The sequence below is a fragment of the Rattus rattus genome, chromosome 7 (assembly GCF_011064425.1).
Source record: "Rattus rattus isolate New Zealand chromosome 7, Rrattus_CSIRO_v1, whole genome shotgun sequence".
Classification (NCBI taxonomy): Eukaryota; Metazoa; Chordata; class Mammalia; order Rodentia; family Muridae; genus Rattus; species Rattus rattus.
Window position 1 is genome coordinate 29,009,047 of NC_046160.1, and position 70,842 is coordinate 29,079,888.

A 70,842-nucleotide genomic window follows, 5' to 3' on the forward strand; every position below is an offset into this window, starting at 1 on the left:
GGTTCCTAGTATCTCTTTCTCCCCCAGACCGTCTTTAATATACATACATACATACATACATACATACATACATACATACATACATCTATATCTATCTATCTATCTATCTATCTATCTATCTATCTATCTATCTATCTTTTGTCTGTTCATTTGTTTGGTTTTGATTTTGGTTTTTCAAGACAGGGTCTCACTATGTAGCTCTGACCATCTGGGAACTTACTATGTAGACCAGGCTAGCCTGTGACTTAAAGAGCTCTACCCACCTATACCTCCTAAGTGCTGGGACTAAAGGCATGTGACACTTTGCCTGGCTATTATAAACATTTTAAAAGAACATTCTGAACATTAATAAATATATATGTAGTATATATGTTAGACATTTTTCACCTGAGATACATATTTCACCTCAAAATAAGCTTTTTTGTTTTGTTTTTTTTAAAATTTATTTATTTATTTATTTATTTATTTATTTATTTGGAGCTGGGGACCGAACCCAGGGCCTTGCGCTTCCTAGACATGCGCTCTACCACTGAGCTAAATCCCCAACCCCTAATTTATTTATTTTTTATCTTACGGGCATTGTTGTTTTGCCCGCATGTATGTGTAAGGGTGTCAGGTATACAGTTGTAAACTCCAATGTAGGTGCTAGGAATTGAACCCCAGGCCCTCTGGAATGATAGTCAGTGTTCTTAACCACCAAGCCATCTCTCTAGCCCCCGTTTTTTTGTTTTTTGTTTTGTTGTTGTTGTTTTGTTTTGTTTTTGAAGACAGGGTTTTTCTGTGTATTTCTGGCTGTCCGGGAACTAGCTCTGTAGACCAGGCTGGCCTCAAACTTAGAGATCTGTCTGTCTCTGCCTCCCAAGGGCTGGGATTAAAGGTGTGCACCCCCCCACATATACACACACCTGCTCAAAGTAGGTTTTGAAAAAGTTTTCCATGTTAGGAGTTAACTCTCTTCATTTCAGAAATACTACATGGAATTCAAACGCGGGACCACTCATGGCTACTTGGGTTTTTCTTCAGTGACAGGCACTAGGCGTGCCTTCTGGGTGCAGGAGAGAGACTTGGGAAGACAAATGGCCTGGAGAAGTCTTCCTGGGCGAGAGAACTGATGCATCTTCAGCTTGACCAACCTCGGCAGAGACAGTTCACTCTGGTTCAGATGTCTGTCAAATGCCGCCCTGCAATCAGGTGCCTACCTACTCTCCACCAGCTGCCATCTCAGGCAAGAGTGGGCAGTTCTCCCCAGAGAACTTGTAGGAAGAATAAGAAGATGACCCACAAGGGATTGGCTTTGCCCTTGTGGGTACTTAGTTTTTGTTTGTTTGTTTGATTGATTGATTTAAAGCAGACTTAGCACTCACTAAAGCTGAAAAAGAAAATATTTAATAACCCATGGTTAGAACACAAACCAAGGTGTCCTAGCCTAATGCCCCTTACCAGGGAGGCTAGAGGCTTTCTTTTGAGCCAGGTATTAATTTCCTAGTGACTAGGGCTCCCAGTCTCTAGGCCTCTCTGTACAGGTAAGGGTAATCCATCACAGAGTGTATATTGGCTGAAGGCAGTACCAGGAGGCATCGGCCCTTAGATGTAAGGGGTGCTGGAACAAGGCTTTCTCTCTCTCTCTCTCTCTCTCTCTCTCTCTCTCTCTCTCTCTCTCTCTTTAAAATTAGGATTCTATTTTTATTTTTGTAAAATAAATATTTGCTTTGCCTGCATGTATATCTGTGTGAGGATACTGTATCCCCTGGAACTGGAGTTAGAGACAGTTGTAAGCTGCCACACGAGTGCTGGGAATTGAGCCCTGATCCTCTGGAACCCCTGAGCCAACTCTCCAACCTTTTGCATATTGAAGGCAGGGAGGAATCACAAGCCAGGTAGGGTGCCTGGCTGTAAGATCAACAGGACTATCACCTCCTTTCTTCGTTTATGTGCCTTTCTTGGGGTCTCCCTATAGGGGTCCTCTTCCTTGTCTGCCCCTTAAATGCCTCATTGATCTGGGAGAAATTTATGCAGTTGGAAAGAAACATCAAACTGGACATGTTTAAAACATGAAACTCCCCCACTAGTCCCTTCCTGTTCCCATTCTTTTTTCTCCTATTTTGAGAGGACAGGAAGGTAAAATACCAAAGTGTCCTACTTTTTCTTCATATATCAGGCTCAAAGGAATGAAGAGCTGACTTCAGACCCTGGAGCCACTCTGTAGAAGGCACCTGTTTTTTAGGTCCTAAGCCTCCCTGAGCCTTGCTATTGGGTGCTCCTTACCAAGACCCTCAAGGATCCAGGCAAGAACTGGGCAGGCAGGATCTGTATGTAGCCCACAGATAGATCTAGGGTAGCCGAGACACCGAAAGGGAGAGTTTCCTGATGACAAAAGTGTTCAAACACAACGGGGGGTTGGGTGTTTGGTTTTGGGCCAATGCTGGAGGTGTGGGGTCAGGGTGGGGGCCGTGTAAAGGAAAGGAGGTTGTTGAATTCCCAGAAGGCTGCCTCCGTAGTGTTGAGTCTACACTGGAGCCTTCCTGAGAGGCTGAGCCTCAGATCTACCTTCTCAGTCCAGGCTGACTGTTGCGGGACTGAGGAACAAGGACGGATGCTGTCTTTGGCCTCTGCCTTGCAGGTGCAAGGTCCTTCGGCAGCATCCACAGATTGAGGGTAAAGCAGGGCTAGCTCTTCCCTTTGCTCTCAGTGCTGTTTGCTACCCCTGCAGGCTCTCCGGGCTCCTCTTTGGACTGACACATCTGAAGGGTGTTGGAAACCGTGAGGTCCAGGCTCTATAGAGGATCATTAAAGGACAGGAACTCAACTAGAGCTCCTCAGATGGTTATGCCTGAGGTCACCTGGAAACAAAGAGGCCATTTATTTTTTCCTTTGGTCTTGGATAAGGAAGAGAGAGGGCTTTGTCTCTTATAGAAAGACAGCAAAAATTTAAGAAAACAAAACACAACAATAACAAAGCCAGCTCTTCCAGACAGTGCGCATGTCTTTAAAGGCCTGGAGTTCACAGCAATTTGTGGATAAGGACCAGTGTTCCAAGATTCTACCCTCCACCTCCCATCCTCAGCTTGTGGGGAGGTGGGAACCATACATTTGTCCCTCGGTTTATATATAGCCTCAGCGCTGTGGGGCTCTGAGGTGGCCCCCAAAATCTCACTCACCTGTTGGACCCCAGGGTGTCCTCGCCCAGAGGGCGCTGCAGCCGCACGCGCATACAGAACTAACAATCGCCCTTTTCTAGGGCAGTGCCTCGGAACTCCGGACTAGGTCCTAGTAGCGAGCGCACCTGGGTCTCCACGCATCAGCCACGCATCAAGGAAGGTGCGACGCGGGAATCACAGATTGCTCAGGGGAGGAAGATGGGGCTCAGACCCGTAGGAGCTAAAGAGTAGGGTGGGCTTCGATCCTAGGAGGCGTAGAAGGGGGTGTGGCTGGATTCCCGGGGGTGGGGCGCTCCGAGGGGCGGGGCAGGCCAGAGGGCGGAGCCCTAGGGGAGGAGATTGGGACTACCCAGGCCCGCGGAGTTGGGGGTGGGCGGTTAGTTTTGCAACGGCAAAGAGCCTGTGGGTTTATTATAAGGCGGAGCTCGGCGGGAGAGGTGCGGGCTAGAGGAGACAGAGCCTGGCGCTGAGGAAGGAATCTGGCAGTCGAGAGCTGACTCCAGCCGACGGAACCTGCAGCCCTCGCTCGGGACAGCAGCACGCCGGGCAGGAGTCCGGGATAGCGAAGCGCAGAGCAATCAGCAGAGCCTGCCCGGAGCTCCGTGCAACCGGCAACTCCGACCCACATAGCCCGCCGAGCTCCCGCCGCCGGTCCGGGCAGCATGAGACGTGCGGCGCTCTGGCTTTGGCTCTGCGCGCTGGCGCTGCGCCTGCAGCCTGCCCTCCCGGTGAGTGTGGCCCGGGGCAGGACTAGAAGGCGGCGGGAAGCCGGGACTCGCCACTCGCCGATGCCATGCAGGCGGCAGCACGTGGAGGGGGAGGGGAGCGGGGACTTCTTCCCGCGCTGCCTGGCGGATCCAGGGATGGTGAGCCCTTAAATGAGGACTCCTGTTCCAGTTCCTCCACGGTCCGTGGGTGCCACGAGGGTCCCACAGCTCGAGGTCCCGGCGTCCCGCAGAGTGGAACCTCCCTTGGTTCTCCGCTCTCAATTAAGTAAAACGACTCCACATGGGTCTGAGTCCGCCGGCCTTAGGCGGCGCCTGGAGTTGCTCTCTCCCGTTGCTGTCTCGCTGGCCATTTCAGCGGCCTGGTCTCCGCCAGTGTCCCGGAGGGATGCAGTGGCCATGGCCACAATGCCTTTTCCATAGACCCTAATTCAAACCAGACTGCAGTCTGCACACCCAGCGCCGCAGAGCCCGGGCGCTCGGTCCTTTGCACCGGGGCAAGTTTGGGCTCAGCGGAGCCGACGCGGGAACGGGAGGGGGGCTGACGTGCGGTGTTGCCGGAGGGACGGGATTAAGGCTGTTCTTGGGACACAAGAGGGTGGCGCGGGGACCTTGGGCTTTTCTCTGGCTGTCCCAGGTGAGCCCGGCCGAGCTGGCAGCGGGAGGTTCCGGGAAGTTGGCTTCACCACGCTAAGGACCCTAAGAACCCAACTTTGGGGGTCGCTGAAGTTGTGTTGTCCCCCGGAGGGCCTCCTCTGCATGGCCCGCGCGGGGGACCCTCCCCGCGAGTGGACCCCGGTACGGCTCTTCCCCTCCCCCGACTCGGCTTTGTGCTGAAGCCGCGCGTAGGGAAGGCGGGTCCCTTGGCCCGCCCAGTAGGGCCGCGGGGAAAGAGGGACGAACGTGGAGCTGGCGACTGGTGGGGGGAGGCTTCTGGGTAGGATGCAGCCATCCACCTTTGGCGGGGGTCGGTCTATCTAATCAGCGACTTGGCCGACAAAGAGCTTGTCGAGGGTACCCCAGAAGGTGCTCTCCCGCCCCAGCCGCCGTCCGCTAGCCCGCCTTCCCCAACGGGGGCGCTTTGTTCTCGGCCCCTGTAACCCTTCCCTGGGAACCGCCCCGCAGCGCCGGTCCTTGACGTGGGCCGGGTCCTGGGTCGCCGCCAGGTGTCAGCGCTGTCCTCCGGGTGTCCACGCCCCTATCCCCCCGCGCCCGCCGTGGAGTCCCGGGGGTCCTTTCCACTGGCGGCTTTGCCCAAGCCCTGGGAGGCAGAGGCGAGGTGCGGAGCCTCAGGCTTTATCCCTTCCGGAAGTGGCAGTCTCCCACCGCCACATCTGGTCTGCTTAACTTCGATAGTCCTGGCAAAGGCAGACACGTGCACAGGGAAGGAGAGTTGAGCGCCGGTAGATACCAAGGTCGTGTACAAATAAAGTGGCACCTGGACACGTCCCCAGTCACTGCTAATGGGCATTGCCTTCGCTCCTTGCCAGGTGGTTTGTGCTCTCTCCATCACTCTGGAGCCCATGGGGCGCCAAATCAGGGAGGGAAATGAATTCCGAACTGAGTCTCTGGTGCACTCCTGGCTTTAAGGTTCAAGAAATTGTTCTTGAGGGTTGTGGTTTCTGTGGGACTCAGATTATGCCTGGAATCATAGTTACCACTGTGGAGAAGAAAGTGGAGCCACTTGGCATGCCTCCCTGGCCCGCCTGGCATTACCTCCCGCTCTATTCTCCAGGCCCAACACGAGGCCTCACTGGGGCAGTACAGATGCAGCACTGAATTTCTTTCCAGCCAGGATCTGGAAAGGTGTGGTGATCTCTTTCCTGGTGTCTCTAAAGGCAGATATTCCTGTGACCCAGGCCCCTCAAGCACTCATTAATAAAACTGGAGGTGGCGATTCTTTATGGACTGTGTTTCCGGGAATTTCCTGTGTGCTGGCCTGGGAGGTTGACCCCTCTAGGGAGACACAAGGTGTAGGAAGTAGAATTCTCTCAATGGAAGGCTTCCTGAAGGAAGAAGTTGAGCTGAGCCCCCAGGTCACTTCCTGACTGTTGGGACCAGACTCCCACTTGGAGGCAAAAATGTTAGTTTTGTTATATTTTTTTTTATTAAGTTTGGTTTGTTTTATCTCTTCCACTTAAAAAAAAAAATCCATGTTTGGTGAAAAGTGGGTGGGTAAGAGTGAGGACTTATTCAGAACTTCCCCTTTTCCTGAAAAATGGAGGCGGCTGGGATTTACTTAAAATGGGAGCACCACATACCCACAGGTTGCCAGAGAGCTGGTCCCCTTCTCAGGGCTCTCTAAGCTCCTGTGGGAAGCAGGTCAGAACAGCCCTGGGGACCAGTGAGAGAGGGGGTGCACTTGGGTGCCTGCCTTTGAATGGGCAACGGGAGGCTGCTGGGACCAGAGGCTGCCAGCAACTTCTCCCCAGAGACTGAAACAGGTCTGTCTAAAGTGTCCCTCAGTGTGTGTGTGTCCTGTCTTTTGTTTCTCCTATATAGACTAGGAGAAATGGTTATTTGCTCTGGAATAGTGACTTGCTATTTGTTCCCTTTCTTTCCTCTCCCTTACCGTAATCATTTGAACTAGTATAGACACTTCCCCTGAGGTCTGGCAGAATGGGGGCGGGGGAGGGGGAGGGAGGGAGAGGCACTGGGCTCGCATGATGTCACTGCTGGCTTTGGCTCTCCGGGGAGGGTGGAGCTGGTTGTAACCTACCTGTGGCTCTTGATGGGCCCCAATAAAACCTCATTAACACACATTGGTGGGGAGAAGGGACTGGAAAGAATGATGGGAAAGGTTTTTCTTTTTTCAGTGCTTTCTAGATTCCCCCTCCCCCCTCTTTGCTGCAGCAAAATTTTGGATTCCTGAAGTCCTTTGAGAATGTATCATGGTAGCCAGACTTTTTTTTTTTTTTCCAGTGAATTCAAAATCGACTCCTTATAAAGTATCCTTGTTTTGTTTTGAGACAGGGTTTCTCTGTGTAGCCCTGGTTGTCCTGGAACTCAATATGTAGACCAGGCTGGCCTCAAATTCAGAGATGCACCTACCTCTGACTTTCCGTGCTGGGCCTAAAGGAGTGTGCCAGCGTGCCCCACTTTTACAAAGTAGTCAGCAGGATTCTGAAACCCTTATTTCCTTTCGTTATCCTCAACAAGAAGATGCCAGGTGTATTTATTCCCTCCTGATGCTGGGCCCTCCTCCTTGTATGGCACCAGGGCAGGCAGTCTCCGAGTTCTTGGTGACTCGAAGAGCACTGTGTCCCAGTGCCTGGCGGTTTGAATTCTAAGCTTCTCTTTTTCTTCTCAGTCTGTGGCAGCCAGGGTTGACACTGGTGTGGCCGAGCGTGGCAGCTTTTCTGTTCAATTCTAACTTATTTCCTTTATCAGACTGGAAAAGCAAATCAGATTGGTTACAATTCTTACAAACACAAAGGTCTCACCTTTGAGTAGCTCTCAGACTGTGTGAATTTGATGTCCCTTAGGAATCTCTGTTGAGACCACTGCTGTGTGTGTTTGTGTGTGTGTGTGTGTGTGTGTGTGTGTGTGTGTGTGTGTGTCAGGGCGCTACCAACCCCACTGTCCTGGTCCTAGAGAGATGAAGAGGAATTGGCCAGGTGAAGAGCCTAGAGAACGCCCTCAGTGTCAGATGCACACAATTCCAAGAAACACACACGAGCTTGAGTTCCAGTTCGGCAGTCTCTTCTCTTCGGTGACGTACCGGCTCCAGCTACCCTGGACTGACAAGACTAGCTCACTGTCTATACTGATAATTGCAGGCTGTTGGTTTTTGTTTTGAGACCGATCTTCACTCTGTAGTCTAACCTGTCCTTGAACTCTTAGCAATTTTCCCGTTTCAGCTTCCAAAGTACTGAAATTACAGACGCAAGCCACCGTATGTAGCTGAACTCTTAATCCTTGACTGGGACTCTTGGGTTCGGTCCTTTCTCCATCTCTTCAGTGTGAGTTTTAGTTCGCGTTCTACATAGTCTAACACCCTTATGTAGAAACAGCAGAAGCAGCACTGGGTCGAGCAGAGCCTCCTACGGAAGCTCAGCCCTGCCACCGATTTACTATGCTTTCTCAAGTGACTCACTTCCAACTCTTGTCCCCATCTGTAGAACAGACATCACCACACCGGTTCTTTCTGCCCTCATTCTTTCATTTGCATATTCATTTCATGAGAGATGGTGCGAAAGTACTCTGCAATGGAAGCTGGCTGTTGGTAATAGTTAGGGTTAACGTTTATGGGTTGCCTGTTGGGGGTGGGGGAAGGGGCCCTGTTACTTTTGCTACAGACCTACTTAGCTTTTCCTCCTAAGCCTTTATGGTCTATATCATTGCCTCATCTCTTGAGTGCATGCGTGCACACAACTGCACATGTTTGTGCATGCTTGTGTGTGCTCATGCTCACCTGTGTGCTCCAATGCTCATGTATGTTTACGTCTATGTATGTGTGTGAATATACTGTAGAGTTGTCAAATATCTACCACAGCCAAGAAGCTTGTGCATGGGGGCTGGTTGAATCCTGGGAAGGCCTGCCTGGAGTTTGCAGATCTTCCTTGGACACTCCTGGTTGTGAGCATTTTGCACGGAGTAGCAGTTTAGCTGGCCTGTGGCCTACACTGTGCCTTTGGGTATTGGGCAACACCCTGGGCTGTGGCTGTGTGTACCTGGTGGTTGCTTGGGTACAGGTAAGAGCTACTTGTTGAAAGCTGAACTCAGTCGACAGCAGTGGGGTCCTGACAGTGGGTAGTGGGCACCTGGGGCTACGTAAAGTTCACACACTATTAACTGACTACTGAGGAACCTGTCTTGGGCGGTGCCTGCCTGCTGCACTCCCCCTTTATCCCCCCAATGTGGTACCCAGCTTATGCCGTCTTTAATCTTGAGCTCGGGGGATATACCTATAGATGTTGGTAGAGTTTTGTAAGCCCTGGGAGGTGGGCTTCAAGGCCACAAGTGGGTAGCTTGGGATACAAGACTCCTGGCTTCTAAGCTGTGCTCTCCCCTGGCTGTCTCCAGTGGAAGGGTGTGCTAGGCGGACATTGTGGACATTAAATTATTTCTAGTCCCAAAGCGCACACGTAGTATACTGTTTCCTAATTGCCTCCCCCCCCTTCAATCTGGTTTTGAAGTGTTAGGTTTTTAAAATTTCCCCCTGAGAGCCTGCCTTAGTGTGTGCAGAGGGAAGCTATTGGAACAGGAAGTCTGTAGAAAGTATTTTCACCTCCAGGACCTTGTGCCCTGGAGCAGAGTGTCAGCATGGCGTCATATCCCTCTTGGCTATTCCAGGAGAGGCTGGGTTTTAGGTGGGAATGAACCTTCTAGAACCTTCTGTTGTCCTGAGTATGACAGGAATGCCCTGACAACTGCCAAAGTGCACGGGCATTTGTTTGTCCTTTTAACATAAGCAGGTAGCTTCAGGTACAGACTGTAAGACTAGGCTCTCGGAGTGAGACCCTGAACTTGGTGCCAATTCAGCTCCAGATGGATGCTGGAAGTCCCTGCACGGTGAGCTCTGGGACTAGCTTTGCCTGTGTGGAATGCTGTTGTCTGCTCTACAAGAGCTTCCCAGGTTACTAACCTTTGTCGATGCTGGAGAAACCCTGACCCGGGGTGGGTATTGGAGGCGGGACATCCTGCCGTAAGCTGTGTGTTTGGGGAGTCAGGTCTGGTGGAGCCTACAAGCAGAGGCAAGTTTAGCAGGACTTGGAGAGAGCTCAGTAGGGAATCTCTGGACCAGTGACAGGCGGGTGTGGTGGTGTGGTGGCAGGGTGGCGGTCTAGCACTCCTTTTGGAGATTTGCTCAGGTCTCTTTCCTGCTGACTCTGGGACTCAGAGGCCTCTAGAGGTGGCTCCTCTGGGAGCCTCTCAAGGGTCTCCCATCTCCTACTGTTTATGACTTTGTGGGCTGCCTAATTATATAGAGAGGATATGTTCCTCTGGCCTCCAGCCCTGGGAAAAGTTCTGCTCAGTGACTCACCTGAGGCCTGCAACCGTGTGTGCACTCAGGTACACAGGCGTGCTCAGGGGCTGCAGTCCTGCTGGCTTCAGCATTCGTAGCCCTGGCGATCTCACCCTGCCTGACTTCCCTTTGACGTCTGCAGCAGTGGAAGCATCTGGGAAACCTGGGAAACAGCTACCTCCCTTTCCTTCTTGGTGACTTCCCCCTTCCTAACTACAGGTCTGGTGCTCTTTGTATCCCGGCCTTAGACTCCTGCACAAATTACTCTTTCTTTTGTCCTAGCTTGGTCCCTGACTTCTTGTGGCCCCGGGTAAGTAGTTGATCCTCTGGGCCTGTGAAATCTGCTCAGGGTCCTCCGTTTCTAGAAGTCCTGAGCTGGCCTGGGATGTTGAAGGTGACTTGCAGGGCTTCACAAGCTTCTTTTGGTTTCTCTTTATTCCTTCTGGAGACTAAGCAGGGAGAACCGACTGCTCCAAGGGTCTCAGAATTAGACCATTCTGGAGGTGGGGGTGAGGCAGGTTTTCAGATCAGTGCCCTTGGCATTCATTGTGGGAACCAGGCTGGATGAGGCCTCTGGGCAAGGTCAGGCTGGGGGTGGAGGCCAGGTGATGTTCTCTGCACCCACACCCAGGCATCCTGGCACCCTCCCCAAGGTCCGCTCATCAGCAGGAATGAAAGCAGTGCCGGGCAGGTTGGGGCAGTGGGCAGGTGGGCGTGTTTATCGCTGTGTTCATCAGCTGAGTCACGATGCCAGGCCCCATGAGTCCTCCCTGGAGGCTCGCCCAGCCCACCTTGACCCACTGGCACCCACTGGCATGAGGTAGGGCAGGGTGGTGAGACAAGACAGGCTGGGGGGGGTGCTGAGAGGCAAAGGGAGCTCATGACTTCAGGTGTTCGTCACGTCCTGGCTGTGTCATGGGGACTTGTGGGTGTCTCATGTGTCTCTGCTGTCCCAGGAGGAATCTGTCTTAGCTGCCAACCTGCCTAGAGTTCCTGCTGGGGGTGCAGGGAATGCACTGAGTGCCCATCCTTGGAGTAGGCCCATGAAGCCAGACCAGAGAAAGTGACGGTGAAGGGCATTAGTGATCCAGCCCCCAGCTGTCTCTTCCCAACCACCTGGAGGGTTTTACCTCAGATTCTGCAAAACCATAGAATCCAGTCGGGAGCCTAGACTGCGAAACAGGCGTGTTTGATGCTTTAGACTTGCAGGCTTCCTGGGTATTGGGGAGTGCGTGGACAAGTCCCACAGGTAGGGAGGGCATCAGGAAGTATAAGCAGAAACGCCCAGGCCTCAGAGGTGCCCTCTCTTAAGAGAGTTCCAGTGGATATGGGGAACTCATATGGGCCCCAGAGGTAGAGTGTCTGTGGAGTCTATGAGACCACTGTGGAGGTTGATGTCACTCCAGCTTCTCCCAGAGGACAGACACTGCGGGGGTGTGTAGGTATGGGCTGAGGGTGCAGTGTTGGGATCACATCTCTCCTAGAATGGCATGTTGGGGAGGGAATGGAGCCCTTGCTTCTGGCCCCTACGCTCGCTCTGTAGGCTGTGGTCTATAGGCTGTCGTCTGTAGGCTGCCGTAGTCTCTGGGTTCTGTCCCACCTCCCTGCCCTTGCGTGCTCCAAAGGCATAGCTGAAGGGGATCCAGGGCATTCCAAGTGGGCACGGTGTTCCTTCTGTCCTCCCACGCCCAGGAGAAGGCAGGCCTGGATTGTAGGGTCCCAGAAATGGTCGTGAGGACACCATCGATGAGCCTGAGACAGAGCAGGCTGGGCGTACTAGCCACCCATCTTCCCATGGACGTCTGAGTCAGCCTACCTTCGAGAGTCCAAGCTAACTCAAATCTTCAGGGCTTGAGTAAGGGGCTCCTAGCATGTTAGCTGGCTAGTTCATCTTGGCTGATGGAAACCCAGATTAGGCTAGAGAGAAGTATGGCGGAGAATCTGGCCCACCTGGACCACATGCCGGCTCTATCGGTTTTTATGTAATTTTTGCACCTAACCTTTTAGTCCTAGGCCTGTTTCCTCACCTGTGAAATGGGGTTCCTCATATCCTGCCTAGAAGGGCTTTTGAAAAGATTAATGAAGTAGTACGTGGAGTGGTTCAGGCTCTCTTTGACTGGAGCAAGTCTCTTAAGAGTATAAGCATGGCCTACTGTGTGCAGCCCCCCACCCCCCGCCCCGCAGTGGCTGGGCCTGAGTAGGAGGGTACCGAGTCTTCATGTGAATGGCCCTTCTGGTCTTGCCCCAGTACTTAGTGTTGATGTCATAGAGTCTACAAACATGCCTTTTGGCCTTCCACAGAAGTCTAAGCCTTTCCTGGCAGACCAGACATTCATCTCCACAAAGCCTCTGTATGAGACTGGATCCTGGCCTGGGCAGTGTGGGCTGGGCTGGCAAAAGGGAAAACTAGACACCCGGGCCACCTGGGTGGGGGCTCGGAGAGCAGAGTTTCAGTTGTAGGGCACCATAGCCTGTGCCTGGACCTTCTGACTGAGGGTTACCCTGAGAGGAAGCAGGTTTTTCTATAGACACCAACATAGCTGGATCAGAGTGCAAGGTGGGTGTGAGCCCCTGCCCTGCCCCACTCAGCGACAGTGATGGCTACTCTGGGTTGGGCTGTGATGGTGGCTGGGGTCTGATAGAGCACACCTGCCTGGTGTCTCTCCACTCTGATGGGCATGTGCCCTTAAACAAGGGACTGTCCCCTTTGCCTCTATTTCTACATCTGCAAGATGGCCCTACGGTCTGAACGTGGTTTTGAAGATAAGTTAGCCAATACAGAGAAAGTGCTCCGACCGGTACCTGGCACATTACTCAACAAGTAGTGGCTGGAATGGCTGATTTCCTAAGGTCTAGACCCACCACTCCTATGCTTCCAGTGCTCTACAACCTGGGTCCAAGTCCTTAGCTTCTCTTACTCAGTACTGGCTCTAGGACTAGACTGCTGGGTCCTGCCCCCATTTCCCTTTAAGCCACCTCTGTGGTGGAGTTGTGCAGGCCTCCAGTTTATCTAGACTGTGAGATGTCAGAGAAAGGGCCTATACTGTTTTGTTCCTGTGTGGGCTCTGTCCACCCCAGGAACTGAGAAACCCACTCACCTTTTCAAAAACTGCCTCCTCTGAGTGACACCTCAGGCTAGCCCACCCTGCTGTGGGACCACTCCCAGCATGTTTTTCTGTTTGCTTCCCAGTGGCCTTGGTGCCTTTTCAAGATGCACAGGCATCTTGTAGTTCAAGGGGTAAGAGGACATTAAGTCTATTTCCTAGGGGTGGTATTACTGTCACCTGCATTCTGAGAGAGGTTAAAGAAATTTGTTCTTTGTATTTTCTAGTCCCTTTATAATCTTTTTTCCATCTGTTGTGGCCCCTACCCAACTGCAGGTCCCCGGTTCCAGAATTAGCCGCTCCCCCATAGGAAACAGATTTATGCTCTAATGTGACTGATTAGCACCCCTCAGCCCCTCCCACGGGCACTTTAATTTTCAAAAGGGTATCGCACAACCACAGGGACACTAAGAAGAGAGATTTGGTGATCAGAGATAGAGCCCTGTCCCCAGCCTCACAGCTGGAGCTCTGGCTGGTGCAGGTGTGTTGAAAGCTGTAGTTTCTGCTTCAGTGAAACTTGGGGATTCTTTATTTAGCCAGTTCAGGGACAGAATGGCCATGAGAAGTTTCTGTGTCATACACGTCAGGCCCCATGCCCCACTGAGTCTAGAATCAGCTAGGTAGCAGTTTGGGGGGTACTGACAGACTAGGAGTTTATATCCCAGAAGCAAGAATGGTGGGGTTCCTATATTGCTCCAGACAAGATCTATCCCCCAGACTTGTCAGCCACCTCTCTTCAAGTCCCTTGGCTCTGACCAGCAAGATATATGCCCAAAAGAAACTGAGGAGACCCTTCGCTTCTTTTTAGGATAGTGTGGGGTCAGCATGATGGGGGTTGGGAGGACAATGCAAGAATGGCTTGCTGTCCCTTCAATCTTCACAGGCTATTTCCCAGAGACACCTTGATTCTGGGCATCTCCAGCAGTCCTCTGGCCCATAATGCTTTGCTGCCAGCCACTGTATCTTTTTGTCCCTTAAAGGTGAATCAGAGCTCCCAGCCAGAGAACAAAGCTGTGGGCTGGGCCCTGGATGCCCACTTGCTATCATTCTGTAAAAAGTCCTATGGTATAGTAGTCCAGATTATAAGACATATATTTCCACTATATCGGATCTTCTCATTTTCCCGTGGTACGTCCAGCTGGTCAGGCCCAAAGGATTTGAAGAGAGTTGGCTTGGCAAATCTGGGGGAATGAGTCCTATCTGGTTCCCTCCAGGAGCAGTGCCTAGCAAAAGGCTGGGCCTGGGCCAGGACCAGGTGCCCTTGCTCCACATTGCCTGAAATCCCGCCCTGCCTGTCCTGGCTGGGTTCTGGCAGGGGGGAGCTGCCGAGGAACTGGTCTTCCAGCTCCAATTCCACACCCAACTCTCAGCTGAGCCTGCTCAGAGACTAGTCCTGGCATGTGGGTTGCAGGGCAGATGCCAACCCCATCAGGAGGTGTGGGCATTTGGGTACTCATGGGACACTGACCTGTAGTGGGTATGGAGATTGGAGGAATGGTACAGGCAAATTTGCTGGCGCTGGCCGACATGGTTGTGGCATTGACTTTGGTTGGCCATCTGGTGTTAAACTAACAGGGAATGCAAAAAAAAAAAAAAAAAAAAAAAAAACCCAAAAAACAAACAAACAAACAAAAAACCAACCAAACAAAAACAGTTATTAAAACCTAGAAAAGATACTGTCTTAACACTCAGCCCATTCCCAAGAATCCCCAAGACATACAGGGACCATGGAGCAGCAGGAGGGATGGCTGAGGTGGGGGATGTGGGTGATCTGTGTCTCCCGGGGCACTTTGGGAAATTGACCGTCTCAGTGGAAGTGCTACCAGGGTCTGGGCCTTGGAGGTGTTTTTTGGGTCCTGTGCTCCCCAGCTAGGCAGCTAACAGTTCTCTTTACCTGTGTTGTCCTCACCTTGGCCCCACCCTGGGCTGGGCCTCTTATTCACTGCCTGCTGGGTCACCAGCCACTTCTCTGCAGGTCCCAGCTTGATTCTTGGTGGAGAGAGAGAAAGTTGATAAATCACGGTGCCTGTCAGCCGGAAATTTGGGTGTTGCCTGAAGGCACCAATGGGGGTCCTCCCTTCTGGAGGTGGCTTATAGGAAGGGGTTTCTGGGTCCTGAGGCCTCCTTACAGTTTCTCAGCTCCCTGGGAGAAAAGCGGGGCCTCACCCCAGCATGAATCTCTGGTCACCTATCAGCACACACTGTGAACACCATAAAAGAATTATCCACTCAGGTCACTTCATTCCCCACCAGCACGAGGGGTACAGAGACAAAGAGGGAGCTGCCCAGACACCCAGTGTAGAGGTAGTTGAGTTAGGTCTCGGACTGCCCCAGAGAGCCTTGTTGGAGAAGCTTCTGGAAAAATCCACCCAGCATTTCAGCTAGGACTGGAAGAAAAGGTGACTATGGGAATGAGAGCGGTCAAGACCCCTAGGCTGTAGGACACAGGATACAAGTTGAGAGCTACCAGGATAGCCGCATTCTCTCCTGTCCGCCCTGCCCTCCTGGAGACCTAGGAGGACAGCTGCCCCGGAGGCCTACCTTTGGAGCCCTTGGGGTAGCTCAGTAGAGTCAGTATCTTCCCACTGACGTCAGTCAGGTTACACAGTGGGGCAGCTAGTGTGTAGGCTGGGAAGCCAGCTACTTGGGAAAACAAGGTTGTTCCTGGTGGGCTCTGGCAGGAAGGAGGTTCTTGCTTTTCTTGGTGGCTTTGAGGGCCTTTGGAAGCTTGAATGTTCCCTCCTCGCCTTGGTGAAGCAGGCCCTCCTGGTACCATAGTATTTGTCTGCTAAGAGTGAAGGCATTAGAAGTAAAGAATGACCTAGAGCCTTCCCAGGATGCTTTGCTCCTGGCGCTGGCTTACAGAGCTCTTTTGCTTCTTAGTGCCTTGACTTTGAACACTGGATTCAGTCAGGGAACAGGAGTAGAGGTCTTGCCTTCCTGAGTTCCTAGCCATTGCAGGGAATGGCTCCTCTGAGTGGAGCTTTTCCTCCTCAGGTAACTACTTTCAAAGTACAGCGGCCCCTGAGGGGGAAGTGTCATTTGACATTGTGATAGTTCTCGGGGTCCCTGGATGCAGATGGCAGTTTGGATGTCATGCTCAGGTCATGTGCCCAGTTGTACAGAGGGAGGTGAGTGCTGTAGCTCAGAGCTCTTAGTACCCCAGAGCTGTGGATTCTCAGGGTGAGAGCAGTAGCCGGTAGTCTTTAGATCCACAGGTCTGACCAAGACACTGGGATAGGGGTAGATCTCTTGCATGCTGTGGACCTGCTTGAAAGCCCCTGGGTATTTGCTGTGGAATGGAGTCTTGGTTGGAGAAGAGCGGTGGGTGTTTATCCCGGCGTGACTGTGGGGGTGGGGATGTATCCCTGCACTTCCTGGTGTAGCATGCTGAGTGGACAGAGACCGTGTGACTGAAGCCTGGGCTCCCGGAACAGGTGTGTGTGGGGGACTGACTAGCTGGGATCCAGGCTGCCTGGGAATGGCTGTGACCCACCTCCTTTGATAACAGCAGCTCTTTGTCACTGGATGTTGTGACTAATGGGACTTGTTGATTCAATGACTCGGCTCCCACCCACAGAAGCTGGGGGTTCTGTTATGGCACCAGGCAGCTTCAGACAACCCACAGTTTTGCCTCTTTCCCAGCACTGCCCAAATTAGAGACTTGTGAGTGGTCCATTCATACCCCCAATCTCTGAGACGTCTCCTTCTGGAAGCCCCTGGAATGGGGCACTGGGTACGTACACGCTGTGGTTTCTGTTAGGGTCAACACCAGGCTAATTTTTAACGTAGCTCATACCCCCCAGGTTTCCAGGTGATGAGTCCAGATGTTTTGAAGCGAAGGGATCCATTTAATATCAAAATTCTGTGAGCTTAAGTTTTTTTTCTTTCGTGGCAAGTTGTTCTGTATGTGTGAGTATTCGCATCCGTGTGCGTGGACAAGGCTCGTGGAGGTCAGAGGACAACTTCAGGAAGTCAGTTCTCTCCTACATGTGGGTCCTGGGGTCAGATTCAGGTTGTCAGGCTTGGAGGTAGATGTTTTACCCTGAAAACGAAAAGTAGACAGCCCCTTGGAGTCAGTAAAGCTTCGTGATAATGTCCTAAGGTGCTGACTGGAAGCCACAGGTCTCTGTACCCAGCGGCTGCCGACTCCCAGGGTATGGAGCAGTGGGGATTCTCTCCAAAAAGCTAGTAATCTCGGAACGCCTTAGAGACAGCCCCTTGGTACCATGATTTTTTTTGCGACACAGCTGATGTGTCTTCATACTCAGGATGTCATGACGAGGTGCTGGGGTACAGACCAGCCTCAGCCTCGGGCAGCCAGGACGTGGGGCCCGTCAGATTGCAGTGACTACCACAGAGGGTGGCCTTCCTTCCAGTCAGTGTGGTTGTGGGTGCTGGCAGGAAGTGGCTTCAGGCTGCCTGTAAGCATCCCAGCCCTCCCTCTGCCCACAGCTCCAAACTCGTTGTTTGGCAATGGCCTGCAAGTATAGGTGAACTCTCTCCTGTATCATGTCCTGACCCATGCTGCTACCTCTGTACCTTCCAAGTGAGTACCTGGCACCCAGCTGGCCTGCTAGGCCGGGCTAAGCACTCATCTTGTTCCTAGTGCTGAAGCTGGGGTAAAGACACCGAGGCCATTTTCCCTTGAAACAGATGCGCTTGGCCAGGGGAGGTGGTCCTTAGGCCTGGGGAATGGGGAAGAAAGGATGTACTACAGCGTGTGTGAGGGGGCACTTGTTGGCTGATGGCCTCGCGTAGGTCCTTCACCCTGGAAGTGCTGTTCCTTACCTATTGGAGATGCTAACCTCAGCAGGACCTGAGGAGCTGCATGGCAGGTGTAGGAACCAAAGTGAGCGGTGAGAATTCTCTCCAGCCCCAGGGGAGTCTGAGGCCTGTGCCCTCTTGGTCCTGGACTGGGCTCCTGCCTTGGGCTTCTTTCCAGGGTCCTTACTCTACAGCCCCAGGGATGCCCAAAGCAGAAGTGTCGACTGGTTTTTTTCTTTTGCCGTGTGTCCACTCCCCTTGAATCTACCTCCATGATCCTTCTAGGTAAATCAAGCCTCTAACTTTGGGTTTTCAAGTCAGTCAGTTTCCATGTTCTGTGCTTCAGTAGGAGGGAGCTAAGTGGCCCCAGGTTTGATGGCACAAACCATGGAAATCTTTATTACCATGAGGTAATATATATATATATATATGTGTGTGTGTGTGTGTGTGTGTACACATACGTACATACATATCTGTATCCGTGTGTTGTACGTGTACCACAGCAGACTCGTGAGGAGGTCAAGCATCTTATAGGAATCTTTTCTTTGCTTCCCTTGAGCCCCAGGTTCAAACTTTGCATCTCAAGATCCCACTGTGGCAAGCACCTTTACCTGCTGAGCCGTGGTGCCAGCTTTGCTCTCTATCCTTGATTAGTTTGGTGAGCAGGTGCTTTTCTGAAGGCCTGCAGAGGTGAAAGGTAAGACTGGCTTACCTTTACTTCCCCGAGTGGCAGGAGGTAGGTGTCTCGATGGGATTTTTCTTATCCCTAGGCATCTCTAAGCCATGGCCACACGATCTTGGAAGGACCCGGGTCAGAAGAGATCCTGAGAGGGCCCTACGAGCCCTCAGGAACACACAGGGTTCTAAATGGGACCTGACCGTTGCATCAGACACTCCTTCGGCTGGGACCTGTGGAGTCATGGTTCAGAGGGAGCTATTTTCTTCCCCCATTTCTTCTCTTGTGTGACTGAAGTCTCTTCCTCTCTCCTCACCTGGGACGCCATCGTGAAAGGTCCCAGCTGCGGATGGAGGTGGGTGGGACACTCAGGGAGCTGCTTCTCTTTCCTCAGCAGGGGTTGGAGGGGCTCCCCGCTTTCCCTGCCCCGGACCTGGTTTACTGGTTTCAGCCGAGATTTATTCTAGAAGCTTGTTGCGTAAACAAGATCACAAAGGGATAAGCTTGAGCAAACCCAGGGGAACAAATTGTTTCCCTGTGAAGACCCAGTTTTCTCTAGCCTTTAGAGAAGCCCTCCCTTTTGGGGAATTTCTGACTTTCGGGGCTTCTCTGTGGAAGGAAGAGACGGTAGCCGCCGTGTTCTTGCCTGGACTTCAGTATATCTTTGCAGCCTTGGCTACCCCATGTTGGCCAAGATCTGCACTTGTGTGACTCGGGCTGGTTTAGTTGGATCTGGGACCTCTACCCCATCTCCAGCTTTCCTTCCCACGGAGGGAGTCAGTGGGTTAGGAGAGAATGGAGTTGAGACCTAGAATGAGGAGGAAGCTATGAACTCCTTGTGTGGTGGGTGGGTGCTCTACTCTATCTCTGAAGGAGGCAGCCACAGGGAAGGCTACCACAGGAATCTGGAGTACCATCTGGGGCAGTGTATACAGGATGTGGACTGATGTGTAATAAAGCGATGGCATTGACTGCTCTGTGGATGGGCCCCAGGGAGCTGCGAAGTGTCTACCGCAGTAGTTCTCAACCTGTGGGTCGCGACCCCTTTGCGTGGGGGTGGGGCTGCATATTAGATATTTACATTATGATTCATAACAGTAGCAAAAATTACAACTCTGCAATAGCAAAAAAGTCACCGCAGCACGAGGCGCTGTATTAAATCACGGCATTAGGAAGGGCGAGAACCACCGGTCCACTGGGTCTGGGCCGTGATGAGTTGTGGCTGCTCTCTCTGGAGTGAAGCCACAGTGAAACCAACTGTCCTTGCAGATGGGCCTGTCTAGGCTCAAAACCTTAGTCGCAGGAGAGAAGAGCTTGCTTTTGGTTTTGTTCTGACTTCTAAAGGAAGTTCAGTGGTACTTCCGGCCTCGCGGCTGCTCGAAGTGTGAAACTGACCCGGTAAGGGACAGAGTTTATGCAACTGCAGCTTTCTTCCGTGGGTCCGTCAGCTACTCCTGACTCCACTGACGGAGGCCAATAGAGTCTGGGTCCCTGGGTCAAGCATCCTGGGCCATGGTGAGCTTCAGCTAGGCCACCCTGAGTGTTCTGTAGGGGCTCCTGGTGAGCTGTTTCCTCCCTGCCTCCTTTTCTCTTGAAATTTGGTCTCCAACCTACGCTGGTCTGCCACCCTCCTGACCTGTGAACCCCCCATCACAAGATGAGCAGCTCTCACTTGTTACTTAGAACAAGGGGCACAGACACTCCTTACCTACCAGGCTGTATGGTTTTTGTTTGTTTATTTGTTTGTTTTTATTTTGGGTTTTTTTGTTGTTGTTGTTTTCCAATTTTTTACTTGTAGAGAAATGTGGCTGTTCAGTAGTGCAGGTGTTCGAGCTGGCACCATTTTACAGGTGGGGAAACTGAGGCTGTAAGATGTGTAGTGACATCCCTAAGGCCACTCAATTGGTTAAGTGAGGTCTCACCACTCAGAGGTCAGGAGCCTTCAGCTGAACCGTGTACTTTTTCTGTTCTGTTGAGACAAAAGTCTCTCTTTATAGCTCAGGCTAGCCCAGAACCCATATGTAGATGAAGCTGGCCTCAAATTCACTGCGATCTTTTATGTCGTCCCCCTGAGTGGTAGGGCTGGAAAGGCATGATTCCTCCTGTTACACTTTGTTTTTTTTTAAAGTTCATTCTTTGTTCTGGTCTGTGCAGAGGCCTTGTAAGATGGTCTGTACCGAGCTGGGTTATTTCTGTTAGTTTCATTGCTGACAGGGCTCCCATATCTTCCTTCTCTGTCACTCGCTTACCTAGGTCTTCCTCTTACCCTTGGTGTCTTAGAACCAGTGCTGAGAGCAGCCATGGACCCAGCCTGCCTGGGGTGCTGAGGGCGGTGCCCCACTTCCTGTCCACGTCCTGCGGGACTGTGTTTGCACTCCACCACCTGCAGCCCCTTGGAGCTGGAGCAGGCAAGGCCGGCCACATTCCTGCAGCTGCTGTTGCCAAGGAGAGCCCATCCCAGGCCTACTGCCCATTCACTGGAGCCTCCTTAATGCAGAAGCCTTTTCGAATTAGCTTCCACTGTCCCTAGCCCAAAGGGTACCCTGTCCTTTCTTCACTAGGAAGGCCAGGATACAGTCCTTCCTGTGGCTGAAAGGGACAGGCCTTGGGACAAGGCCTGGGACCACCCTGTGTGAGCAGAGCTGCTTCAGCACAGGTAATTCCTCCGTCCCAGGCCTGGCTCTGCTTCTCACACTTGAGACTTCTGTGTCACACCCCATTGTCTAGCTCAGCTGGACACTGATTTTACTTTTAATGAATAGAATGTTTGGCTGGGGGGTTGGGTAGAGGGGGCTGAAAGAAGCCCCCACTGACCTGATTCTCATAGTAGGATCAATCGATGGCTTTTACAGAGATCATGGCTTCTGTTCCCAGGTTGGGCACCCTGGGGTTAGGACAATGTCCTCATCACTTGTTCCCTGCCTGGCACCAGGCTTTGTTGTTACAGCATTGAGCATATGAGGAGGACCAGGGGTTTCCCAGAGCTAACCCCAGAGCCACAGGCAGTGGTTTCCTACATGTTTGGCTGGGATGGCTGGATGAGCCTTTTCAACTACTTAGGATAGGAACCCAGGGACGCTGGGCATTGACCAAGACACATCTCATACCCCTTTATCTTTTCTCAGCAAATTGTCACCGCAAATGTGCCTCCTGAAGACCAAGATGGCTCTGGGGATGACTCAGACAACTTCTCTGGCTCAGGCACAGGTAAGACTGACCCAGAACACTGAGGTAGCCATAGATCATGGCTGGAGTGGTGAGCAGGCAGTCACCTAGCTTTCAAAGAGCCCCCTTCTTTTCCCATGCTATCCTTAGCCCTTGGAGTCAGAAGGACAGTGCCAAAGGGAAGAATGGTGTCCAGCTGCAAGCAGCTCGCTAAGGCAAACCTTCAGAGAAATGAAGTGGCTTCAACAGGCCACGGGCGGCCACTTGAGCCAACCCTTGGAGGAGTTCCGCTCCACCAAGCCTTGGTATCTCCACCTGTGAGATGAGAATACTTTGCCCCAGAGGCTGTTGGGAGCTGCAGGAAGCACAGAGCCTGCTAGCTATAGATTTGCTCTCACCTCCATCTCTAGATACCAGTTCCCTGGGGGTTGTGGAAGCTAGCCAGAGGGGTCTCCCAGAAGAGTAGGGAGAGCTTAGAAGGGAAGTCGAGGTAGCGGTGGGAAGGGGACTAGGGCAAAGGTTTGGAAGATAGGCCAAATGCAGCCATGTATTCTTGGGACCCTAGGCCTTAGGGAAAAGGGTAGAAGAGGAGTTCGTGTTGGGCTACACTCCTGTCAGCTCTGGTGCCTTGGCCATTCTCATAGCAGGATCCCTTCCCAGATTCCTGAGATCTTTCTCACAGTTCAGAGAACAGGCTACTCCTAGGCAGGTGAAGCTGCAAAGGACATCTTTTCTGGCCTAATTTTCAAAGCGAGCCCAGCCTTGGCTAGTTCACCCTTGGGGACTCAGGCCTCAGCCTCCTCATGTGGCATGAATAGTGATGTCAGGCTTGACACCTGGAGACCTCTGCTACCCTAACATTCTCCAACCCCCACTTCTGACCCTGCAGGTGCTTTGCCAGATATGACTTTGTCACGGCAGACACCTTCCACTTGGAAGGATGTGTGGCTCCTGACAGCTACGCCCACAGCTCCAGAACCCACCAGCAGGGATACCGAGGCCACCCTCACCTCTATCCTGCCGGCTGGAGAGAAGCCTGAGGAGGGAGAGCCCGTGGCCCACGTGGAAGCAGAGCCTGACTTCACTGCTCGGGACAAGGAAAAGGAGGCCACCACCAGGCCTAGGGAGACCACACAGCTCCCGGTCACCCAACAGGCCTCAACAGCAGCCAGAGCCACCACGGCCCAGGCATCTGTTACATCTCATCCCCACGGGGATGTGCAACCTGGCCTCCACGAGACCTTGGCTCCCACAGCACCCGGCCAACCTGACCATCAGCCTCCAAGTGTGGAGGATGGAGGTACTTCTGTCATCAAAGAGGTTGTGGAGGATGAAACTACCAATCAGCTTCCTGCAGGAGAGGGCTCTGGAGAACAAGTGAGTGGCTTTGGATTTCCTGGGTGGCCACTACTGCCTGGTACTGGGCTGCCTAATGTCCTTTGTCCTGTAATGCACAGTATAGTCCTCATTGAAATGACAGGTAACCCTGAAGGGTCCCACCTTCCTCCTGCCCTAAACAGACTGATTTACAAGATCAGTAGGTGGGCAGCTCCTTAGTATTCAAGAGCAAGCCACCTAAACTTACACCGGGGTGAATTTTCTGTCTCAGACCATCATGGGAATTTGCGTACAAGGATGCGCGCTTTGTGCCTTAGAGGTGGTATCTGTGCCTTGGCTGGCCAGGGTCCCAAGTGTGATTACGTTTCGTGACAGATGCTGGCATAGGTTGGTTATGCCTGATGAGGTGGCAGGGGAAATCTCAGCAGGGTAGGGCAGTGCTACAGTTTGCTACTGTGGCCGTGGTTCCAGCCTTGACCTGATCCCAACCTGCCCTTCTGTAGGACTTCACCTTTGAAACATCTGGGGAGAACACAGCTGTGGCTGGTGTCGAGCCTGGCCATCGGAATCAGTCCCCAGTGGATGAAGGGGCCACAGGTGCTTCTCAGGGCCTTTTGGACAGGAAGGAAGTGCTGGGAGGTGAGTCTTCTTTCAAATGGGTAGGAGGAGACAGGTTGTGGCTCTGAGGTAGCCTGGGTTGCTGGGGTGCAGCATCTTTATTAGCCTTGGGCTGGGGAAGGAGGAGGGTTGACTCTAATCCAGACTACCTCCTGTGCTGTCCATCTGGGGAGAGACTGCCACTGACCCCGTATAGCTACCGATCCGAGCCTGCCTTTGTCCACTCCCTAGGTGTCATTGCTGGAGGCCTGGTGGGCCTCATCTTTGCTGTGTGCCTGGTGGCTTTCATGCTATACCGGATGAAGAAGAAGGACGAAGGCAGTTACTCCTTGGAGGAGCCCAAACAAGCCAATGGCGGTGCCTACCAGAAACCCACCAAGCAGGAAGAGTTCTACGCCTGACGGGGAAATAGTTCTCCCCCCACAACCCCTGCCACTCACTAGGCTCCCATTTGCCTCTTCTGTGAAAAACTTCAAGCCCTGGCCTCCCCACCACTGTGCCGTCTCCTCTGCACCCAGACCCTTCTGCCCGAGCGGTCTCAGGGTGTGCTGGGAATTCCTTCTCCTCTGACTTCTGCTAGAAGCTTGGGTGCAGAGGGTTTCTTGCATTTTGTCTTTCTACCACAGCCACGCCTGTTGTCCACTCTTCTGACTTGGCTTCTCCAAATGGGAGGAGACTCCGCTCTGGACAGAAAGGGGACCCAACTGCTTTGGACCTAGATGGCCTATTGTGACTGGAGGATCCTGAGGACAGGAGAGGGGCTTCAGCCGACACGCCATAGCACTTACCCATAGAGACCATTAGGGTTGGCTGTGCTGTGGTAGGGAAGGAGTCCAGGGCTCCTTGGAATTCACTTCTCATTGTGGGGAGGTCTACTTTAGACAACTTGGTTTTGCACATGTTTCCTCTAATTTTTCTGTTTTAGAGCCCCAGCAGACCTTACTTCTGGGGTAAGGCAAGTCAGTTGACTGGTGTCCCCACCTCGCTTCCCTAATCTACATTCGGGAGACCGCATCGGGGTTAAATAAGACTTTTTCGTTTTCGTTTTTGTTTTTAACCTAGAAGAACCAAATCCGGACGCCAAAACGTAGGCTTAGTTTGTGTGTTGTCTCTGAGTTTGTCGCTCATGCGTGCAACAGGGTATGGACTATCTGTTTGGTGCCCCATTTTTGGTGGCCCATAAGTAGGCTGGCTAGCCCAGGATGCCATGGAGTAGCCACCTCTTGACCAGTCATGCCTGTGTGCATAGACTCAGGGCCATGGCCTTTGTGACATTGGAAGAGCCTGTGTGAGAACTTCCTCCTAGATTAGTCTAGGGATGGAGGGGAGGAGACTGTAGAGTTTGGGAGGAGGGGTGGCAAGGGTGTCCCAAGACTCTCCCACCTTTGGTACTAACTCTGGTCACCCTTTCTCCTGGAAGTTGACAAGACACATCTTGAGTATGGCTGGCACTGGCTCCTCCATCAAGAACCAAGTTCACCTTCAGCTCCTGTGGCCCTGTCCCCAGGCTGGAGTCAGAAATGTTTCCCAAAGAGTGAGAGTCTTTTGCTTTTGGCAAAACGCTACTTAATCCAATGGGTTCTGTACAGTAGATTTTGCAGATGTAATAAACTTTAATATAAAGGAGTCCTATGAACTCTACTGTTTCTGCTTCTTATTCTCTGGGCTGGTGGTACAGACGTAGCCAGCCTCTGCCCAAACCCGGGGAGCTCAGAGAGGCTTGGCTCAAGGCTACGTGCCTCCAGTCCTCTGAGGGGTAGGATCCTGGGTCCAGGGTTCCGCTGGTTTGTTGTTTTGTTTTGTTTTGTTTTGTTTTTCTTTTGGCTAAACTTCTTTTGGAAGTTGGTAGGTTCAGCCAAGGTTCTGCAGGACCTGACGTCTGTTCTTCTAGATGGTTTAAGCAATCGGGACTCTAGCACATCTTGACCTGGGGTCACTACAGCTAAGCTTGCTTTGCAGAGCAGACACCTGGGACAGCCTTCATCCCTCATGGTTGCCGGGACACTTCTGAGGACTCCTTGCTTACTTAGCTCAACGATGTTCCAGCTGCTGGCTAGGCTGCTCAGTGACACGGCTAGACAAAAGATCTGTGCCCTGTGTTTCATCCCAGAATTTGCTGCCAGATCGTACGGCTGGATGTGATGTGGGGTGGGGTGGGGTCAGATCTGAGACAGCACTCAACTGAGGGCTTGTGAGACAGTGTCCAAGTTTCAGGCTGGGGCCATTCATATAATTGCAATAAATGGTACGTGTCCATTTGGACAGCAGACACTTTGGTGTACTTGAGTTTCTTTTTGGTCTGGTCATGTCCTACTCTGTCTGGTTTTTGGAATGGGAGCCTAACTGGCCTGTGCTCTGGCTTGGTACCAAATAGCAGCAGTCTCTGCCATGCTTGCCCAGGCCCCAGGGCAGGACTTCCGACTTTGCACCTGTTCAGCCCTCTATGTGCATAGCGTCCACTCCAGCTAGGAAGTCAGGAGGATTCTGCTGACTCTGAATTTCAGGATTCGTTTTTGTTCTGTTTGCTTATTGGGCAATTCTCAACCTTTCACTAGCAAACAGTCTCGTGTGTCAGGCTTACAAGTATTGTCTGCACATCGAGGGAAAATTGTCAGTAAAAGACTGGCAAGTTGGAAAAGCATAGGACACCACAAGGAGCCCCCAGATTATGGTGCAGCTCGATGTCTCCCTTCAGTCTCAGGGTACAGGTCCGCCCTGACACCTGGCATGTTCTTGGTGGTGCAGAGCAAGAAGGACCATTATGCCTGTTGACACATCGGGGGCTGCAGGTTCCAGCCTGCTTAGCGGGTGACGCTCTTCTCCCATGCTTAAGTCTCCAAAACCAGCACTGGTTGCCGGACCTGGTGACACAGGAGCCTGTAATCCCAACAATTTGCTAAGCTTAGGCAGGAAGCTTGTCAGTTTAAGGTTTATGTGATTGGAAGAGTGAGTTCAAGGTCAGCTTGGGCAACTTAGAGATCTTGTCTCAAAAAGCAAAAACGAGGGGCCAGCAGTCAGGCAGTAGTGATTTACGCCTTTAGTTCCAGCACTAGGGAGGTGGAACTCTCTCTGAGGCCACCTGGTCTACAAAGTGAGTTCCAGGACAGCAAGGGACTACACAGAGAAACTCTTGTCTCTGAAAAGCAAAGCAAAGTAAACCGACAGGCCCCCCCCCAAAAAAATAAACCCAAAAACCAGCAAGATGGTTCAGTAAGTAAAAAGGTGCTTGCCATCAATTCTTGACAACCAGTTTGTTCCCAACACCCACTTCGGTGGTGGGGGTGGGGTGGGAGGGGGAGACAGAGAGAGAGAGAGAGAGAGAGAGAGAGAGAGAGAGAGAGAGAGAGAAAGAGAGCGCGAGCAGACTCCTGCAAGTTGCCTCTGACCTTTACATGCATTCATGAGTAACCTTCCCAACGAGATAAACAAAATTATTTTTCACTCATTTAAAAAGTTTATATAATGTGTAAATAAATAAATAAAGCACACAAAAACATGGCTAACTACTCCTGGCCCGGGGCCTGCTCTGGTGTGTGTGGTTGACGGACCAGTACAGTGTCACTTCCCTGGACAAAGTTGATTTTTCATTTCCAGCAGGTATGGGTTGCAAATCGCTTCCTAACAGCCTCTCGGTAAGAGCTGGGACTTGGTGTCCAGTTCCCTTTCTCCCTGCTGGGACTTTTGTATGGTTTGAACTTGTGCAGGCCCTGTGTGTGCTATCAAAGTCTCTTGAGTTCCTATGTGTATCAGCCCTGTTGGGTCTCCAAGAGGTCATTTCCTGGAGTCAATCCACCACCCTGGCTCTCACATTCTTTCGGTTTCTTCTGAGCCTTGAAGGGAGAGCTTTGAGAAGGACACCCATCCCATTTCGTTAGATCTGACTGCTCCAACTCTGCATATTGTCCAGTTGGGGGTCTCTTGTCTGAATTACCACGCACTGCAAGAGGTTGCTTCTTGGATGGCTGGGTGTGCTCTGATCTATGGGTATAGCATCGTGCCATTAGGCATCATTTCATTGCTATGTTCCTTTAACAGAATAATGCTAATAGACTCTTGGCCACTTTAGCAGTGTCAGGGATGGATACCATCTCATAGAGTGAGTCTTAATCCAATCAAAAAGTGGTTGGTTACTTCCATGACGATTGTGACACTACTGCACCAGGACATTTCGCAGGGGGGTTGCTGTAGTAGGTCTCAGGGTTTGTATCTGGGTGACATTAATGATAACTTCTCCAGTAGCAGAAAGATTACCTTCCAGGACCATGAACACTAGTCAGGGTACAGCTTCTGCTTCGGGCACCATCACAGTTTCTTCAGATATTAAAGTTTTAATTAAAAATGTTTTCGAAATACAGAGAGGGCTAGGGGTGTGTAGCTCAGTGGAAGGCACACGTGCCTGGGTGCCTAGCTTTAATCACCAACACTGACCAGAACAACATTCCTTTAGGTCATTCATTTGTTCTTTAAACTCTGAAAATAAGAATTACTGGTTCTTTTCCAGTCCCTGGGCTGGGTAGCAAAAGCTGAGAGACTTAGCTGTCTAGATATCCACATATAAATCTTAATTCATATTCCACCCAAGAGCTACAGAAAGAAGCTAAGACATGGAGTCACTTAAACATCACCTTAATTAAGCTCCTCAGGCAACCCACAAGCTGTCTGTTTCCACTTCATCCCAGCTTGCTGTCCTGTGTTCCACAGAACCCTTGGTCCTCTTTTCTTCAGGGGGCCTGCGGGGCCCATTTCTGTCACTTTAGCTTGTGCTACTGGAGACCCTTGGTATGAGGGCACTGTTCTGTGTAGGAAGTCATAGTCATGGAATTCCCCACTAAGGGTTCTTCTGAGTGACTTTAGGAGTGTCGCTTGAGCGTGTCGTGTTCTTAATTCGCATCTGGTTTCTGTTTGAGTTGCAGTCCGGGCCTTGCTTGTCCAGGCTGTCTTGTCACATCCAGAATAAAGATCCTGGACCTCTATTCTTCCTGCTCTTAGGGATACCAGAGACTGCAGAGACAGACAAATGAAGAGGGCAAAGTGTTGTCCATGACAGAGTTCTGTGGCAGTCAGTGGGAATCAGAAGGATGTGGCTGTTTGTCCAGCGTCAGGGTCATTGGAGCTCACCAAGACAGCCCTAGACCAAATCAGGAGGAGCAAAAGTGTAAGTGACCTTTGACCTAGAGAAGAGGCGCTTCAGGGAGAAGATCCCACTCAGTCAAAGACAAGGAGGCTCCAGAGGCTTCAGACTAGCTGAAAAGGCGATGGAGGTGTAGGGAGAGGAAGGCCGCAGTATGGTGATGGCCAAGGGAAGGGGAGCATTTGCAGATAGGTAGGGAAGCATGGAAGGCCTGGGTTGAGACTTAAAGGAAGAACTCTCAGGATTTTTGAAGCAGGCTCCTGGATGATCTTGCTCTCCCTTGTGTGGCCGAAGGGAGCCCAAAGGCAAAGGTAAAAGGTAACCACGCCTCTGACTAATAATAATGGTCTTGGTGAGGAGAGGTCATGGGAGGAGAGGGGGCGTAACCCTTTCAGATGAGCAATCTTGAGCCCCTTAGGTTAGGCACTGATGGTGGTTAGTCCCAGAACATTACCCGGCAAAACAGGAAATGCTTGCCGGCAAGCACAATGCAGAGGCTCAGAAATCACGATTATCTCAGAAGCATCCCGTCCGTTTGTACCTATCAAACCATCTGTGTTACTTTTCTCCGGTTTGGCTCATAAGCCATGACTGATTGCCTCAGAGGGGTGAGATTCTGGTCCCTGAAGCTGGAAGGTGGTCTTGACCCAGGGACCTAGAGGGGTTTAGAAAATACTTTGGCTTCACTCACCATAAAGCTGCAGGGTTTCAGGCTGTCCTTCTCCACCAGGCTGTGGCCAAGCCTTCTGACTTTCTCCCTTTTGCCTCTCTTATTATCAACACCATAGCATCCCTCACCTACCTTCCTACTCCTGGCCATGCCTACTTATAGGATGCCCCCAGGCGAGCCCTTAGCTGTTCTACTCCATGACTGCTCCAGTTCGAGAAAGGAGAGGCACCTGAATGCTGCCCCATTTCTTCCTGGTCACTCTTCCTTTCAGGTATCTCTTGCTACTTGACCAAAGACGTCTGCTGCCCTGGGTGCCCCTTGAAGGCAGATGTTTGGTGTGCAAGGGGTGCTTTGGGAGTGTTCTAGTGAGGCTGCTATTCTGTTCTAAGTCTAACAAGTCTTAGAAATGAGTGAATAACACAAACTGTCCTCCGCCCATCTAGAAACAGAAGTCACACCTGTTGGGAGAGCAGAGGAAGGGACCGGAGTGCTCTGGGCTCTTGGAGGGTGTGCCCGTTCACACGAGCATTGGAAGGCTGGCATGACAGAAATGCTGAGAGCTGACACTCACCGTTCTGCAGCTCCAGTGAAATAAGAGCATACGCCAGACACGGAAGTAAACGTCTATCAACGGGAGCACAGAGAAACCCAACGGTGGCATATTCACACAAAGGAATACTACTTGGCAATAACTGAGGAGCTAAAGCACTAGCAACACAGGCAACTTATTAACTGCTTGAAGTCGGAAGGAACCTAGGTAGCATAGTTCCAGCTATAGGAGTAGAGTTGACCGTAATAGAAACCATTGAGCCCTCTGGCTGAGGGTGTGGTATTGACTAGGAAAAGACACAAACGAACCTTCTAGGGTGCAGGAAATAGTCTCTGGTTTGATGTTGGTGGTGATTACAAAGGTGAAGCTATCAGCCACTCAGCTGAGTGTACTCTGGGTTTGGGACTCTGCTATAGGAAAGCTACAGGAGGAAAAACAGCTTATTAGAAAAGGGCTTCTGAGACTCTAATTAGCTCCTTCAAGTCCCACTGTAGCCTTTTCAGTAGGAACAGGGAAGGCCACATGGCTGACGTTTTCTTCAGAATCCCAGAGGATTCTAATTTATGGATCGAGAGGCCCCGGGCAAAGCTAGCCACAGCTGTATGCCAAGCAAGCCAGCTGTTTGTCTGGGCCGGTGGCGTCTGTGGGGCGGACCTCTTTCTCAACTGTGGGATGGTGGGCACTATACAGAGGGCAGTACTGGTGACCCCCACCCCCAACCCCATCCCCCCTGGCAGCGACCTGGCCTCGCTCTTTTCCCTGCTTCCTGGAACCTGCCTTCCCCAGACGCTGTTTCCAGCACTTAAAGCTGAGAGCTAAGCCATTCCTCCACTCCAGGAAAATATTTGTTCAGGGACTTGGCACTCGCAGAAGAGGAAATAAAAGCCACTTTGGAGTCGAGCAGGCGGCCTGCTGCAGGCTGCTTTGTCTGCCCTTCCAGACTGCTTCGGCGCTGGTTGTGTCTAGGACAGGGAAAATGAATGCACCTTGCAAAGGGGCCGGTGCTAGGAACGACCTGGGTGTCAGCTCTGCACTTAGTGTTCAGTCACCAGCCAGTTCTGCCAACGGAGGTTGACAAAGCCTCCTCCATGCCACACTGGGCGCTGCTCTTGACCTTGCGTTCCAGGCTGGGATAAGGGAGTGAGAGAGGCCAGTCAGTGGGAAGCCATGACATCATGGGAAGAACATGGTAGCAGTGAGAAAGATGCTAAGAACTAGCAGAGTGATTCTACCCATGGGGGCAGGCATGAGTTTTACCCTGAGTCAAGCTGTGGAAAGAGGATGGTGGGGTGCAGGGGGTGTCTGGGAGGGAATATGGAACAGCAAAGACCCCAGGTCAATGGTTGATGGACTCAACTAAGTTTGCAACCAGGAGACTAGGGAGGGGAAACTGGAGAAAAGGTAGACGGGGAACCTCCCAGAATACCTGTTCGAGAGCGTGAGAGTGTGTGGACTTTACCTCCAGGGCAGAGAGAGTATGTGGTTGTTGCAAAAACACTTAAACACATTTGAGTCTTTTTAATATAGAAAGTATAAACAATGAAACTGGCCGACCATGGTGTCAGAGGCCTGTAATCCCAGTTACTCCAATAGGTGAGACAAAGAACTATAAGTTTGAAGCCAGTCTGGGTAACTTGGTGAGAGCCTACTTATGAATGAATGAATGAACGAATGAATGAGAGGGGAGGAGAGAGATAGCTAAGTGGTACAGTGCTTGCCTAGCATGCACCAACCAAGCCTCAGGTTTGGGGTAGGAAGTATGGGGTAGGAAGAAGAGAAGGAGGGAAGGGAGGAAGACAGGAAGACTAGAGACAGTGCTTATCTGAGTCCCACCATCTAGAGACTTCATGATGACATTTGAAAAGTTAAAAATACTTGTGGGCCTATGACTAGAAATCCAGATAGAGCGAGAAAGAACAAAACTCAAGCAAACTTTTCTTCCCCACCTGTGGCTTGGGCCAAAGGCAACTTCCTTTAATGGGGTTTCAGGGTACATTTCCAGAATATTTTTTCCATGCATGTTCCTATGAGGGTGAGTCTATGCTTTTAAAACTTGCACAAATGGCTGGCTCTCTACATGGGAGATGTGACTGGTTTCCTTTAGCATGCCAGCACCTGCAGACAGCTCCACCCTATTCTCATAATGGCCACGGAGTCCACTCAGCGATGCCATGGGCTGAAGCCGCCCTAGCTCCTTCTCCTGGTGGATGCCTGGGTAGCAGGCAGATGCTGCTGTCCTTAGATGTACTGTACACAGCCTCATGAACTACACGAATACACATGCCTAGGGGGTCCTTCTAGCCAGGGTCCTGGATGGACGGAAAGGGATGCGCCTCATACTTGTCTCCTTGGAACAAGTGTTAGTTAGTATCTCACACTAGTCACTGCGACAGGCGGCAGCGAGAGTCTCAGACTTCACCGTCCTATCTAAGCAAATGGCCCTGTTTGTTTTTATGTGAGGGTGGAGATGACATCACGGTTCCTTTCATTCAAATTTGTTTAATTGCAAAGGAAGTGAGGAATCTCGTCATACTTTTTACCCTTTATGTCTCTGTGTGTGTGTGTGGTGTGGTATGGTGTGTGTGTGTGTGTGTGGTGTGTGTGTGTGTGTGTGTGTGTGTGTGTGTGTGTGTGTGTGTGTGTGTGTGTGTGTGTGTGTGTGTGTGTGTGTGTGTGTGTGTGTGTGTGTGGTGTGGTGTGGTGTGGTGGGTGTGGTGTGGTGTGTGTGTGTGGTATGGTGTGTGTGGTGTGGTGTGGTATGGTGTGTGTGAGTGTGTGTGTGGTGTGTGTGTGTGTGTGTGGTGTGTGGTGTGGTGTGGTGTGTGTGTGTGTGTGTGTGGTGTGGTGTGGTGTGTGTGGTGTGTGTGTGGTGTGTGTGTGTGTGTGTGTGTGTGTGTGGTGTGGTGTATGTGTGTGTGTTGAACCCAGAACTCACTGATTTGTCTAGTCTAGCTAGCCAGCTCGCTCCAGTCTCTGTGTCCTGCTGTCTCTGGTTAGAGGTGGGCACGTTGTGAGGATGCACACTCAGATCCTCAAGCACGTAAGGCAAGTGCTTTACCCACGGAGACATCTTCGTTAGTCTTGTGTTTCTTTTTTCTATTCTTTCCTGCCCCACCCCCTGTAATCTAATTCTTTCATGTTTAAGGCTCATTTTCGTCATCTTCCTTTTTTCTTTGCAATGTGCCTGGGCTCTGGGTCCTTGAACACCAAGGTATTGGAGCGATTAGCATGTGGAGCCCTGGTCTTCAGGAAGCCCCACTGCTGCAGTGCTAGGTGATTTGGAGGGTGGCTGGTTTGGAAAACCTACATGGGAACCTTGAGAGAGATAATGGCCTGGAGCAACCAGTGGCCACAGAGAAGGATCTGTGAAAGGTTTTAGAAGCTGTTCTTAAAAGTATCCAGGGAGGGCCAATTAGTGGACTGAGAGTTTTGGCATAAAAATCTAGAGTTCCTTCAGTTCTGTTGCCTACACCCAACCCTGATAAGTCCAGTGACTGACAAGCCTGGGCGAGGGTCCTATCTGTAAGTCAGTCAGCTGACCATAGGCCTGGTCATCCATTCTCTCCTCTGACGGTGTGGGGAATGACAGGGCAACAAGAAAGGAAACAGACAGTTCCCTACTTTAAATGTTATGGTTTCCTAAGCCATGTAAACAGCTCAGAAACTCCAGTATTTCAACACATAGTAAGGAATACACTGGCCCACATATATCTCCTTGGAGTTGAGCCATTAGATCCCCAACAGGGAAATAGTAGTCCCTTTGAGCTCAGTACCCCGCGGTGGGGGTGGGGCGGGTGAAGAGAGCCATTAGCTTCTGGCTCCAGCCTTTCTCCACGTAGTCTCCAGGACTGGACCTGTAGGAAACACTTAAAAATTACCCCACAAGGTGAAATTCTTTTTAATTCAATTTATTTATAATTTCCTCTTGTTTTTGGTTAAACATCTCTTATGGTTTGTATTTGTGGGGTAAGGTCGGATGAAGGGAAGAAGGCCGGCTTGGGCTATACCTCCGTGGTAGAGTGCTTGCTTCTTATGTATGAGGCCCCAAGTTTGAGCCTTAGCACTGCCAAGACCAAAAAAATTGGGAAGAGAGACAGAAAGGGGATATCAATTTCCCCTTTTGTAAAGCATATCAAGTATGCTGGGGCCATGGTGGCTCATGTATTTAGTCCCAGCATTCAGAGGCAGAGGCGACTCTGTGTTTGCCTCCTGCTCTATGTACTGAGACCCAGGCTCAAATAATAAGAGTATATAAAGTATATTTTATGGACAGTAAAATTGCCCCTGCTGCATAGTTCTTTTTATAAATGTGCACAGCTTATGTCTCTACCACGATGGTTTGATGTAGACCTATCGTGTTCCCCGAACCTCTCCATGTTCTTAATGGTCAACTCTCCCTACCCTCTGTCTGTCCCCATAGATTTGACATGGGTTTCTAAATATCCCATGGGTGAAATTGTTTAGGGTGAGTCTTCTGAGTCTGGCTTCCTGCTGGTGTCCGGCTCTGGTCATAGAGGCATCCTGTCCACTAAGAGAAGGACCCCTTTCCCCACCGGAAGAGCAACGTTTCAGCTCCTATTCATTCCTTTATCCCTGTAAAGCACCACAGCTTCACGGGGCGGACCGTGTTTGGGACACCCATCTTAAGGCATGGCTGCATTGAAATCTGCACAGCCGGTGGACACACAAAAGTAACAGTTTCAATTTCAAATGTGTGCAAATGGAGGTGGCATGAGGGAACAGGGGACATCATGCTCACCTCGTTAGAGCCCCCAAAGGAAGACAAGATGGCGGTTCAGAGGGGGTTCCGGGTTCAACCATGTGAACTACCTCCAAGCATGTCACAGGGCTGAGGCACCCTATTAACAGCAGGCGGTCTTAGTAAACGGTGGGTATTGGGACTGCACAGTGACAGCTCAAGGCTGGGATGCTGCCAGGAGCCCTGAGGTGGCTGACTACTCCCTATGCTCATCCTCCATCTGCACCTTAGGTCCCCACCAGCTGGAGAATGTGGCAGTTCATGGGGTGCCACTCACGTCTTCTGGGATCCTTCCAGGACGTGGTGACCATGCCTACTAGCAGCCAGGCCTTGGACTGATACTGAAGAAAGACTCAGGCATCCTCCTTTATGCTTGGGATAAGGGACAAGGGACAGAGCCTACACTGTGACCCATGATTCCTATTGCAGAAGCAGCCTGGACCTCCGTTGTAGGTCCAGCCTAGTCACCCGTGAGTCAGCACAGAACCTGTGACATGTGGGTGTATTGTACTCTGAAGGAGGAGGAACTTCATCAGCTACTGGTCTGTGCCTTCCAGGTTCCCAGGGCTGTATAAAATGCATACTGGTTGTTACATGTCTCTCTTAATGAAGTTATCCTTCCATGTTGTATGTACCACTCCCATGAACCCATTAGATAATTTTTTTGGTATAACTGACACAGGCCTTCCAGTTTGAATAAGGTAGACACAAAGCAGGACACCCACTCAGGAAAAATTCATTGCTTTGACCACAAACAGCTGGTCTCCACTTCTCAAAGGAGAACTCAAGTCTCCCTGAGATGTCTCCTTGGAGCAAAAGTCCAATATGGTGACCCAAGCTCACTCCCGCCCCAAGCAGGGCTCTCAGCACAGTGCTTAGCTGTTACAACCATCATTATCTATAGCAGTCTCTCTGAAACCCTGGGGCTGCATAGAGTGCAGGTCTAATTCCTATCCTACAGACCTGGAAAAGGAAGCGTGTGTGAAAGGGGAGACTTTGCTCAGCTGCGAGGCTGCAAGGCTGCCCGTGGTGGGGACAGAGGAGGGAACGCTGGGCAGAGCCCCACCTGCCACTGGCTCCCTTATAATCCCATCCTTCCCTGTGCCAGATGGAAATCTAAATCTTAGGCTTGGGTGTCCAGATAAGTTAGCAGAGGACCTAAAACAGCCTTCCGCCTTCTTCGGTCTCCCATTCCTCGTTGGAAACCTAAGAATATGGGTCCTTTTCTTCAGGCTCAGCTGAGACTGTGAAATAGATAGGCAAGGGTGCTTTCCTGCTAATTGCTCCTCACCAGGATCTAGATCTCTCCAAGTGAGGACTAGCATTACTTATAGGCCTAGAACCCACAGACTCTGGACACACCCACCCTTCTGTGTTAGGAGCAAGGAGTAATACGGAAGCACGGTTTGGGGCTTAGACCCCATTCCACTTGCTGCCTGACTGTGAACTCTTCAGAACCTCAGTTTCCTTGTCTGGGAAATGGGCCAGACAGCTCTCATCCCATCATGAAGTCTGTGGGGGCATAGAGTAAGGTAAAGTTTATAACTGCTGAGCGGTTTGCTGCGGGCTCTTTGCAAGCCTGCGGGCTCTTTGCAAGCATCCCATGACTGGTGGCAATTACCCACTCCGAGTCACCCAGAGGACCTGGACAGGTGGTGAGGATGTTCTTCTAGCCTCAGCTGCCCTGCCAAGCCCGAGGCTATTCTAAAAGCACTGGAAAGGGTGGTCTTGAGAATGGGCTGGTGAGTTGCATCAGTCCACGATGGTAATGAGTCTTACGAGGAATCAAACAGCCAGGAAGGAGACGGAGGCTCCCCATTCTTCCCCACCACAGGCAGCTCTGTGCCCTTATACAAGCGGCATATCCCATACCAGATCTGGGGGCTGTGTCCTCTCAGGAGAGGGACCTTGGGCAGCACCAGCTCTGAGGGTGCTGGCCAAAATGTTAGCTCAGGGTTCCATGGCCCTGGTCCTAAGGGAGATCTTCGCCTTTGCCTCTTGTCTGTAACTCACTCTTCCCGTACAGTTGCCGAGCTCTTCTAAGTCAGGGCCCGAGACTCATGGGTGAACAGAGAAGGAGCCTAGAGTCCCACAAAAAAGGACCCACACAGAGGTCCAAAAGTGTAGGCAGAGCTAACGATCATGAAAGTCTCACTAGAGGAAGGGGTGTCTGAACTCCAAATCCTTGAAGGAGTTGGCCAGGTGGGACAGGGTTGGGGGTGGGGTTGGCAAGTGCTAGTTACACGTAGGAACCACCCAGGGTACTGAGTTTGTATCTGGGATGGGGACGTGGCTGAGGATGGGACTGGAGGGACACCAGGGGCCAAGGAATGGAGGCACAGGGCGGATGATGCCAAACTCCTGTTGACTTAGGAGAGCCGATTGTGTGCCTGAGTTCAGAAACTTACCTCAGTGGAACACGACTGACCATGGCGGTAATATTTACACCACAGAAATGCACACAAGCTACAAATCAAAGGTTGTGTTTAAAAAAGAAAGAAAGAAGAAGGAAGACTGGCAATCTGTAGGGAATTTTAAACGAGGGCAAGGGATAATTGGCTTTGTTTCTTAAAGGGATGTTCTGGTCTAGCTGCAGTGGAAAAGACAGGGGAAGGAAGAGGCTTGGATGACCTATCAAGAGGGTGCAAGGGCAGGGGGTGGGGGTGGGGGGACAGACTCGTGCATGGTAACCTAACTCCTGCTGTGTGGGGGCTCAGCTTGGGGGTAGGGCACAGGATTAGGCTCTCTCTCAGCCTTCCTTGGCTGGAGCCTGAGAATCTGCAATAAAACTCTTAATGAGAAACACCTGGGCTCTGCCCCCTAGCCAGGCCCTGGGATGGGAAGGGGATTAGAGGGCTGAAGGCGAGGACGGAGAGACCATGCATTCATTCACTCCATCTACGCACTCGTTCATACCTTAACTCGTGTCCCTCCCAGTTCTTTGTTCCTGGTCCTGGGTGGGAACGAGGAGTGGGGGAAAGGCACTAAGGGACAGCGTAGAACAGCTTAAAGGGGTTGTTGGGGGCACCTTGGAGTATAAGGCACCCAACGTACATTTGGCCAGACCCTGTATGCTTTTGATCCAGTCCCAGTGTCAGACCTACAACAAGGTTAGGTCCTCGGCTTCTCCAGTCTCCTCCACAGATCTGTTTCTCTGTGTCTCTGTATCTCTGTGTCTCTGTGTCTGTCTCTCTGTCTCTCTGTCTCTGTCTCTGTCTCTGTCTCTCTGTCTCTCTGTCTCTCTGTCTCTCTCTCTCTCTGTGTGTGTGTGTGTGTGTGTGTGTGTGTGTGTGTGTGTGTGTGTGTGTGTTCAGGATAACTTGTGGGAAATGCAAGAGGCAGGAGGGTTGATATCTGGTATGTCTCCATCCCTTCTGCCCAGGACACGTTGGAGGAACCACTGAAATCCCTAAGGAACACTTGGCTAATTCCACAGCCCATTGGGGTTTGGCTTAATCTAGTCCTGGCCTTTAGCTCAGGACTGGCCCATGAGCCTTTAGACTCTGGAAGGGCCTGGATTCCTGGCCCTCTGTTCTGCCTTCTGGAGGGATATGTGATTGTAGCTTCGGATCTCAGGGAGTAGCTGTGCCACCACTGTGGCAGTGGACACATGTGTTTTTGAACTGAGTCTTTTTGTTTGTTTTGTTGTTTGTTTGTTTTGTTTTTGTTTTTCAAGACAGGGTTTCTTTGTGTAGCCCTGGCTGTGCTGGTACTCACTCTGTGTAGACCAGGCTGGCTTGCACTGCTTCCCGAGTGCTGGGATTAAAGGTGTGAGCTATCACCACCCAGCTTGACGTGAGTTTTGACTGGTGGTCGGGGACCTTCTGAGCATCGGAATGGGTCATCCAGGGATGGGTGACCCCCAGAGATAGTTACAGGGTCTGTAGAAGTGTGCGATCTCTCTGTGCACATTGGAAACAGCACCCTTTGTGAACATGGAGCTTTGTAGACACAAGGTCTTCCTGTGACCAGGAGAGAGGCCATTCCTTCAAGCAGTCAAGTGCAGCAACTGATCACATAGTCAGACACACAGTAGCCCAAGTGTGACTCCAGGAGCCACAAGAGAGGGCTCCTTTTATACAAAGCAGAACCTGCTCTTAGGCCTTCACTGCCCTCCCCCCACCCACGGACCACCCTTTCCCCCATTCCCAGTTAATAAACACCCCTTAAAAGGATGTTCAGGGCTTTGAGGGCTAGGATGGGTGTGGTAAAAACTAAAATCCACAAGCTTCAAGGGTTCTGAGCGGCGTAACCCCCTGCTGTCAACACTGCCACCGGCAGCTTCTAGCGAGGGCAGCCCTTGGAACCTTCTGGACACCATGTGGGGACGGAGGCCCAGGCATCTGGAGATGAAAGACACAGGGCCAGCTGCAGCCCCAGCCACCACCCAGGAGGCAGCAGAGTCGATCTTCCTAGGGTTTTCCTCCAGGGCCATGTGGTCCCAGCCCACACCTCCTGCCCTGCAGTAGACACATGGCTTCTGTAACATTCACAGATAGTCCTGAGAAGAGGAATTGGCTTTGCTCCCTGGGCTATAAATGGACACGAATATTCACGAAGATGGCAGAGTGGATCTCTAGAACTCATCCACGTTAAAGCCTACAAATCTAAGATTTCCCTGAGGCAACAGAGATCCCCCACCCCCTTCATGTTTGTGGTCACTACATGAGACCGTCCTTCCCTTTGCACCCATGCCTGACTCATCACAGCAAGCTGTGACTGGAAGCAGTTGGGGGTTTCTTTGGTGGGTCACTGGCTAACCCTAGGTCATGTGCTCACTCTAGAAGCTGAGTGAGTGCAGGCAAACCCACGTAAGCTGAACCCCAGGCAGGAATTCTGAGGGATCCCACCTTGGCTGCCTCTCGGGGGCTCTAAGCTATGAGTTAAGCAGGGTTGAGGGGCTGAAAGGGCTGAGTCCCCACCCAGCAGCAACTGGATGTTCAGCTCCAATCTTCCTTCTGAGACAGGGCCCCTTAGAGACGCCATCATCCCTCTAGAAAGACATAGAAGGCCTCAGGGCCTGGTCATTGTCAGCTGGACTCAGCATCATCACGGAGGAGCTGGGCAAGATGTCCCCGTCACACCCAAGTAGAAGGTTGCAAAGCTGGAGATCTCTGACATGGCGTATGGGCAGGGGGTGAGCTGATGAGATGGTAGAGTTCCTATGAGAACTTCTCTGGAGGGAGCTGGCAGTGCTGACTACATCAGCCACAGCACGGCTACAGCAGCCAACCCCCGAGCATACTGTGGGCTCTGTGAGTCAGGATCCATGTTGGGAAGCACGCGCAGACCTCCAGTTCCCAGCTGGTTTTCCCACCATCCCCTCCCTGCTGGAGGGTAGGGCTACTTCCTGTGCTGGTTACTCAGTCTGCTGAGGCCTCCGGATGAGATGCCCATCTAGTTGGCCCTCCCACCATTAACCTTCATTTTAGAGAGACAACTAGCTCAGTCTTCTCAATGCTGTCTTCATCCTGTATAGGAGAGGCTCAATTAACCCTACAGCCTCGTGCAGGAGGAGAGTGTCAGCCTCCCGCAGAGCCCCTAGAGATGAACCCCGTGGCTTCTCCTATCTCTCCTCCTTGTCTCTCCTGTAGTGACTACCCTTTGCTTTCCCGGTTCCTTCCTGATCAGCCGATCCTGTCAGCCTTCACAGGGAAGGTGTCCAAGAGGAGGTGTCCACTGAGCTGGGTCCTGGAGTGCTAGGAGGAACTGTGGAAGTTCCAGATATTTCTAAGGAAGGATAACTGAAAGCAGCTTGAACGTCCTCACCTTCCTGCCTTCCACTATGACCTTCATATTTTTTAAGATTCTTTTCAGGCTTGTGTTGTTTCACAGTTTCCTCTAGGATTGGAATATCCTATCTTTCAGGGAAGCTTCTTAAACAGGAAGGTTAAAAAAAAACTCAAAAGACCTTCAGAGAGTCCCTGAAACCCATCAGATTCACTAGGCTCCTGCAATAAAAGCCGAGAGTCCCTCTGAGAAGAGCAAACTGCAAAGGCAAACTGCAAATGATTTTCTCAGATAACCCAGCTAAGCTACCTGGAAGAGGTTTAGGCCAACTGAGGCACCTGGACAGGACACTGTCCCATCTGTTGAGCTGCCTGCGGGCTGTGCAGTGTGCTTCAGGATTCCAGCTTTGTGAGTTGTCACCCATGCCGGGGTGGGCTTGGGTGCTTCAGCTGTCTTTGAGTCATTTCTGCTCCTGTAAGCAACCCCTCACCCATATTCCTCATGGCTCACCAGGTTGGACTTCGATGGTATCAATACTTTGGTCTGTTGTGGGTGCCCTATCTGGAGTGAGTCAATGTGTGTTGTGTCTCCCTCGGAAAAGTTTGTCACACAATAGCCTGATTGGAAGTCAGTGACTGGTGGGAGGAAGTAAGGCCACACCGAGGAGTTCTCAGTATGTGACACAAAGAACCTCTGCCTGATTAGTTCCTAGCTTAAGGTAGCTGCCTGGTGACTCAACCTTTAGAACCCCAGGGGGAAGCAAATACATGCACAGAGAGAAGTCGGCAGGACCCCTTCATAGCTTCATCAACCCCCAACAGGAGTTTCATATCTGACTTTCGTAAAAGACTCTCATGGAGTGTCTTTTGCTGCGTGCCCCCTCCTCAGGCTGTCCTTGGAGGTACAGGTAACATGGGTGGTATTTCCTGTGCTGGGCTGTCATAGGACAGCTGGGATTTACAGTGAGTGGCCAGTGCCTACAGCTGGGGCTTTCAGTAGCAGAAGTGCTGGATGGCTCCAGTCTGTGACGATTGTACCAAAGAGCCCCTCCCCTACCCTGAGACTGACGACGTCTTGGAGATAGGTTCAATGAAGGGATTGTGACGTGGAGCATTTGATGCGACCTGAGAACTTCCTGTTCGGATGACCCCCCCCCTGACCTCCTTAAAAGTGTTCCGGGTCTGGCTAGGATGACCCTAAGTCAGGCTTGTCTGAGCAGAGTTACCCACCCGGGTCTGGTCCACCCTGGGCCTTGGGATCCAGTACGCCAATTTTCCTGGCCTCTTTGAACTGCTGCTGCATGTGAAGCTGCCTGGTGACCTGAGGGAAGTTACTGGGAAATCCCAACAGGAAGCAGATCTTCCAGGCAAAGGATTCTGCACCCATTCTCCTTCAGGGAACTGGGAAAACAGAAACTCTAAAGGTCTCCAACTGGAGCTGCTCTGGTGTCCTGCCAGGGGTGGTTGGGGCCTCAGAAGGTTCCTCAAAATATCCTCAGGGTTTCACCATCTTTCTCCTGAATAAATGATGCTTTAGTAGATAGGCGTGGGCTCAACTCTGGCTTCCCTACTTGTCCCCACAGCAACGAACCTCAAGAATTCTTGATGCTCCCAGTCAACACCATCCTGCCTGCTGGGTTTGTCCATACCTTGTGTGACAGAGAGTCCCTGAGGACTTTGCCCAACTTCAATTCAGTACTACGCGGGCGGTTCTGGTATAATCAGAGCCCTGTGAGCGCTGTCTAAAGAGCTGTTCTGTGTTAATGGGGAGTTTTATGACGGGAAGAATCTACATGTACATCCTGTCTAGAATCTTGTGGAAAGGGCTATAGCAGACGTAAAGGTACTCTGCCTTCGTGTATACAGATAGCATCATTAAATCCTATTCTCCAGATGAAGAAGGGAATCTGGGTCACAGAACTTGCTAAACTAACATGCCCCATGCTCTGAACCAAGAGATGGGCAAAGGGGAAGCCTTGCTCTTTATTAGATCCCGGATGCACTCTAGGAAAAAAGGCCTTTGTGATATACATATCACACACACACACACACACACACACACACACACACACACACACATATATATATATATATATATATATAATTTTATGTGTATGAGTGTTTTGCCTGCATGTATGTCTGTGTACCATTTGCATGCCTGGGGCCCATGGAAGCCAGAAGAGGCATTAGATCCCCTAGAACAAGAGTTATCAACAGTTGTCAGCCGTAGTGTGGGTGGTGGAACTGCTCCCTGGGTGCTCTACATGAGCAGTAAGTCCAAGTGGTTTTTGTTTTTTTAACCACTGAGCCGTCTCTCCAACTTTCTGTCTGAGCTTTTCAAGGGTCTGGTATCACCTCTGGTCTTCACGGGTCCGAGGAGTTTCCTTTGCCTTGACTCTTTTATTTTGCCCTACAAGGGATAAAGTTCACATTCTGGCCCTCTTAAAGGTATGCTCACTGGACCTGGCCAACCCATGGGTCAGCCTGGGTCCCCTGAGGCATTTGCTGTCTGCCTGTGAAATAAAAGGCTGGATCAGGCCTTGACCCCACAGTTGTGGATACCAGTCCCATAGACTGGGCCTAGAGGGGGCGGGATGAGGGCTGAAGGCCAGTCAACCTCTCAAGAGATGTGGCAATCCTCTTGGGCCAACAGAGAAACACACTGTGCAAACTACCACAGAGAATGTGAGATAAGCCACCAAGGACACACCTGGCTTAGGACCTCTGGGGACAACAGCATGGTGGGTGAGAAAGAGCAGAGAGCCTTGGAAGTGGGTCCCAGGAAAGGGGTGATGTGTGGCTGTGGTCAGAGCCATGAAGGGGCAGAGTGGAGTATGTTTGATTTCCTGAGAGAAGTGAATAGTGACTCAGTTGAGAAATAGCCAATTGAGTGTTTGTTTTTGGAAGGACAATGTCATCAGAAGGCAGTGCAATTATGAAGCCTATAAAGAAAGATCTGGAGAGGCCTCAAGGATTTAACCCACCAGCCCTGACGTATCGTCTTGTCTCAGCACTCAGGCCACCCCGGGGGAAAGGCTGTGTTTGACCCCTGTCTCTTAACAAGCATTTCAGGATGGGTCACAGGAAGACTTAAACAGAACCCCCAAAGGAAAGAGCTTTGCCAGATGGTGGGGATCTCCCATCCATGTTACCGGCTGGCTGCTCTGGTTTTACCTAGATAACAGCCTCTCTGGGGTTGGAACTTTCCTAAGCCTCTCATGGAGGTCCCAGCATAGCTGTCACTCCTAACCAAGCTTACACACCTGAGTATTATCCCTGTATCTGAAGGGAGTATAAAGTCCAGCAGTCAATTCAACTGACCTCTCTGCTTGCACCACTTTTTCCTGGGGAGATGTGAGCATCTATTTGCCCTATACATGGCTCTAATGCTAAACAAAAGAAATGGTTCCAGCATAGGGAACCAATGGGCTTATTAGGTCAATTTACAGAGACGTGGGTGAGGTGTATTGGAGTGTGGATAACCCCCAAACAGCTGTACCACCAAAAAGTACCACCCTTCAATATGGGTAATAATCTCAAGGCAGTACATTGATGGCTATAGGTCTGTTACATGTTGCCTTTTGTGTGCTGAGATATATTCTTTACGTTCTCTGAGGTTTTTATCATGAAGGGATATTGGACCTCGTCAAAAGCCTTTCTGCCCGCATTGAGAGGATCATATGGTTTCTGTCCTTGAGTGACAGATACTCGTTACACTTCAAGCCCAGACAGAGCTGTTTGGGAAACGAGTCTCCCCTGCCATTGTGTGTGTGTGTGTGTGTGTGTGTGTGTGTGTGTGTGTGTGTGTGTGTGTGCACGTGATCCACTTTGCAGCATATGGTAGTCTGCCATATGTCAATTATATATACCTCAGGCAAATGCTCCTACGTTTCCTCCCATCTCAAAAATGCCCATCAGGAAGTAAACTGCTTCATAGGCTTCCTGTGAAAGTCGTGTGATAAAATGAATGCACTCAAAGTTAGATTAGGTTGCCATTTAAGACCTTATGCCACCATGGCTCACATAGGCTTCTAGTACACACGATAGCAGGCATATTCAATTCCCACCATCCCAGGGCACAGCCCAGTGAGGCACTGAATGGAAGAGAGAGGCTGCAGGAGGCAGAGGTGGAAAATGAGGGTATCCTTCGGGGAGAAGTAGCAAGAAGACCCGGGTCCTTCAAGTTTCGGTTGCAGGAGAATAAACAGGAAATGGAATTCTAAGTGTCTCACGGAACTAGGCGCTCCCAAGGCTAGGCTGGTAAATCTGAGACAAAAACATGTCTTAAAACAACTTTTTAGAATTGTCTTGCCTTTTTTTTTTTTTTTTTTAATTGTTGAGAAGCCATTGAAGACCCTTGGAGGCCCAGAAAGCCTACATGATCCTTTCCCTCATCTTATCAGACCCTGTATCAGGCCGGCGGGAAGTACCTTTTACTGCTTATTGAGGAAGGGTTATGGAGCAGGAAGAAGCCCACAGACCCACCTGTAACATCCCCATCTCTCCCACCGTCACAGAAAGTTATCATTCACAGCCCCACTCCCAGCAGCAGACTTCCCAGCCTCCGAGCTGAGAAGCTTGGTCCTGAAGTGGTGTAGTTCATTTAGGACAAAGGACCTTAGTGCTTCGTTCAACAAACAAGAGGCCCAGCCTCCAGGGAGGTGGAGTGGGCAGGTGTGGAGACGGCAGGCAGGAGGCTATGGGCAGGCTTGGCTCATATGAGCTGTGAGTTCACCACCTCTGTGCAGGCCCCAGGAGTTGAAGTGCTCCCAGGGAGGGGGCCTCAGGGGCTGGGCGTGGGGTGCACATGTCTGGGACTTGCACACACTTGTGCTTCCCCGTGATCAGACCAGAGGTGAGACTCATGGAGAAGGCTTGGGGGTGGGGACAGAGAGCAGAGGGGTCCAGCTCTCCACCTGCCCAGGTCCTGAATTGGGAAGACTGGGACCCAGCAGCTCCTGCTTGTCCCAACTCAGTCTTGGGACTGATGCTCTATGTCTGAGGCGGTGTGGAAAGTGGTCAGATGGCATTGTCTAGGGGACATCTCCAGCTAGACTGAAACCACAGCACGAGAGGTCTGGTAGGAATGTCTAAAGGCTACAGAGGGGTGCTAGCATAGCAAAGACCGGAGTTGTCACACCTAGCCTGACTGTCTTTTATCCCTCTTGGGACTGATTGCCTAGCTTCTGGGAGTCTCCTGGCCCTGCTCTATTGAGTCCCTGGAGCCGGACAGGCGGGTGTGGCAGCCATTGTGTAAGGGTGAGCTCACCCGCTGTTCCGCCCCAGCCTGCACCAGCCTGCCCGCTGCTGGTTAATCATTGTTCAGACACCCTGGCTGGCATGCAGGCTGCAGAGAAAGACATGACAGGGCAGGGTTGCCTCTGCCAGGTCTCAGTAGAGCTTTCTTACCCAGCAGGCCTGAGTGGAGGCTGCTCCCCTGCACCCTGAAGAGGACACACTGCAGTGGGGCTGAGACCGCTTCTCTTATTTCCTTAGTAGACCTTAGGTAAGGCATTCTGACCGAATGCAAGAACATGCCTCTAGTATTTCCTCTTGTGCAATTTAGTGGCACTGCTCGGACAGACAGCAATGCCCAAAGGTCTTAAACACCAGTTCCCCCGTGTCACTGGGTGACCGTAGTCAGTCTTCATAGTCTCTCTGTGCCTTGGCTTCCTGGGCTATGGAAGGGTGCTATTGATGGTGATGATGCGGTCCTCTCAGGACTGTAGTGAGGGTTAGGGCAATCATAAAGTGCCTACTGTGCCAATAACTAGAAAGCCCAATGTCTTGAACAAGGTCTAAAACACTCATCGCTGGACTTAACTACTTCTCCAAAGGGGGGTGAGTGACCACCGCGGGTGGGCTGGCCTGTTTGTATGCACCGTCTAAGCACCCTTCAGTGCCCTCTGGTGAACTGGATACAGCTCTCCTCAGGTCTCTGGATGAGAACACTCAGATTCCAGGGTGGGGGAGGTCTGAGCATGAAGCGCCAGCCCAAGGTCACTCCATATAAGCGACAAAGGTGAATTTTAGCCCTACGTGCCTCTGTGCTCGAGTCCCACACTCTCACTATCACCCAGCACCGCCAGGTTTACAGATCAAAGACGCAAATCTGGACTTGTCCAGCAATTAAATTCTGCCCACACTCACTGGCATTCTCTCAGCTCGTGTGGGGGTGGAGTGAGGGGTTCTGGGCTGAGTCCGTGAGAAAGACGAGGGGGCCAACAAGGACTCGTTTACTCCCTGGGTCTAGAGAACCCCAGCCCCCTGCCCATGAAGAGACAGGAAGGACCTAGCACAGGCCTGGAAGATGCCCAGTGCTGCTTCAGCTGAGACCCACAATTATTGCAACATTTCTTCATTCGTCATAGTTAAGTGGGAGGCGGGTGCTTATCTAGAGATTATGGGAGACCTGGAATCTTTCCCCTCACCTCAAGCCCTCCCACCCCCCAGGATGCTGTTATTAGTTGAGATATGGTTGGATAGTACTAAGGACACCCCTTTGCAAACCAAAGCAGTAGGGCACTTGTTTTTCAAGAAATATTATAGCCATACCAGAAGTTCCTTGGTCTAATTCAGAGGCCTTAAAGAACAGTCTTGGGATCCACATGGCTTGTCCCTGGGGCCAGCGGCGATTTTGTGTCCCCTCTCTCTGAGAGCCAGCACACAATTGAAATGGAAGCTTTGGGGGAGGAATTTCAGGCCACTCTCAGGGGTCCACAAATGTGTACACGTATACATGCATGTGTATGCAGGTAGATATGAACGTGTGCATGCATGTGCTGGGCTGCAATAGTTCTCCTCAGAGTGGGAAAGCTACGTAAAGTCATCCCACAGAGCTTTTGCAACCTCTTCATGGCTCTCCCCGCTCCCCTGTGTATGCTGGCATTCTTCCCATGGCATGTCCCTGCCTCAACTTCGGCTCACAGTGCTCCTCTCATCCTCCGCCCACCCATGTGTGCTCTCAGAACACACTCTGAGATTCACAGTCTCATGAGGCTTCCCATGAGCCCTCCTGGGCACTCCATCTATTCACCGTCTGTCCTCCTGTTCCTAATCAAATGACCACGGCCTGTGATCGGGGAATCCAGTTCTGGGAAGGAGATATGTATTGGAAAATGATGTACGCTAGCTGTCTAGGCTGCCAGGCACTTGCTCCTCTCTGCTATAATAAATACAGCAGAAAAATAAAGACAAACCTGGCTTCAGACTCAAGAAAGTGATGTGTCAGTCTTGATTCCCGTGGTGAGTGCCAGGCCTTTGAGGCTTCCTTCCATGCCCAATAACATGTCCCTTGGTGGCCATGGCTGAAGCCACGGAGAGAGGTGTATGAGACACACATGAGGGTATTAGGAAAATGTGTGAAACATGAGGTTGTGCTGGGGAAGCACGTGGAAGGTGCTGGAACAATCCTGAAGGAAGTGAGGAAAAAAAAGGCCAGTCTCCTGCGCCATATCTTGCATACCCATCACCAACATTGTATCACATCTGCCAACCCATTTGGTTGTCTAACAACACATGAGGGAGGTACCTGGGGGCTACGAGAAAAAATAAGCAGGTCTTGAAGGAAGGGGAAGGTTCTAATCTCATCTTCCACTGCACACAAACACGCACCCCCACTATCTTCCCGATCTCAGCAGACTTGGCTTCTCAACAGTCATGGTGTTCTTAGGTAAACATCACTGTTTCCAAGGATCAAGGAGGAGCCGGGTCTTCTCAGTCTTCAGGCGTGTTACAGTGAAAGAAATCTCCAGGCTACATTCTTCCATGCGGTCCTTTCAATAACAAGTACATACAAGCCCATCGTTTGAACCTTCCAGTCAACCTGAGGGCTCCCCTCTGTCCCTAGATATGCCAACGATCACCTTTGTGCGAGTCCAGTCCCTAAGAGGTGGCTCTGTGCAGTCCGCAGGACCAACCAACCCTCTAGTTGGTCATGGGGTATGAGGATGCCCAAGAGGGAGACTCGGGGCCAACTGTGAATGCATTGAGACTCCCTGAGTATTAGGCAACCAGGGGATTCCAGATTCCACTCCTGTCCAAGTAGGAACATAGATGCCCCATAGTTTCATCCAAACGTAGCTCTTGAACTTCTCCAGGGATAAGTTATCTGGATGAATCTGGTGGCATCGGTTCAGATAACTATGTCTGAGGCCCCTCAGCTCACTGCTGGAATGTGAATTTAAGTGTTAAGTAATCACCCCAGAGCACTTAGCTCACGCACATCACCACAGAGAGTGCTACTGGCTGAAAGGGCCTCAGCTTCGGCAGGCCAGAGGGTCCTCTGTGGTGGGGTTGGCCTAAGCCTCGGTGCCTTTTGTACCTTCCTTCCCAAGATGAGACAATGAAAAAGTCTTTCAGACTTTACCAGTTATCCCGGGGCACAGAGTCTGTACTGTTGTAACTCCAGTGAACCAGAGAGGCCATATTTATTCATTTTGAGACAGGGTCTCACTATGTAGCCCTAGCTACCCTGGAACTTGTTATGTAGACCAGGTTAGCCTGCTTTGCTTCCTGAGAGTTGGAATTGAAGGTGTGCACCACCATGCTTGTCGTGGAGATTTATATATTATTATCAGAAAGCAAATCTCAGATAGCTCATCTATATCTGTTGAAGTATCTACTTCTGAAAAGTGAAAAGTATTTTCAATCTCAAGTATACGATTATCAAACCTTGAAAATTAAAAACAATAAAAATATCTAAATATCTAAATATCTATATCTATATCTATCTATCTGTATATGTATGTAAAAGACAGGGTTTCTCTGTGTAGCCCTGGCTGTCCTGGAACTCATTTTGTGGACCAGCTACCAGCCAGGCTGGCCTCAAACTCACAAAGGTCTGCCTGCCTCTCTACCTCCTGAGTTCTGGGGTTAAAGGCCTGGGTCACCACCTCCAGACCAGCGCTAGATGTTCTGAAGGATGAAGTAGACATGCGACTAGGATCCCTGATGGGAAAACAGGAAATGGGATTGTCCCAGAAAACCAGAACCCACCACACTTAAGAGGCAAGTGTTATCCTAAACACTGCCCTGACAGATGCACACGTTTGAAAGGCCACATTTTCCTGCTCAGAATCTCTAAATGTTCCTAGAACCTAAATACAAAAATCCCAACTCAACTGCTTTTCAGGTCATTGTCACAGCTGCATGTGCCTCTGTCCTCACCTAATGCACTGGCATCCAGGGATGGTTCCCATCAAAGATACTAGGTACCACTTGCTACTGTCCCCTCCAGTGCCTCCTTGTTCTGGAGGGACTGACACAATGCCCTTCTCCCACAGGCTGAGGGTTCATCCAGTCTCAGAGGAATGTGGGAGGCCCGGCAGCACCCCACGTCCCACACTATCAGACACAAGGGCATCCTCACACATCAGTTGGCTTAAGAATAGTACTGCCACTAAGGGCCCTCTGGGCCTGAAAAAGGCAGAATTTCCTCAGCAACCAGGGTTACTGGGTGACCCCCATCCCCACATGTTTTTGAAGCTCATCCAGGGCCGAGCATAGCTCTGAAGAATAACGGCAGGTCCTGCTGCTTAAGATGAGACACACAGATATCTGGGAAATCCTTCCACACCCTGCAAGGACCTCCTCCCGTCCTCCCCAGCTGTCTCAGGTCATAGGCTCAGGACAGGCTGAATGCTGACTCTGCTGGTCTGGTCACCTCCCTCTATTGTGCCTCCTAGACAGACCTTGCTTGGTTTCTGTCAGACCTCATCCTTTGCAGGGACTCAGTCTGTCTACTCATCATGGAGATCTTCCTTGTCCAGGCTCCTCAGTCCACAGGAATGCCTAGCGCTCGGTCGGTGTAGCCTTAAACGAGCTACTGATTGCCCTTCCCTCTTGCTGGCCCTTAGAGTCCTTTCCTGTGAAGACACCTCCATTCATTCAATAAATAACTATCAAAAGCCTACTCTCTGCCAGCTACAGATCTAAAGATTAGAATAGACGCTAACACAACACCACCCTATCCCCAGCCGCGGTCTGAAGGCTCACACGCTAGAAAACATTGCACCCACTCAGACCACTAATGATGTTTTCATGCAGACTTGGAGCCGCCGCCTCTCAAAAGTGTTGAGATCTATATTCAAATTATTTACCTTTCTCCCAAGGGAACAGGGTTGCAGGCCAATGGGACTTAAAAGCGAGTTCTTAGGACAGTGAGGTGGCTCGCCCTGTAGAAGTACCTGTCACCAAGCCTAGAGATCTGAGTCAATCCCTGGACTCACATTGTGGGAGGAGAGCACCAACTCCTTCAAGTTATTTTTGCATTCCAAGACTGCACCATAGCGTGCACCACACACACACAAACATACATGCATACAAACAATAAACGAATAAATAAATAATTAAATAAAAATTTAAAACTTAAAAAAAAAAGGAGAGGTCTGCCTTGCTATGTCGTAAAAGGCTTTATTACCAGGGGCCTGCCCCTATATTACTTTCTCCAAGAAAAGAGGTTAATTTCAAGGTGATTTGCTTTTTCATTGGAGAGGACAGTGTGTGTGTGTGTGTGTGTGTGTGTGTGTGCGCGCGTGCGTGTGTGTGTGTGTGTGTGTGTGTGTGACGCGCGCACGCATGTGCGCACGCACACGCGCAGGACGCCGAAGGGCCTAAGTTTGTACAATCTGTTGAATTCTATGAGGAATCTATGTGGCTCCTGGAGGGGTTCTATCAAGCATCTACTTGGATTCCATTAAGATAGCATAAAGATGCTATGTTTATCCACAAGAAGTATATACCAATCCTATAAAGATCCAAAGAGGTTTTCAAGCATGAGGCTCACAGCCTTGGCATGTGTGTGGATGAGCAAAGAGCTTTGGCTTCAGCCGCCCCCGCCCCCGCCCCCCGCCCCCCGCCCCCGCCCCTGCCCTATAAATTATACTGCATAGCTCTTCCGCTTGCCTCCTTCTGGTGCCCTGCACAGAATCAGTTTAATGAGATGAATTAAATATAAATAAATAAAAGGAAAACCCCAGAGCAAACAGCACATGGTGTGCTTGGCAGAAGGTATCTCTGACATGAAAGGATGTGGGGTGCGTCAAAGGTGCCAGAGAGAGTCACGAAGTGCCTGCCGCTCTGGGGCCAGAGGCTTCCAAAAGGCATCAAGAGCCACTTCTGGCACCCCGGCCACCTGTCCCAGCTCTCTTCAGAGTGTTGGGTCCCTATTGTCAAAGCTGTCTTTGGGAGCTCCTGTTCGAGGTGCAAGCAGTCTGGCGTCTTCTTAAGCCCCACCCATATTGGGTCACAGACACTAAGAGTGCTGGCTCCTGGTCAGCTCTCCGCAGGTTCCCACAAGTGCTGTTCTCCACCCCTGGGTTGTGGAGGACAGCTGCAGACAGGCCTCCGGTCAGGCAGCTGGGAAGAATCAAGTTGGTGGGGGGCGGAGGGGGGAACTGAGCAGGAAAGCCAGCTCTAGGAGAAGAAAAAGAGACGCCTGACCTGGGGTGGGCAGGACTCCAGAGAGCTGGAAATCTGACAACCACTGGCCCAATTCCTGCAAGTCAAGGCAGTGTCTTTTGGTTTATCTGCCTTCCTCCTGGAATCAGTGCCCTTAAGTAGAATTTTCTACGCTGATAGAAATGGGTCGTTACTATAGGGTACGCTGGCCCCCTCCAGCCACCAGTAATCAAATATGACCAACGAGCACTTAAATAGCCATTTCTGTACTAAGCAACGAAATGTGAAAAATTTGCCAAATTTTTAGTAAATTTAAACATTGCTTGTAAAAAGCAGCAAGCCCATTGTTTTCTTTTATTCTTTTGAGATAGGGTCTCAGGTAGGCTAAGCTGGCTTTAAACTGGACACATAGCTGAAGGTGGCCTCGAACTTCTGATCCCCCTGCTTCTACCTCCCCAGCACCGGGATTACAAATATGTACTCCTCTACCTGCTGTATGCAGTGGTGCACATCGAGCTTTATGCACACTGAGTATTAATGGCTGAGCTACATTGTCAGCCTGCAGCAAACCTTATCGGGCAGGGCACTGGGATGCAGGTGGCACCCACTAGACATCTCTTCACTGGACAGCAGCAAACTCTGTGTCACACAGGGCAGTTCTTCCCTGTGTGCAATAGTGATTCCTGTTGGTCCCCTCAGTGTACACATGCCTTGCCTGTGGGTGATTGGGACGATCTGGGTTCTAGTGTGCACACAGCTTCAGACTTTGGGGGTGACCCTGGGTAGGTCTTCCCTCTGTGGCAAGAGAACAAAGGTTAGCTGTGCCACATGCATAGTGGCTCTCAAGAAGCCTAGGTGTGGGACAGGACAGCCTTCCTTGTGAGACATTCTAAGTTCTTTTCCTTGCCTGTCTCACCCACCCCTCGGGCCTGCCAATGGTAGACAGGCCAAGGGAAAATCAGAGACGATTACCTAAACAGTAGTGATTGTGCACTTGGCTTTGTGTCCAAACTATTACTATCTTCAAATCTCAACCCCGCTACCTACAGCCTGTGGGCCTTCTTGCTTAGCCAGTGTCGAGCTGATGTGAGAAGCACGGGCTTTGGTGTCCCTGGAGTCTTAGGGCTAAACCGGAGTGGTCTGGAGTTGGTGTCTATACGCAAACTACTGAGTTCTCAGGGATTCGGTGAACTAGTTGATAAACCTATCATTAACAACTTAACTACAATTAAACCAATTACATTAAAAGCAAAGATAAAAGAGGACTCACTATTCCATAAGTATATTACTATCACCTATTCTCTTAGAGTTATTTAGATGAAAATCGCCCCCCCCATGACGAGCATATCAAACCCAGTCCTTGGGCATGCTAAACAAATTCTCTGCCACTGAACCTTATAGGTAATAACATTACATACTGGTCCCTGCCCATTTCTGGGTTCATTGACACTATGCGAACAGCTATGATATTAGCTACAGTCGTGGGAATGTTTACTCTGTGGAAAAGTTGGCAAACAGCAAATCATGGCTTGGCTTTTATTTTATTCATTATTCTGACATGGAAAGCAATCGGAGAAAAATTAAATAATGCAGATAAACTCTAATCCTGCCATTTCCAGCTACAGCACTGTCAAAATTTTAAAACAGAGGGAATAGTCAAATGTTGGTCCTCTCTGTTGATTCAGCAAAGGTGTTGCTCATGCTGGAATGATACACAGCTGGTTTTTAAAGACCTTCCAGTCCTTTCCCAGTTTAATAGCTGTGCCAGTGTCTGACAGGCAAGGTGACTCTGGCTCAAGTGACGGTTCTCAGTGAACCCCAGTATAACTGGCCGTCTGTAAAATGTAGATTTAAAATGTCACATACTCTCAATGCCTCCCAGGGTGCTTTGTTCTTTATTAGAGAGAGAGAGAGAGAGAGAGAGAGAGAGAGAGGAGAGGAGGAGAGGAGAGGGAGGAGAGGAGAGAGGAGAGGAGAGGAGGAGAGAATACATTTTCAGACTCTCTTGCAGCTAGTGTGCTGAAGGCAAGTTCATGTCAACCTGAGACACATTTCTGGGCAGCAGAAATGAAGAAAGCCAATGTCCTTTGTCAGGCAATGGTATGACAGTGTCACTTGGCATTTCCTTGGACTCTTCTCAACAACTAAAACCATCAAACAGATTCTGTTACCCTCACTAAGCCTAAAAGGGAAGTTGGAGACTCAAACACGGGGGGGGGGGGATAGGAGGCAGACAGGCCAAGGTGGAATCCCACTGGTCATACCTGCCCCCATGGCTCCTGGAACCATCAACCCATGTCCCCTCCAACATATTCTGCCCACGATGAAGCCCACTTTTCACTTCTGCAGCCTTCAGGACTGTGTTCTCTGGATAAACTTTCTTCCTGGCTATGAGTCACTCTCCTCTGCTCACTTCCCAACTACTTTTTTGGTGTGTGTGTCCTCCTCACATCTCTCATACCAGGAATAAAGTAATACCTTGCACCCACGTCAGTCCTGGAGAGACTTTTGTCCTCAGTAAATGCCTTTCATGGATCCAGCACTGGAACCTGACAGTGACTGTTTAGTAACCCCATATCAACCTACAGGGTCTTGCAGTGCAACAGTTTTGTTCTCTCTCTCTCTCTCTCTCTCTCTCTCTCTCTCTCTCTCTCTCTCTGTGTGTGTGTGTCTGTGTGTCTGTGATATGCACACATTTATGTGTGTATATGATGTACAAGCATGTATATGTGTGTGTATGCATGTACAGATTTGTGTGTGAGTGTAGGCGTACCATGGTACATGTATGAATGTCCTTGCCTCCCACCTCGCTTGAGGCAAGGTCTCTGTGCTGTTCACTGCTGTGTATGTCATTTTAGCTGGCTTACCATATTCTGGGGATTTTTCTGCCATCACCTCCCATCTTGTCATAGCAGAGCTGGGATTATAGATGTGCACGACCATGCCAATTTTATATGGGCTCTGGCATTTGAACCAGGGTCCTAACACGTACGTGGCAGGTGTCTTACCATCTAAGCCACATCCCAGCCCTGGAGCTCTGGATTATTTCTACAGAAACTTTGCAGTGTCCACACTAAGCTGGGGCATTTTCAATGTCCTCGACTCAGGTGCTTTCTCTACTTGAGAAGTTCTGGCTTTTACTGTAATGTCTCAATCCTCCAGTTCCTCAGAGGTAAGCTCAAATGTCACCTTCCCAACAGAAGGTGAAATGCCACTCTCCCAGCCTTTCCAAGTCCACTGCTGTCTCCATGTCCCTCCACTCCTGTGCCCCTCCCCTCCCCTCCCCTCACTGAGATGAATGTCCTATAGACAAATGAGGACACACAGCATTGACACCTACATTCTTCTCTCCCACTGCCACTGCAGGGTTCTCATGTGGTGTAGAGGCCCTGCCTCACCCCCACTTTGTCTCAGGGGGTTCAAGATCAAACCACCTTTGGGACACTGCTAATTCCAGATAGGCCCAGTGGGGTTCTGGCCAACCTACTGACACCAGTGTCATCTCCTGCCATTGCTGTGTCTTTCCAACGTGACACAATTCTTGGGTACCAAGAAAAAGCCTTTCCCTCATGTCCCTAGATAGGACTGTGGAACGTGGTCCCCACTCCTTCCAGTCTACCTCACTACCTCAGACTCTTAGGGTTGTTACACGGATGCCCGGATCTCAGGATGCTGCGCATTTCAACAAAACAAGGTGAGATAAAGCCATTACCCATTTTCTCTATGACGCTTGACTCCCAAGAGCCTAGCCACCATGAGGCCACATCTCTCCACGGTCCTATCCTTCTTCCCCCAAATGCTCATTACATCTGAGGTTTTCTTTTTATTTCAACAAAAATCCCTGGACCAAATAAATCAAAGGAGAGAAGGAAACACAGGGTCAATATCCCAGCAGCGATGGCATAGCTTCTTGTCCTATCATACAGATTCCAAGTTGGATCTGGGTCTGGGAGAAGACTGCTGGCTGTTACAAGCAGTGGGGATCTTTCCTTAAAGCCCCAAAGTCTACTCCTGTTAGGAGCAAGAATGGAACAGGAGGACTTTGGCAGCAAGTTCCTCAGGGCTCTGACCACATGCCAAGCCTTCCCTGGCCCCAAGGTGAGCATAGGGCACTATGCCTGGTTGCACAGTGGCTACCCTAGGTTGCAGGTCTGGGTTGCACAGGCTGAGGTCAGAGTTGGTGAACCCAGCCTTATTTTCTCCATCCTACTCGTTTATCCCTTACATGTTTATAGACCTGGTGTTTTTTATAGATGTGTTTTAAGCATGTCTGTAGGTTTTATCCTATGCTCTTAAGGTCCCAAATTTCTTTGGTGAGCCAAATGGCAGGTAGGGGAAGACCTTGATCTCAGAGTTCCGAGCTGTGGTTAGAGTTCTCTCACCAGCCCCAGACGCTGTTGCGTCACCTGGACCTGCCCTTTTCATCTCTAGACCCTGTTGTAAAATTGGACACCAACCCCCTGCCTTGTGTGGTGATTTAAAAACGGGCTTACGATCCTGTTTATGTGTCCTTTGACATTTTTACCAGGAAGAGCTAGACACTACCAGACCGAGCTGCGTTTCGCTATAACCTTCCAGCGGGAGCTTTCTGCAGATGTTCAGGGTGGGTTAGCCTGACACAGATTTCTCTAGAAAGAAGGTGTGTCCCAAGACCAGAACCAGGCCCCAAGGGGAGGATAGGGAAAGTGGGTGCCTCACGAGGGGGTGAGATAGGGGGGAGGGGCCTTGGAACAGGGAGCCAAGGCTAGACTGGTTAATGGTGGATGGATGACTGACTGTACTATCTTCTGCTGCTTCTTCCCTCCCTAAGAAGCTTCACCAGGGAAGGCTTCTAATTTGTTTGGGAAGCCCAGAGTATTACACCCAGTCTGGAGAAGTCATGGTTTGATCAAATGTCTGAGTTTTTTAGTATCAGGTGAAGTTCTCTGTCCAAGGTGGCTCCACCAAAGGTGGCCGTGCCGGTGTCCAAAGGACCAGAGAGGACACCACTCTGCACTCTCCCTCTGCTTTCTCCTCTCAGCACACCGGATGACACAGTGTCCCCATAGCAACCTTGCCTGGTCCTGCTGGTCCTATGAAGTGAATGCTCCCAAGCCTAGGGTTTTCTTTCTGTCTGCCTGTCTTTCTGTCTGTCTGCCTATCTTTCATTGGTTTGTTTTTGTTGTTTTGTTTCCTTTTTAATTTTTTTTTTCAAGACAGGGTTTCTCTGTGTAGCCCTGGCTGTCTGGAACTTGATCTGTAGACCAGACTGACCTCAAACTCAGAGATCCACCTGCCTCTGCCTCCCAAAAGGTGTGTGTTTCCTGTTTCTCACTGTTTTGTTTTGTTTTTTTTTCTTCAGTTCGCTGCTGCCTCTTTGGGCTGTGTCCTTGACCCTCTTCCCCCACAGTTCTCTGTATTCTACAAGTGACAGCCTGAGATCTGCTCTGATAGCTCACTTTCCTACCAGCATTTCCAGAAGAAGGTTTGACCTGACTTGGGACTTTGAGGCACAGAAGGAAAGGCTGAGTCTGCCTACGTCTGAGTCCATAAAGGGAGCAGCCAGCTGCCCAGGCTCTGCATGGCAGCCTGGATTTCCTATTAGACACAGCTTTAGAGCAGGAAGGCCTGCCCGCCAGAGCCTGGGGCCCGCCAGTTCCATCTACCCATTCTGGACCTGGATGTCTGCCCTAGCAGATGTGATTTAACTTGCTGCAGGAGAAATATCTATAAAAAGCTAACTATTGTCATAAACCCAGCCCATCAGACCCAGGGCAGGACTGCTGGAGAGACGCCCAGCCCCTGGGTCAGTCTCATCTCAGAGACCACGACTCTGCTACCCCAAAGGATCCTTATTCCTGAACTACTCCTCCCTCTCTCTCATCACACAAAGGATCTCTCTCTCTCTCTCTCTCTCTCTCTCTCTCTCTCTCTCTGTCTCTGTGTGTGTGTCTCTGTGTCTCTCTCTCTCTCTCTGTCTCTGTGTCTCTGTCTCTGTCTCTGTCTCTGTCTCTGTCTCTGTGTCTCTGTCTCTCTCTCTGTCTCTGTGTCTCTGTCTCTGTGTCTCTGTCTCTGTGTCTCTGTCTCTCTGACTTCTAGTTAGAAAGGAAGCCCTGAGCAGGAAGTGGTGGTCTACTAATCCTGTCACCTGGGAAGTAGAGGCAGGAAGGTTTAAGGCACAGAACTGTCCTGACCGGCAAAAGTTGGTGTGTCATGGCTATTGCAATCCTTGGAACAGTCTCCTTCCTTGCAGAGGAGACAGGGACATGTCCTCCAGAGCAGGGTGTAATTCCCCCAGGGGCATGCACCTGCAGCATGCAGAGTGGCCTAAAGAGGCTCCTTTCTCCCTGTCTCTCTGTATCTCTGTGTTTCTGTCTCTGTCTGTCTCTCTGTCTCTCTGTCTGTCTCTTTGTGTCTCTGTCTCTCTCTGTTTCTCTCTCTCTGTCTCTCTGTGTCTGTCTTTGTCTCTGTCTCTGTCTCTCTGTCTATCTCTATCTCTTTCTCTATCTCTGTCTCTCTCTGACTTCTGGTTAGAAAGGAAACCCTGAGCAGGAAGTGGTGGTCTACAAATCCAGTCACCTGGGAGGTAGAGGCAGGAAGGTTTAAGTGAGTTCGAGTTCAGCCTAGTCTAAAAGTGAGTTCTAGGATAGCCAGGGCTACATAGTAAATCCTGTCTCCAAACAAACAAAAGCAAACAAAGAGGAAAAAGAAAGGGATGCCCAGAAGTTAGGAGGAAGGTGGCCCACCTCTGTGTGAACCCCAGACAGCTTTCCTCATGGCTCTCCTCTCATACTGTACTCCCATATTCAAAAGCTAGGGTTTATGGTGGGAGAGAGAAGCTGTTGGAAAGAAGCAGTTTCTGAAGAGGAGGCTCCATTGACCCCTCTCCATGAACCGTTGCCCCTTCCACCTGCTACATGGGAATTGCCCACGGCATTTAGGGAGGGGAGGCAGTAGGAGCCAGGAAGAGTCATTCGCTGCAGAGTGCCTGTCCCCGCCTTGGGAAGAGTATGCTGTGCTCATGAGGCAAGTGTGGGGGTTGGTGGCCTCCCTGTAGACCATTTCTGTGGTGCAGATATACATGGAGCAGCCAGAGGTCAACCTTAGACGTCGTTTCTCAGAACACCGCCCACCTTGTTTTGGGAGACAGGGATGTACTCTCATTGGCCTGGAAATCACTGATTTTGGCAGGTTGCCTGCCCAGGGGCTGCCCAGGGATCCACATGTCTCCCCCTCAGCAGTGTAGGCAGTAGAAATACAGGCTTCCGTGCCCAGCCTTCTTATGCTTCTAGGGATTGAACTCGGGTCCTTCTACTTGTATGGTGAGCATTTTACCAACCAAGCTATCGTCTGGCACCAAGTGCACATTTTGGGTTGTGTGTTTTCTTTCTCTCACATGGTCTGCATTTGTGTTTCTGGCAATGTTGAAGAATAGATGGGCATAGGCTCCAGGGGAAGGGGGGCAACTTCAGATTTGAACACTGGCTGGTGGGAGGGGCCATGGGAGTAGAGAGCTTATCCTGGGAAGCTAACATTTAGTGGGATCCACAGGCAAGTACCTTGCTTTTCGGTACCTTAGAGCAAAGATGACTGAGAACAGCTGCAAGGCCCGGAGAGAAATGCTGCAAGGGGCTAGTGACTGTCAAAGGAGACAGCTGACCGGGAGACCTGGTTTCCCTATGACCTACATGAACAGGCCTCGTGAGAACCCTTGGGGATGGAGTAGGAAGTAAAGGAAGGGCCACAGGCAACCTCCTCCCCACTTCTAGTCATTATCCTAAAATGGAGGACCACTTTCTCCTGCTCCAGAGCTCTACGTGCTCCTGAAGGACCCCAGTGGGGTGGGCAGTGAGCCTAGTAGCCACACTGGACTGAGCTGTCTAAGGCTCCCATCGGGGTCATGATGTATCTACAGGGCATCACCAAGGAAGACTAGCTTTCTGCCCTTGAGGGCTGTCAGTGGGAAGGACACACAGACACCAGATTCTCAGGGCACACGGAGTGCATGAGTAAGCACTAGACAGTGTGTGTGTCACACTTCTCTGATGTGAGTAACAGGATGAGCCATGCCATGTGACAGCCAGGAGACACCCTGGGCCCGTGAGTGTTCTCCTTGGTTTGGTGTGAATCACAGCCACCACTGACCCGAAGTGAACATCCATGGGGTGCTGAGGTCCTTGTTCCCTCGAGATTAATTGTCTCCTGCTGTGATAGGCTACTTAAGTGTCATTTTCCCCAGTGAAAATTCAAGCAGGGCCATTCCCAGGATGTCAGGGAAGGCAAGTCCCAGAGACATGGGCCATTACTTGATTGCTCCTTGGTTTGAAGGTCTTGTCCTCCTCGCATGAGCTGGCACGTGGAAGGAGTCGGTCCTCCTTCCCGGTGACTGATAGTGCGTGTGTGTGTGTGTGTGTGTGTGTGTGTGTGTGTGTGTGTGTGTGTGTGTCGTTTGTACATATGTGAGTGTGACATTAATACAGGGATAAGTGCATGGTGTGAAGTGTGCAGATGCTTGAGAAAGACCGAGAACCTGTCAGTTGTGACCCAGCCAGCCATAGGCACATGGTTCAGGCTCTTACTCTTCTGTGGACAGATCCGTTTCTGGTTTACTGTAGCTAGGAGAAGGAGCAGGGCGGGGAGGGACAGGCACAACCCTAAACTTAGAAACTTCTTACAGTTTTTCTGGCCCAGGTCCCTGGTAAGTCTCCCATGTTGGAGAACTCATTCCCGTGCTTCCGTTTGTCTGTCTGTCTGTCTATGACACACTCCCCTTGTTGGCTGCCGTGGTCCCTCCCTTCCACAACCAGGAAGGAGATGGGGAAGTGCAAGACTGGGGAGCCCTAGTGTCCGTCCTCAAGCTGCCCAGGGAGTGGGACTGAGCCTGTACCGGGGCTGGAGCTGCTGCTGGCGGGAGTTCGCAGCCTCCTGGGAGTCCCACAGGTCTAGGTTATGTCTGTGCAGCTCCTGGATGGAGGGCTAAATGTGACACATCAGAGTCCCCCCCACCCCCCGTCTCTCTCTCATTGCAGAGAAAGCACACACATAGGAAAGCCTGAAGTACAAGCCACTCAATCCAAAGTGAGTTTTAGTTAAGCACTGAATACTTCTTGTGTGGGCTAAGCACGTACCCTACCACCAGGCTCTGCTTCAGGACAAGGTCCTCTGTGTGGATATGTGTATACATTTGCCCTCCACTTTATAATTTGAGACAGAGTCGCTCACTGAATGTGGAGCTCATTGATTGGCTAGATGGGTCAACCAATGAGCTATCGGGATCCACTTCTGTCCTTCTCCCTAGTCTTGAGATTACAGGCTTAGCTATCCTTTTCCCAGCTACTTTACAGGGGTTCTGGGGATCCAAACGCAGGTCTTTATGCCACATAAGCACGGTATGGACTGAGCCATCTCTCCAGTCTCCAGCTCAACATGTTTTAGAGTAAATTAATTTTTAAGACAGGGGCTGTGGTGAGTGACTGTCCTCTAGGCTAAGCCGCTGTCATTTTGGGGTGTTCAGTTGTGGCTTCTTACAAAAAGATCACTCCAGCTAGGTTTGTTGACTGTTTATTCTCCTACATGGAGGGTCGTGGAGTCTCCCAAGATCCTCACCTGAATGTCCAGCCAGTCACTCCCATCTGTCGCATGCAACTCTGCCTTGCATGTGACCTTCAGGAAGGACTAGAGTATGTATGCTGGGGGAGGCTAGAGGAGGGGGCTCTAGCTATGCAGATACGAGAAATCCCTTATCTTTGCTAAGTAAAGACTTTTTGCACACACTCTGTTGAAGGAGCACACACACACCCCTATAGGTAATCCCTGACCTACACTCCATAATGAAACCTAATAAGCTCATTGGTTTCCCCAGAGTACACTGGTAGAGTTGTTCTGGGTTTGTTGTTGAGAACTTAGGCTAGAAACTGTTTATGTCTCCCTCTGGGAAGACATTTTAGCAGCCTGTCTCAACGTAGTCCAGGCTGGCCTTGACCGTCTAGAGGGAATACTCTCTTCTTTATCATGCTTCCCAGGCAGCTGCAACACTGATAACACTGTGTGCTAGCTAACTCACACCTGTAATAGCAACCCTCAGGAAGATGACGCAAAGCGATCGTGAGTGAGTCTGAGTCCAGTCATCTCTTCCCATGGATGCTGTTTGGAGGGTTGGTCTGGTCTGAGGTATTTAAGCCACAAGCTCAAGACACGGCAGTGGTGATCCACTTACATCTTCTTCCCAACAGAAGAGCCCTCCTCTGTCTTCAGAGGCTAAAAGTGCTGCAGCCCTTGTCCAACCTCCCAGTGGCCAACGTGTGGGCGTTCGACCCAGTGGTGCCTGCAGAGGTCTAGGCGAAAGATTTTAAGAAGGTTTCACTTCTGGTTTAAAAGCTAAAACAAACCCCAGAAACATTCTACACGTCCACCGAGAAATTAACAGATTAAAACAAACAAAAAGCTGAGGTAGACACACACAATCCAATAGTATGCAGCTCTCTGAAACGGAGGAGGGTCCTGTCATATGTCACACATGGAGAAAGCTTTAGGACACTAAGGTCACAAAACGACAGGTAGGGCATGATTTCACTCACTATGAGGTGTTTCCAGAGCCCACATTCATAGAAAGAGCAAGCAGGAAGTGGCTGGCTGGGGGGGGCGGTGGTGTAGGAGGAGCTGCTCAGTGGGTAGTTTCAGTTTTACAAGGCGAAAGGTCTTAGAGACGGTTGCGCAACTGTGGGCCTGATAACCGCTGTGTGACCGCCGGAGTGATGTGCCATTTATCCTTGGCCAGAAGCACAGGGAATGGATGGTGGGGATGGTTGTGCAATGCTCGAATGACTGGCTCACTCCCTTCTTGAGAACGCACCACCCCGAACCTCTGTGTGAGTTACTTTGAGCATCCTGTGATAAGGTCATATGTGTCTATGGATCCCAGGGCTCGGGAAGCCCTTTGGAGTCATGAGAGAATGCGTCTAACGTCCAAGACCGAGCAGATCTTAGAAAACCCAGGTTTCTTCTAAATGTCCCTGGGACTGCGGCCCTTAAGTGGGTTACGTGAGCTCAGACATTTTATTCGTGAAAAAAGAATTACACTTTAATTTATTTTGTGTTCTTGTGTGGGGGTCCCGCATGTAGAGTCATAGGACAACTTGCAGGAGTCAGTTCTCTCCCTCTACCATGTAGGTAGGTCCTGGGGTTCGAACTCAGGCCCTCAAGCTACGCGGCAATCGCTTTCACCCACTGAGCCATCTTGTGGTCCCAGGTTCACTTCTAATTGGAGTGGTTTGTTGCTTGCCCCAGAGCACAAGAGCCAGAGACTTTCTTTATATCAGAATTGGAGACACAATGAGGGAAATCCAGCTTTCAGCAAGTGGTTTATCACTATGGAAAAGCATTTTCACATACCACATAAAACCGTCCGCTAGGCCACCCTAGATCTGCGGACATAAGCATCCTACAGCTCGAGAAACTGTAAATTTACTATCCCTGTCTGCGGATGGTCACAACACTCAGACACTCAATCGATACTGGTTCCAACCTCTCAAATCCCACCGAACTGAGTGCTTCAAGCCGGAGGGGAGTTTTGCTCTCATTGATTCTGTTCCCACCTTGGGATCCTCATTCCCTTCTCACCGATGACATTTCTCCACGATGCTGGTGCCAGGATATAGACCACGCATCCTGTGGCCTCCTGACATAGCTGAGCTAGAATGGGATACCCTACAAGTGCCATGATGAACCCTGAATGGAAAAAAAAATGTAACTGGCTGACTCAGTGGTTAAGAGCACTGACTACTCTTCCAGGGGTCCTGAGTTCAAATCCCAGCAACCACATGGTGGCTCACAACCATCTGTAATGGGATCTGACGCCCTCTTCTGCTGTGCCTGAAGACAGATACAGTGTATTTATATATAATAAATAAATAAATCTTTTAAAATAAGGAAATAAGTAGGGAAGCCAGGGATCAGGTGCATGGTGGCACTCCCCCAGCCCATCCGGAGTCCCTGAAGTTCATCTGCAGTCCTCTGTGTTCTCCCTCACACTAACCACTACTCAGGCCACTCAGCAACTGCTGCCCGGCCCACCCTCCATGTTAGTGCACCACCATTTACCCCTGTACCTTGGGGCTGGCCTCCTTTCTTCCTGAACCTGTTTTCTGCCCATCTGGCTTTACCTCTATCCTCCAGGAATTCACCTTTCTGTCTCCCCTTGCCCTCTGTATCCTGGCCTCTGTAGCAACCACATTGCCAAAATGGTCCTTTGGCCCTTAATGGCCTCATTCCAGCATTTACCAGGTTGGACTTTTGGGTCCATGTGATCCCAGAGGCAGGTCAAGGACCCCGGGGACACTGCAGACCAGACCATGAAACACAGCTGACAGGATGGGAACAGAGGCAATAAACAGCTCTTCTGGAAACTGCCAGCCAGGTTCCTACTCAGGAAGTCAAAGGAAGGTTCCCACAGCTCTGCCATCTGCCGTCCACACACATTCCAGAACTTTGCTTGGCATGGGCAGGATGTGTGACGTAATGGGCATCTGTGCCCAGAGGACCAGCGTTTGGACCCAGGCTTCCTTCTCTCTTAGCTCCAGTGTCTTTAAATGTCACCACTGCAGAGGTGTCCCACAAGGAGCCACAAGGATATTGTGTGAAAAATCTTGTTCCAGTGACCAATTTGGGAAGATATGCGAAAAGAAAAAAAAAAGTCCTTCCAACACAATTAAAACTCACAAAATACTCAGAGCCAGTCCTAAAAAAAAGTCTGAAAGACATTAGGAAAATTATAAAAAGTAAGCCCTCACAGGGTGACGTAGACAACCTTGAGGAAGTGCAATATGGTGCAGATGTCCCCGGGGACATTACAACACAGCACGCACGCTCACCGGGTCACTGGGAGTCTTGATGACAATTGTCAAGCTGGTGATGAGTAGTCACACTAAGAGGGCAAGAAGAAGATCATTTGAAGAGGAATTTATTATACCACTGGACCCCAACACTTCTAGAGAGGCAACCTAGGGCACAAACTACTTACAGTTTGATTGGTGAACTGAGTAACTCAAAACCAGACGGTTGGTGGCTCCTCCATTGGAGCAACAGAGACTCTCATGCATAGAGAGGAAGGAAAACAAAGAATAGGATTGGCTCTATGGTTGCTTGGTTTGTCCCACTGGGAAGTCCCTGGTGTGTAAAGTTCTCTTTCTCTTTCACACAGACTAGAAGAAACAGCTTGTGCTAGTTTTCCTGTGTCTCCAATTCAGGCAAGATTGAGCTCAGTATGGATCTAACTGGCTTTGTCTGCTCAAGACTGGTCTCTGTTTTAACTTAGTTTACTTGAGTAAGACTATGGAGCTATAAATTTACCATAGAATATAGGAGGGGTATGGTGGTCTGCAATTGTAATCCCAGGACTCAGTGGGCAGAGGTCATTTTGAGGCCAGCCTAGGCTACAAGAGTAAGTTTGAGGCAGCCAGGGCTACAGAGTTGGACTGTCTTAACAAACAAGACAAGAGGGAGGGAAGGGAAGAGAGAGTGAGAAAGAGAGAGCAAACAGATGGGAATTTAGTGTAAGGTGACTTTGGTGTTTCCACTGAGCGACAAAACAGTCCATCACGACTGCAAAGCCTGAGTTCAGGTTGATTCTATCTCACACTCACCACAAACAGACAACACACACAGCTTCTTTTATGTCTACAAATGGATCAGAAGAAAATGCAGAAGAGTGTTCTCTTGGTTCTACGATACAGAAAGTTTATGAAATAGATAACTTTTTACAACTATAGAATAAGTATTCTAAAATCATATGAAAATGGGAAAGAAAAACTGGGTTGGTCAGTTCTGAAAAGGTGCGTTTCTGGTCACTGTCTTTTTGAGAGAGGGTCTGTTTATTGCATTTGTGTGTGTGTGTGTGTGTGTGTGTGTGTGTGTGTGTGTGTGTGTGCATTTGTATTTCCATGCACATACATGGCACACAGGTTGGTGGCAGATGACAACTTGTGGAACTTGTGGGTGTCATTTCTTACCTTTCAACATGTGGGTCTCAAAGATCAAACTCAGGTCCTTGCACTTGGTGGCAGGTGTCTTTACTCACTGAGCCATCTTTCGAAATCTTGGTAATTTTCCCAGAGTGCTTTCGAACTCCTGGACTCTAGAGAGCCTCCTACATCCTGGTAGCTGAGATGATAAGTGCACACTCATGTTTGACAATCAGTGAGGACTAATCAATGCAACTGCAAGACATTCCATAACCATAATAGTGAGGTCTGTGAGTCACCGGAAGAGGGGTGGACACTTGCACCAATGGGACAGAACAAGCACTTAGAAACAGACCCACACACACATGTCCAAAATGGTGCCACTGGGATTTCATAGGGAAGAAGGACGAAGGGAATGGGATTGGTGGAAGAAGTGAAAGAGACCCCATGGATTGAGTTAATATTTTTAGAATTTTATTGTGTGTGTGTGTGTGTGTATGTGTGTCTGTCTGTCAGAGAACAACTTGTAGGAATTACTTTTCTCCTTCCAGCAGGAACTGAACTCAGGCCATCAGGTTTGTTGCTAAATGCCTTTACCTGATGAGCCATCCCTGCTTTGAGTTAATTTTGTTTTGTTTTGTTTGGAGAGAGTCTCATTATGTAGCTTTGCCTGGATTGCAACTCACTGTGTAGACCAGGCTGTCCTCTAACTCATAGAGATCTGCCTTCTTCTGCCTCCTGAGTGCTGGGATTAAAGGCAGGTGGCATCTCCTGAGTTAATATTTAAAGAAAAATCAAACTCTAAAGTTTTAGTTAGAAAAACAAAACAAAAACAAGAGGAAAACATCTGTAACCTTGACCTGTCAGAAAGTTCTCAGCTTTACCCTTTCCACTGGAAGTGACACCCAAAGAGGAAGCATTGGTAAATTGTCTTCACCCAATTTTAAAACCTCTTGAGAAAGAGAGAGAAAAAGATAAGCCACATACAGGGAGAAGGTATTCATAAGCACATTTCTGATAAAGGACTAATATCCAGAGTGTAGGAATACCTCAAAAGCAATCAGTGACAACAACACACGCAAACAAATGTATAAAAGACAGCCAGGCATTTCAGCAGAACGTGCTTAGAGTTCTCAGCACACGGTGCCCAACATCTTCAATCACCAGGCTGGCAGCAATTAAAATCCCATGAACTCTGACACCATACATCTATCAAGATAACCAACAAACAAAAAAACCCAGTGACAACATCAAACACTGGGCAGGAAGTAAAGCAACTGGGTCATTTTTGCTTTTCAAGTGGAAACAGAAAAAGGTCTAGTCATTGTAAAACAGCCTGACAATTTTTAAAGGCGCTAAACAAGCCACCACTGCAGGACCCGATGTTGTACTTCTAAATGTTTATCTTGGAGAAGGGAAATTTAGGTTCACAGGAAAACCCTTGTATATCAGTATTCACAGTAAATGTATTTGTGATAGTATCCCCAAGCTGGACACAAGCCAGATGCTCTTCAGCGGGTGAACAGATAAGCAAAGTAAGGTGCATCCACACCCTGGCGATTGCAAGATCAAAACCACTGATATAAAAAACGGCTTGACCCTGGAGGTCATACGCTGTTGGTCTTATGCGCAGAACATTCTTGAGATGACAAAATGATAAAAATGAAAGCGTCATGGCTGCTGGAGTTAGGGATCGGTGGTATCCTAGTTTCGTTGTGGTTGCTTAATAAAACACCCCTACCCAAAGCAACATAGGGGAGGAAAGAGTTAATTTGGCTTAGAAATCAGCAAGTCACAGTTGGTCATTGAGGGGATTTCCAGGCAAGAACTTGAAGCAACTACTCATAGCACATACACAGTCAAGAGCAAAGAGAGAAAATATATGTCTTTACTCAATGCCTGCTTGCTTTCGTGTAACTTCTCCTGCCTTACATATTTCATTACCCTCTGCCTGGGGAATTGTGCTGCCCACAGTGGGCTGGGTTGTTCTACTTTAATGAACAATGAAGACAATCCTCTCACTCCCTGCAGACCTGCCCACAGACCAACTGAATCTGGATGATTCCTTAAATGATGTTCTCTTCCTGGGTGACTGTAGTTTGTAGCAAGCCGTCATTTAAAATTAACTATCACGTGAGACACTGAGGTGGGAAGAAAGGGAAAGAAAGGTGGGCGTGGCTTAAAGAGGCAGTGTGGAGCTTGTTTGCGGAAGTGAGCATTCCAAATTCAATGTCCTGGGTGTGCTGTTACATTTAAAACTTAAACTAAAAACCCCAAGGTATTAGAAGAATTACAGAATATTCTTTTTATAAACAGTAATTGGGAAATCATGAAATAAGATATGTAATACAACATCTGTTAAGGGGAATAACAACAAATCCACTAAGAGGCACAATAGTGACTTCAGTGGTACAGGCAGAGGCAGGAGTATTTGTGTTTGAGGCTAGCCTGGGCTACTTTGCAAGACACTCTGTCTCAAAAACCCACAAAACCTAAGCAGCATACAATAAAATAGGACAAAGATTATTTTTAAAAATGTAGTTAGACATCTAAGCATTCACAAACCTTTGAAAAGATATAATGCTCCTAAAATTAAAGGGAACGTGAACCAAAGCTATGAGAAGCCATACTTTATTCTACTGGAGATGCAAAGTAGGAAGTTTGCCCCAGATCGTGGCTGCTGAAGACTCGGTCTGTTCCCTCAGATTCTACTGGGGAGTACGGATTGGTAAAGTCCCTTTGAAGATACAAATAAAAACCACTCTTCCCTTTGATCCAGGGAGCCTATTCCCTGACGTGGTGTAATTCTTACTACCTCACTGTGGTAGGATCTTCATGCATACTCAGAGACAAAGCAAAGCAAAATGAAACCCACACACTCACACACACTCACTCACTCACACACGCTCACACAACACACGCAATCACACATGCTCACCACACACACACACACACACACACACATGCTCACTCACACAATATACTCACGCACATTCACTTACACTCACACAACATACTCACACATGCTCACTCATACCAAACACACACACACACACACACACACACTGGCTGTAATTTTCATGTTAAGTTTACGACCACAAACCTCAAATGGTAATCCTAAATCCTAAATCCTTCCCTGGTAAGTTTACGTTTTTTTCCTCAGTGAGTATTTTATACTGCCTTCTACCCCTCACATCTCCCGTGTTCCTCCACCCTATTATAACCAACTCATGACCTTGTTAATACTTAGACAAAACAAAACAAAACATCACTCACAGACAGCTGGGCTTCCCATTGTGAACTCTCCAATTCTCATGGTGTCTGTGTCACCTTTCTTCTCACCTTGTCTCCCTGGTCCTTACAAAGAGCAATCAATCACTCCATCCCCTGTCCCCTTGCTGGGGACTATGACCCAATCCTTCAAGTCCCCCCTCCCTTCTCTCCCATTTAGTTTTCCCCTTTCTTCTCAATCATTTTCATGGCGTACAAGGATACTCTGTTGTTTACCAGACTGAAATGGAAGCTCGTGCTACGTTCCTTCCTGAGTCTCCTACCATGTCTGCTCACAATGGCAGACATAGAAGTGTCATTTAAAAACATCCATGGCCCTTTTGCATTAGCCCAGTGCTCCTGCTGGTAGTGAATACAAATTCTGGAGGTTAAGGACTTCTGTATTGTCTATATTGTAACCACTGTGTCCCCAAAGACCCAGGACACTACCAGCCCAGCCTGTAGTAGACCTTCACTAACTCGTTGGTGAAGGGAAAGAGCTGTGGAAACCCTTGAACTGCTACAGCCCTGCCTCTTGAGAGCAGGTAAGGATTTGGGAATACCACCTCAAGTTGACTTCAGCTTAACTACATTACCTCGAACAAGAAACAAGAAGAAACGTACTGGGCCTGGAGAGATAGCTCAGAGGTCAAAAGCATTTGCTGCTCTTGCAGAGGACCTGGCTTTGATTTCTGGCACTGTGACAACTCACAACTGTCTGTGACTTCAGGTACTGGGGATCTGATGCCAGTTCTGGCCTTTGAGAGCAATAATCATTTATAGGGCAGAGGAAGACCCACATGGAAAAACACCCACGCAGATAAAGAAAGGGAAATCTTTACAACACAAACAGAAATGAAAGAATGGAAACCCACCTTTCACTTGCTGCTGAGAAATTAACCTCAAAGCAGACACTTGTGTTTGTAAGCTGGGAAGGAGTCTACGCAGGGCAAGGAGACTGTGTGCAGTGATACATCTAAGAGCAGGAGGGTGACACCCCCCTAGCCCCACCCCAGGGCAGAAGAGGATGATTGCGGATCTCATGCAATGGGAATTAATATATGGAATGCATATGGCTCACATACAGTTCATCAACCAAACAAACGCCTCCATTCAAAAGTGGTCAAAGGCCTTGGTTAGACATGTCTCCAGAGAAGATGTGGAGAAACCACAAGGATGTGGAAGGTTGCTCAACCTTAGAAGACATGGGGGGAGTTCAAGATGGCTGCACAGCTGGATAGACAGCTACACAGCTGGATAGATAGCACTTCTTCACTGGTTCACTGGGCTGGTTGCTGGGTTATTTTGTTTTTTGTTTTTTGTTTTTTTTTTTGAATTTTTTTAAGGATTGGTGAGTTTGTGGCCAAACTGGAACCCTGGAAGTTGCTGGTGGGGAATGTAAAATGATACAGTTATAGAAAAGAGTTTGGCAGTTCCTCAAAAAGCTAGCTATAGGCGTGCCACATGGTCTGGGGAGATGGCTCAATGGTTAAGAACATTTGCTGCTTTTCCTGAAGACTGGGGTTCAATTCCCATCATCCACAGGGTGTCTAACAATTGAAGTTCCAAGGTGCCCAACATCTTCTTCTGGCTTTTGCAGACACTTCTGCCTTGCTGTGCACAGACGTACATGCAGACAAAACACCTTTACATGCAAAATAAAATTAAAAAATCATCTTAAAGAGAAATGCCATTTGACCCAGCAACTCTACTTGTAAGTATATACCCTGGACGAACTGAAAGCAGCCGTCCAAACACATCTCTGTGCATTGTGAATTGTAGCACTCATTTTTCACAACAGAAAAAGAGGAAGCGATGCAAATGTCAACCGTATCTGAGTGGGTAATGAAACATGGTGTCCATATCAAGAGAATCCC

The 70,842-nt window shown here is 50.1% G+C and overlaps 1 protein-coding gene across 1 annotated transcript; it reads left to right on the forward strand.

The window, feature by feature from the left end:
- Positions 1-3,515: 3,515 nt before the first annotated feature.
- Sdc1 (syndecan 1) lies at positions 3,516-25,790 on the forward strand. Its single transcript, XM_032909209.1, has 5 exons — positions 3,516-3,886; positions 21,524-21,605; positions 22,453-22,940; positions 23,405-23,540; positions 23,751-25,790. The coding sequence occupies exons 1-5, from the start codon at positions 3,821-3,823 to the stop codon at positions 23,918-23,920; spliced, it is 942 nt and encodes a 313-aa protein (XP_032765100.1). The 5' UTR covers positions 3,516-3,820; the 3' UTR covers positions 23,921-25,790.
- The last annotated feature ends 45,052 nt before the right edge of the window (positions 25,791-70,842 follow it).

Coding starts and splice junctions, on each gene's coding strand:
- Sdc1 (XM_032909209.1), top strand. CDS start 3,821: ATGAGACGTGCGGCGCTCTGGCTTTGGCTCTGCGCGCTGGCGCTGCGC. Junction 3,887..21,523: donor GCCTGCAGCCTGCCCTCCCG/GTGAGTGTGGCC, acceptor ATCTTTTCTCAG/CAAATTGTCACCGCAAATGT. Junction 21,606..22,452: donor CTTCTCTGGCTCAGGCACAG/GTAAGACTGACC, acceptor CTGACCCTGCAG/GTGCTTTGCCAGATATGACT.